General features: G+C 43.0%; 1 long non-coding RNA gene across 6 annotated transcripts; it reads right to left on the reverse strand.

The window, feature by feature from the left end:
• Window positions 1-14018: 14018 nt before the first annotated feature.
• LOC140471412 (uncharacterized) lies at window positions 14019-46080 on the reverse strand. Of its 6 annotated transcripts, none has more exons than XR_011957002.1 (7): window positions 45996-46080; window positions 44033-44139; window positions 37627-37715; window positions 35096-35203; window positions 29311-29455; window positions 18701-18818; window positions 14019-14724 (listed from the first exon to the last, which is right to left on the reverse strand). It is a non-coding gene; the product is annotated as an uncharacterized lncRNA (long non-coding RNA). The 6 variants fall into 6 exon arrangements; XR_011957004.1 differs by lacking the exon at window positions 29311-29455 and adding an exon at window positions 31865-31903; XR_011956999.1 differs by lacking the exon at window positions 29311-29455 and adding an exon at window positions 34649-34828.
• Between the last annotated feature and the right edge of the window lie 26009 nt (window positions 46081-72089).

Raw genomic sequence — 72089 nt, forward strand, 5'->3', positions numbered from 1 at the left:
CAATAGGAATCTGGGGATGTCCATTAGAATGCCCATCTGCGATTATGTATTTCAATTGGGTGGCTGGATGAGGAGAGAAGGGCTGTAACCACATTGCATGTGGCCTTTGTGATGCAGAAAGTGCATAAAAATGCTGCTTTTTTACTGTGCATGTTACAGTGTGTTATGGATCTCCCTTCCGAGATTGGCCTCGGGGGATGATCCCTTCATTAACTAGTTGCTGCATGAGTAAACATCTTCCACATGCCTGAGCTCAGCCTGCCTCCTGAGTCCTCATTCTCTGTCAGGGAAAGCACTTCTACACTATGATGACATTTCAATTCAATACAAACTTTTATTGTGTGTGAAATGATTACATTCAGAGTGATTTAATTTTCATGATAAAATTGCTTTACATTTACTTTGTTTGGTGTACAAGAAAACGTTTTGATTATATCCATTTGTTCTTTTGTTCAACCAACACTAAGTTTTAAATTATTGTAAAGACTACAATGGGGGAAACGGGAACGAGTCTTCAGCTCAAATGTCATATGAAATGACTGTTTCCTTTTTTCAAACAATGTGCCCTCCAAAATGATTTTTATTTTCATTATAAGAAAAAATTGCTTGGACAATTGTTGACAATTTTCCTTTTCCTCCCATATTAGGTGTCAGTGAACAATAATCACAAAATTATGAGAATTCCTTTCTGTATCAAATGTCAGTGACTCTATATTTTGTTCACAATAATAGTCACTTTTATGGCCTAATTCTTTTCCTCCTAATTCTGAAATAAATATCGAAGCATTTATTGTGGTAAAAATTACATCAACAAAATTGGCATGACTCTTCAAGAAAACCATTGGAAGCATATAAATCTTGCATTGCCTGCATTTTTAAATAAAATCATTTTTTTTCAATTGTTGCTGAATGATTTTTTTACATCATACAGCTAAGTGTTATGCTTTAATTTTCAGTTTCTTAATCTTAATGAATATCCAATCAACATCAGAGCAAAGTGTTTTCAAAATATTAAGTCAATTTATCTGTCAGGATTCTAAAATCAATTTATCAATTACAATAATTGCACAGAAATTTAACATAGACTTTGTAAAAATGCAGTTTTTTAAAAAATTTCATTCATTATTTTTTATTAATACCAATATGTTCAGGCCCATGTACATACCAAACGACCAATAATATCCCTTGCAAAATTCTTTGTAAATGTCTGATTTTTGCTCAGGTGAAATATAACAATTATCTCAGCTTTTGAAATTCAGAGAGCGCCAATTGCTTTTCCCTGCGATATTACTCTTCATTTCTACATATTACTCAGTCTAATATCAAGATGGGATATCTCATTATTCTCAAATTCACGAATATGATTTTTAAAATCCGTTTGTTGCTAATATATCTTATATCTAATAATTGTGCAATCCAGTAAGGGCTACAAATGTGGAATTATGCTTCAGTACAATAAATACTGCAAGGTCATTACAAAGTACAATCTCTCAATCATTGTGAAAATTGTATTTATTTTAAACTTGCAAACATTTTTTAAATGATTTGATTATAATTTATTTCGATGCTGACACTTACTGTATATACAATCACAATATCAGTAGATTATTTGGAGGTATCATCGTCCATTCCAATAATCACAGTATCTGCTATATACTTTCTTCTGGTCACTCATAGCAAAATGTATCTAATTCCACTCAATAAATATGCCTCAGAAAATATTTGAGAATGTTGTGGTCATAAAGCTGAAATATACAAAGTCACGATAGTCATTAATTTTCTCTTGTTCTGTAGATCTTAGTTAAAACAACACAGAATTTTATGTTCCAGTGCTATAAATATGAGAAAAGATCACTTACATATCAGTAAAGTAAACAAATGTCACTTGCTATTATTTATCAATTAATAATTATTGGTCAGTTTATGAATTGTGTGAGATTTAATTTTAGTTTTCCAGTCATCTATTTACATTGAATGTGATATTGAAATGGTGAGAAAATATCAGGGTTTGTTCATTTGAAAGTTCAATTTGCATATCTCTCACTTATCCCGTTGATTGCATGATGGTTTAAGAACGTTTCACTCAGCAATCCTCGAAAAAATCAAAAACTGTCTGATTTTAAATCAGATCATTTGCACCCAATTATCACTTTGTTCTTAATTCATACAAATACCTCAATTTTATCGAACCCAATGTTAACACTATACAATACACACAAAGCAACACAAAGACTTCCATCGCCATCTGATTATTTTTCAGTAGAATAACCTGAGTAAGTACCTTATTGCTCCTGAAACCAATGACAACAGTTAACATTTGTTTACTATTCCATGCAACAAGTGCAATTGATATCTTCTATTTCAGTTCAGTAGTTAAAGATGATTTATGTTGCTTAAAACAATGCTTCTACTTTATTACGGATATTGACTGTAATACAATCATGCAAACAACAAACGTTTGTCATTCTAAAAATCTTTAAGTTTACTTATTTTAAATTTGTTTGCAAGAGATATTTCAAATTACAACCATTGTTGTTGCATAATTCAGCAATCCTAAATTTGAATTTGGGAAAGTCTTCATTTTTGCAAAACGGAAGTAGTTTTCAGTTTATATAACACATTAAATAACTTTTTTTTTCCAAATCACGCGCTCTGCAAAATGATTATTGGTTTCATTTAATTGTAAGAAAATAACTGTTTTGAACATGTCGATTCTTTTTGTCTTTTCTATACCAACACTATTCATCACTGTACAATAATGAACAATTATGATAATTCCTTTATGTACCAAATGTCATTGACTGCATCATTTGTTCACTTTCATGCTCACTTTCATTATCTATTAACTTGCTTCCAAATTCTAACACAAATGTCTGAACTCTGATCATAACATTAATCATCTAAATTAAAATAATATGTCTGTATGATGAAACCATTTGATAGAAATTCATATTTCTTGTGTTACCTTCATTTTTTAGCAATGAAAGAAAAAAAGTTTCCATAATCACTGAATGGCTCATTTTTTCTTCAATTCATAAAGCTAGTTACTATATTTAATTCCACAATTTACCAATTTTAATAAATATCCTATCAACATAACAGCAAAGTGTTTTTGATATAATGAATCATTTTAATTGCTCATATAACAACATTATCAAGTCATTGTCATAATAATAATTGCACAATTGTTTGAGAAAATCTTTTGAACAAGTAAAGTGAGATTCACATTTTAATTTGACCAATTGTTTCTAAGTACCAACACTGCAATATGAAACTTTATTTTCAGGTCAAGTTTCCCACAATGGATCCAATGACTTCTCATCCAACATTAATTGTGAATGCCTAATGTTTGCTTATTTGAATGATCACCGTAACCACAGACTTTAAATTCACAAACCGGCAATTACTTTTCATTGCAATAATTCCGGTTTGTTTGCACATATTCCTCAGTCACATAGCAAAACGAGATTTCTCATTGTTTCTAAATTCATTTGTCGAATTTTATAATTCAGTTGTTGCTCAAACCTAAAAATTATTCAATCCAGTACATGCTATGAATGTGGAATTATGGTTCTTTACATGAATAACTATTGTAAGGTGCAATCTCTCAATCATTGTTAATATTAATTCTTATTTTACCTGCGGAAACATAGCTGAATTCATTTAAATATATTTCACTTTGATGCGAACATTTACTATATTTCTAACCATAATAAGATTTAAGTATTTTTCATGACACAATATCATGTAAAATTCCTGCGTTTTGTTAAGTCAAATGAAAAAGAATTAACATTTCTATTTTGTTTCATTAGCAATGACAATGCATTTTGCATTTTTCGAAGTTGAGCATTTTTGCAAAGAAGGGATATTGCCTTCAGCTGAATAATAACATTGAATGACTAATTCACAGAATCTGCTGTTTATTCTCTTCGAGTTCCCAAGCAACCAAATGAATTAATTCTGCTGGTTCTAAATTCCTGGAAAGTATTTGATATTGTTGCAGTCTTAAAGCTGAAGAAGTCAATCTAATTTTATTGATTTTTTTAATTGGAAAAAGCTAATTCAAACATTTCAGGCACATCAATTTCTATTCTGCAGTGTTACAAAGATGAAAAGCAAGTAAATTTCTTCATCAGTGAAATAAACAAATGTCAATTTCCATTATTCTAAGTTAGCTAATTTCCAAATTTTTAATTAAACAATGCAATTCACGTAAATATTGTTGTGCCCGTTGATCACATTAATTTTCTCATTATTGTACATTAATGCTTTGTCAGGGGTTTTTATTTTTTGTTTTCCATTCACCTATTCATATTGAATGCAAGATTGATATGCTTTGGCAACATCAGAGAGTGTTCATTTGAAATTTGACTTTGCACGTCTCTCACTTAACTCACTTCTTGCATGGGGTTGGGCATTGAGAACAGAGGATCAGTGGTTAGTACGCCTGTCTTACAGTGTTATGCACTTGGGTTTGATTCCATCCTCGGCCACATGTTTGCGTGGAGTTTGCATGTTCTGGTTTTCTCCCACAATCCAAAGATATGCAGGTTAGGTACATTGGCCATGCTAAGCTGCACGTTCTGTTCAGGGATGTGTAGGTTAGGTACATTAGTCAGGGGTAAATGTCCAGTAATCTGAGAGCAGAATGGTGCTGAGTGGATTATTCTTTGGACCGTCAGTGTAGACTTGTTGGGCCAAATGGCCTGTTTCCACACAGTAGGGATTCCATATAATTAGAATTGTGTTTTGCTAAACAAAACTGACAATTTTTTGAAATGTTGCATTTAAAACTTATCTTTAACTGTCACTTGTCAATCTTGTAAAATATCTCAATGTTACTGAAATCAATGTTCAAACAAAACACTGCACATAAAGCCACACAAAGATCTTCACGACCATCTAATTACTGTTCAGTGGAATAATCACAGTAAAATTTTATTGTTACTGAGATCAATCCCCACTATCACAGTAAGGATCTGGTTATCATTCCCTTCAATAAATGTAATAGTTGTCCTCTGGTATTTCAGTTCAGTCGTTATACACCATACTGGTTGTTCAAAGCATGGTTATTCTTTATTATGAATGGCCAAGGGTTCTAACGGCAAGAGATGTTGTTCGATCTGATTTGTTGCATGTTCTCAAACAAGTTTTCACGATAAATATTGTAAAAAAATTTGCATTTATTTGGTCTTGTTCAACTGCTGATGCTAACATTTTCAGTTCATGTTCATTAAGCATATTTGGAGAAAGTGAGGAAAGCTGTGGTGTTGGAAAAGTGCAGGCACATTCAAAGAGCAGGAGTATCGAAAAGATTCCTGATGAAGGACTTATGCCCAAAACGTCGATTCTGCTTCTCCTTGAATGCTGCCTGACCTGCTGTGCTTTACCGGCACAATGCTCGTGCCATTAGAAATATTTGACTGAATATTCAGAGACAATACTAAAAGTTACCTCTGTCAATTTAATTTACTGTGCTTTCTATTCACTGAAGTTTTCATGTTAATTGCACCTCTTTTTCTTCTTAAATCTGATACAAATTTTAAAATACAGAACACATTAAAATTCACATGAATTATAAATTTACATTCTCGACAACAAAACCAATGGAAGGCGTGAAAGAATGCTTGAACAGCCTACATATTTGAATGAAAAAGCAATTCCTTCTTAAAAATGTTTCCACGTCTGTATCTTTTTCTCAATTCAATAATCCTGCAAGTAGTTTATAATTGTCAGTTGATCTCTCTGAATGAGTACCTAATCAATGTCAATGTAACAGCTGAAACATTAACAACAGATGGATAACTGGATGTTAAAGACCTTATTTGAAGCCAACAAATGTTTGGTCTTTACTAGAATTCCACCAGAAAACATTCTTGAATCATAATAAAAGAAGTGAGATATGTGAGAGATGTGCAAACCTTATTTTTAAATGAACAAACTCCAATATTTTCAAAGCATTTCAATCTTACGGTCAAAATGAACAGGTGAATGGGAAAATAAAAACAAGTTTCTGACAATTCATAAACTGAACAACAGTTACAAATTCACTTTCATCAAAGGACACAGTAATATTTAGATGAATCACAACATTTAGTTACAAAGTAGATAATCAGCTGACTGACAAGTAATAGGTGGTAGCTTTCGTTAGTTTACTGAAGAAGATATCAACTTTATTTCAAATTTATAGCACAAGAGAATAATGTTTAAAGTGTTTCAATTGTTTGGACTTGCCCCTTTGCAACAAAAAAAGATCAATCTCATTACTTAGACATCGTAATCTTTAATTCTGCAGCATTTTCAAATACTCTCCAGGAACTTATAAGCAACAGAATTAGATACAGGTATCCCCACTATCCGACAGTAGAGCGTTATTATGAAACCTTACACAAACTGAAAAGGGGTAAATCGAAGAAGCATTAATTTATATGGGAAACACCTCCCCTTTTTTCGTAAAAGTGAAAATCCTCTTCAGATTTATTTCAGTTAGAGAAAACAGGGACAGATGTAAGTCTTTTGTAAAAGCAAAGTGGCTAAAACGAATTTTCCAACACATATTTCTTGGTAACCTGACTCAAATAAGCATCAGATTTTGTGATTATTGATATAATAGATAAAAGCAGATCTAATGGTGGATTGAAAAGCAGTTCAATCTGTGTTTAGGTACTCTCTCATCAACATTCAGATAGCTCTTGATGTATTTGTGTTGAAGGTGTGATTTGAAACCTTCCCTCGGGTCTAGTAATAGAGACACTGCCACAGCTCCACAGGCTCCTTTCGTAATGTTCCCACTCAGGACGGCAGGACTGCAATATTATGTTTAATGTGGTTACACAAATGAAAACTAATCAGCTGTTTATTGTAGTAATTCGATTGGGAATTAATTCGTTGGTTTCTGTGTGTAATGGACTGGAAATTAAACAATATTTTACAATAACAATAGAATAAATGAATGATAGTCTTAAATAAAGAGGAATCTCATGGCAATTCTTTGAAAGACAAATTGACAAAACTGCATGATCATTGTACTTTAATTTTAAATATACATCAGTCATTCAATGTGAATATTCAGCTGACGACAAGTTCCCTTCCTTTCAACAATGTACAACTTCCACAATTTCAAAATGAACAGTCATTGATAAAGGAAGGAACAAGGAGATGTTAATTCTATTTTCTTCACATAAACGTGTGATTAATTTAAGTAAGTTTCATATATGTAAAAAGGAAACTCTTATTGTTGTCCTAAATGCAATAAATGTTAGCATGAAGTGAAATATAATCAAATGAATTCAACTGTGTTTTCTCAGTTAAAATACCGTTCAATATTCAAAGTAGTCGAGTGATTGTACACTGCAATATCTTTACAGTAATTCAGTGCTGAGACATAATTCCACATTTATACGCATCATAGTGAAGCAAACTTGTGCCAGGAGTCTGAGCAGGTTGGGGAGGTCTTTAATGAGTACTTTGCTTCTGTATTCACGAGTGAGTGGGACCTTTTTAGTTATGAGGACAACATGAAACAGGCTGATATGGTCGAACAGGTTGATGTAAAGACAGAGGATGTGCTGAAAACATTTAAAAATAATGGGGATAGATACGTCCCCTGGGCCATAGTTTGTTATGAGAAGGGAGGCAAGTGATTGCTGTGTTTTGGCAATGATCTTTGCATCCTCACTGTCCACTGGAGTCATAACAGATGATTGGAGGGTGGGAAACGTTATTCCCTTATTCAAGAAAGGAAATTGAGATAATCCTGGGAATGATTGATGAGTCAGTCTTACATCAGTTGTGGGCAAATATATGGAGAGAATTCAGAGAGACAGGATTATGATTCTTTGGAAAAGCTTAGATTGATTAGAGATAGTCAGCATGGCTTTGTGAGTGGCAGGTTATGCCTCACAAGGCTCATTGAATTATTTGATGTTGTGGCAAACACATTGGTGAGGACAGAGTAGTGGGTGTGGTGTATAAGGATTTTAGCAAGGTGTTTGATAAGGTACCCCATGGTAGGCTCATTTAGAAAGTAATGAGGCATGGGATATAGGGAAACCTGCCTGGTTAGATAATAAATTGGCTGACCCATAGAAGACAGGGTGAGATTGCATAGATAGTTTTCAGCTTGGAGCACGGTGACCAATGGTGTTCTGAAGGAATTAGTTCTGGGATCTCTGCTCTTCGTGATTTTTACAAATGACTTGGATGAGGAAGTGGAAGGGTGTGTTCGGAAGTTTGCCAATGACACGAGGGTTGGTGGAGTTGTGGATAGTGTGGAAGGCTTTTGTACGTTGCTGGAGGACATTGACTATGCAGAACTGGGCTGAGAAGTGGCAGATGGAGTTCAACCTGGGAAAATGTGAAGTTATTCATTTTCGAATTTCAAATTTGAATGCAAATTTTCAGATTATTTGCAGGATTTTTGACAATGTGGAGGAACAGAGGGATCGTGGGGTGCACGTCCATACATCCCTCATAGCTGACATCCAAGGTGATAGGGTTATTATGACGGTGCATAGGGTGTTGGCATTCATTAGTGGCGAGATTGAGTTTAATAGCCACGAGGTTATGCTGCAGCTCCGTGGATCCCTGATGAGACTACACTTGGAATATTGTGTTCTGTTCTGATCACCTCATAAGACATAGGATGCGGAAGCTTTAGAGAAGGTGCAGATGATATTTATCAAGATGTTGCCTGGACTGGAAGGCATGTCTCATGAATAAAGATTGACAGAGCTGGGGCTTTGGTCATTGCAATGAAAGAGGATGATAGTTTACTTGATAGCTTTGTGTAAGATGATGAGAGGCATAGATAGAGTGGATAATGAAAGACGTTTCCCCACAAAGTGGCATAATTTTAAGATGAATGGGGGAAGTTGTGGGGAGATGTCAGAGATAGTTTCTTTATAGATAGTGGTGAGTGTGTGGAATGCACTGCCAGTGGTGGTAGTACGTTCAGATTCATCAGGGACATCTAAGCGACTCTTGGATAGGCACATGGATGATAGTAAATGAAGGGCATGTTGGTTAGTTTGATCTTAGAGTATGATAAAAGGTCTGAACTACATCGTGGCCAAAGGGCTGTGCTGTACTGTTCTATATTCTATGGATTGAAATGAACAATTATTATATATTAGCAACATAGAGATTTTCAAAATTCTACTGGCATACTTAAGAATAATGATAAATTTCATCTTGCTATTTGACTGTGCTATCTGCAAAAAATGAACAGGAATTGTTGCAGGGAAAAGTAAATAGGATTTTCTAAATTTATAAGGCTGGGATTACACAGATCATTCAAATGAGCAAAAGTCATATTTTGAACAGTGCGCATTGCATCAGAAATAATGGATTCTTTTGTAGGTGTGTTGATTGGAAATAAAATGGAGTTTTATATTACTATATAGGTACTATGGAAGATTGGATTAAATTCAAATATAAACATCACTGTCGTTGTTAGCAAAACTAAACTAAAGCATACTATAATTATTGTCGTACAAATGCCTTAACAATTACTGCTAGAATCCTGAAAAAAGGATATATTGTACCAATTTTCAAACAATCAATAAATTAAATTGTAAACCTCAGTATACTTGTTACCCAGACCAATTATTCTGCAATTGTTGTAATTGTAATGACGTTATAACTAATGCTAAAACCTAAACAGATAAATTGTTTCAATACTTTGTCAGCATGTTGCTCTGAAATTGATTGGATATTTATTAAGATCGGTAAACTGAGGGACAAAATATAATAGCTCACTTGATAGAATTGAAGGAAAAAATGAGACAGTGTTTATTGAACACAATGGATTTTGTTTAAAAATGCAGTTGATGCAAGAATAATATATTTTCCTCGATTGGTTTTCTAATAGAGACATGTTTTTTTAAAAAAAATTGTCATGATTGTCAGAGTCTGCAAAGGGGAGAGTGAGAGAGAATGAAATTCTAAAAAAACAAAAAGGAAAGGAATTGGCGAGCAGAGGATCTCCAACTGTACTGTCTCACCCTGCCAACATCTTCTTGGGTGAGCTGGAACGCAGACAAGTCAAGCAACAAGCCGACACAGTCATACGCACAGAATCATAGCTTACAATGTCCTAGACACCATCGTCACCATCCCTGTATGTCCTGTCCCACCGGCAGGACATGGATGTCACTGAAATACTGGAACATGCAGGGTAATGGACTAAGATGTGCAGAATGTGATCAATGTGATTTATTTGACATTTCTCCAGAAATTTAAACTCCAGTCCAAATTGAAAAGTTACTAGCGTCATCAGACTTGAACTACAAATGCCAGAAAAAAAATTATCAGAAAATGACAGCACACTTGGCCAATCCTGGGTAAGTGTTGGCTGAAATACAACTCCCCAGGCGTTACAGCTTTTTTACTCATCATTGAGAGCAAAGATTTCAGACTGAACTCTGCCCTCTATGCTTTTATAATCTGTTTTTTAACATATTCCTTTGGCAGCTGCACACCTTATTTCCTTGTTTCTTTCCCAGCTCTAACTCCATTCTCCATGGCCTTGAGGGACGACCATTTCTGCTGTTGAACCTCTCCTGCCTTCCCCCGTGTGACAGACTGTCTTTGTGTCCTTGTCTCACCCCCACCTTGCTCACAACCTCTTACATTTCTGATGGTTCCGAGACCTCTGTAACTTTCACTGCGCCCCCTGGGTCAGTGGCGTGAGTTTTGAATTCTCTTCCTCCTAAGAAAATCAGAACTTTTTCCGGTTGCAGTGTCCCCCAGATTTTATTTTGAAAAGCAGAGCTTTTGTGTCAGAGTCTAGTATTTGTGAGCCATCTTCCACAATTCTCAGCATTTGTATGTAATTTGTGACCTTCCCACAGATGTGTAACGTCACTGGATTGGCCATGCTAACATGGTCGCAGTGTGCAATTTAGGTGGGTTGGGCTAGCCATGGTTAATGTGGGGTTATGCGGGTAGGGTGGGTGAGCAGGTCATTGCAGACTCGATGGGCAGAATAAACTCTTTCTGCACCCACGGGATTCTGTGATTCTAACTAGTTTTGATTGTTGTTCATTCAACTCAGATACATATGATTCCTTTATGATTCTGTGGGTGCTCACTCACTCATTTCCTTCAGTTTTACATCAATTTCACACTGTATGTGAGGGTGGGAATGGATTTGTAAATATAAATACTCCAATCAAAACCCCTCACAGGTCAGGAACTGTTTCTGCTACTTTCATCACTCACAAGGAAGAGGAAAATAAAGGTTCAGTCACAAATCTCACAGGAACATAGCGATTATAATCACCAGGAAAGGCTGAACAGGTCGAAACGCTTTTCACAAGAAAAGAGGAGCCTCAGAGACAGCCTGGTACAAACAGAAAGCATTGTGTCTGTGTTTTCAGAGTTTTGAGGTTGAAATCTTTGGGTTGGAAGCATGTTTCATTGCCCCAGATCATCAAAGGTGATATCTAAATGTGCATCTTTCTTTCTATCTGTCTGAGTTAACAATCAGTTGGACAGGTCAATGTCTGAGTGTCTTACCAAATCCCTGATTGAAACTGTCTCCGCCCACAAACTCAGCTGCCTCACCACTCACTGGGTCATGGAGAAACTGCCGTTACAATGAGAACTGTCTTTGCTGTCACCGCTCCTCATGCTTCCACCTAATCCCCACTTCCCTTCATTAAATCCCAGCTACCTCTAGTCCACCCATGTGGACATGTTGAAGAGCATGACAGGAGATTGGATTGAAACCAAGAGTTCAATAGCCAGAATGAAATAGGAAGAAGTCAATAAAAGGTGATTGTGGATCCTAGGGGATACAGACTCCAGGATTAGTCTTTGTGGGCATTCCTGCAGTAATACACGACAGTATTCCATGATGAGAGTTAAACCCGGGTGGCAGGAGAGGGAGTCACTGAACATTAGTAAGTTAATTTCAAACACAGGAGGTTTGTTCAGTCGGTAACAGTGTGTTCGATATGGAGGGGAAGGGAGCAGTGACGGGAAATGTTACCACAAGCTGACAATGGAAAACTTTCCTTGGAACAGGAGGAGGCCATTCAGCCCCTCGACTTTGCTCTGCCATTCATGATGATCATAGCTGATGTGTGACATAACGTACAATTTTCAAAACCCTCTAATTTCATCAATAAACTCCTCTGCAACAGACAAGATGAGAATTGGAAAACTAAACATCTGCACATGCTGGGAAAAACTGAAAAAAATAAAAGAAATTGCTGGAAAAATTCAGCAGATCTGGCAGCATTTGTGGAGAGTGAACCTTTCAGGACCAGTGACAAGCCAGGTGACCAGCCGCAGCTGACCATTCTGCCTGTTCTGGAACACTCTCTGGAACAAGTTCTGGTGTGAGATTGTCAATGATAATTGAGAGAAATAAGAGGACGGGCTCAATCAGAATAAGGAATTCACTTCACCCGAACAGTGGGACACTCACCGACACAGTCACACTGCAGAGAGGCATTTCACCTGCCCCACGTATGAGAAGGGATTTACTCGACCTCACAATCTACTGAGGCAGATCTCATTCAGATGCTCAGTGAAGAGAAGGGATTCAGTTATTCATCCCACCCCCTGAGACTCCAGCGTGTTCACACTGGGTAGGAGCTGTTCACCCCTCTGTGTGACAAGAGATTTGCTGCGTCTTCAACACGATTGAGAGCCCAGTGAGTGCTCACAGGGAAGTGGTCATCCCCCTGCTCCATGTGGACTGCAGGACTCTGATTCTGATGTTACTGTCCATCAGAGTCAGGAGTGGACCTTGTACGTGATGACACTGTTGGAGTATTGATGTTGTTGTTAACCACATTAACTGGGCTGGAGGTGACTGAACTTACATTGCCACTTTCTGAACCTCAGGATGTCTCTCTGGGCAGTAAGTCCCCACAAACAGCAATGTGACAATGAGCAGGGATCATCTGTTTTGATTTAAATTGTGATTGTAGCACAGCTGCTTCACAGCATCAGGTACAAAGTTGGAGTCCAGCCTTGTCCAACGGCCTGTGTGGAGTTCCCACATTCTCCCCAGGTTAGTGTGGGTCCCCTCCAGGTGTTCTGGTTTCCTCCCACAGTCCAAAGATGTGCAGGTTAGGTGGATCAGTCGTGCTAAATTGTCCACAGGATCCAGAATTGTACAGACTAGGTGGATCAGCCATGGGAAATGCAGTGTTACAGTGATGGAGTGCTCTGGGCGTGATGTTCTTCGGATGGTCGGTGGGGTTTGATGGGCCAATGCTCTCCTCCCACACTGTAGGGATTTTATTCTATGATTGAGGATAAAGGCTACACAGCAGGGTGTCCTTGGAGAAGGAGCATGTAGTGTGGATCAATGCTCTCGATGCCTTTAGATAGAAGTGGGCACCGCAGGGGATATAGTGCTTTATCTCCATCGCTGCCCCCTCCCCACAACTCTACTTTGATTTAGTCCCTTCTCATTCTGACACTTGTAATGGTTTGCTTGGCCCGAAATGGGCTTTGTTTGGAAATATTCAATTGGTTACACAAATGGTTGACTGCTGGTGATTATATGTCTAGATTAGAGTGGTGTTGGAAAAGCACAGCAGGTCAGGCAGGATCTGAGGAGCCGGAAAATCAACATTTCAGCAAAAGGCCTTTTCCAGCATCCCTCTAATCTAGGCTCTTGTTTCCAGCATCTGCAGTCCTCACATTTGCACTGCTGGTGATTATATGTTAACCAAAAGCAAAATGGCGTACTGATGATTTTGATGGTGGGTAGATTGCTGTGCTCACATTTCTGGGTCGGAGAAATGGGGAAAAAGAATGCTTCACAGCTAACAGAACGAGAACTGAAAAGCAGTTAAATCAAACCAAAGGTTCAGACAGGGAGGGAATATTTCCCTGGAGTTTGAGTAGCTGGAAAGTGATTGTGTCCAGGAATAGACAGGATTTTGTTTTACAAGGGTTGAAAGTTTTAAAACTGTTATATTCAGACAGTTTACGTTATTTTCTTTAATTTTATTTGCTGTGCAAAATAACTTTTACAACATTTAAAACCAAAATTTACAAACCTTTTGTTAAAGATAAATGTTAAATAAAATCCATCAAACCATCCCTCACTGAAAACTGTTGTGGAAGTGCAATCTCCTGGAGAATCCCTGCGAACTCCTTCCTGCCCAGGCTCCATGACTATATACAGACCTGGGGGATAGCAGCAGGAGCAGACCATTCAGTCTTTCAATCCTGCTCCACCATTCAATGGGAAACAGCTGACCATCCAGCTCAGTCTCCTGCTGTGTTCCAATCCCTTTTCATGACTTTACCTTGAAGAACTATATCTAAGTCCTCCTTTGGCTTCACTGCCTTTTGTTCCAGTGATGTTGCTGTGTTACTGTGTGGTTGTAGGCAGGGGTAATGTGATGGTGCTACCTCCTGGAGGATGCACTCAGCGTCCCTCATCATCCTGCAGGAACATCAACTGGGGTTCAGCAACTAGAGATAGAAACCATTTCCAGGATATGGGCATCACGGTCTCAGCCAGCATTTATTCCCCATCTCTAGTTACCCTTGAGAAGATGGTAGGGAGCTGCTGTCTTGTACAATTCACAGTCCATTTGGTGCAGAGAGATCGAAAATGCTGCGATGAGAGTGTTGCAGGATTTTGGCTGAGTGGTTCTCTGTCTTTGCTTCTTCAAATGCTGGTTAACTTAATCATGATCTGCACATGACTTTGAGATTTCAGTCTGCAAATCTTCACCATCTAGCACCCTGTATAAAGGAATATGTACATGTTAGAAATTCAGAGCAGACAATTCTACTTACTCTTTTTCCCTTTCTTCCCTCAAAGCTGTAACCCTCCAGCCCACTTACTCTCTCCCACCATTCTGACTCTGCTACCCCCTAATGTACACCCTCCCCATTCCCATGGAGTAACTGATAAACAGATCCATGCCACCACTTCCCGTCCCTGGTTAGACTCTGCACCCTTTCTGGGTTCACTTCCTTTCCCTTCAGTTGCTGCAAGTGAATAATGTAACAGCAGAATGAAACAAAAGGAAAGAAAGGGAGGTGGCAGATCCTGGACAGAAGAGGAACCTTCAATCTGGGAGAATGGATCAGATCCTTCTTCGTTCCCCATTAGTTGATTCCGACCATTACAATGAATTGGGGATGGAGAGTGGTCCTACATGGATGTAGTGATACTTTGACCCCCTCCCCCAACAGATCAATACTATGAGTAAATACGTTCCTCCTCCAGCCAATCACAGTGTGAAAAACTTTCCGCAAAGCATATTTACCCAAAGCACATGCTCCAAAACCCGCACACATTTTGTACATGTACAGTGCCGTGTTTCCCCACACACGTGTGGTCCCTGCCTCAGGGATTGTGGGAGTTGTAGTCCCCATGACGCCATTGGAGCCCTGTCTCTGGAAAGTCAACGAAAAGTGTAGACTGGAGGGTGTTGTGTATCTGATCCCTATTCAGACACACATAACATTTGGATTGTCACTGGGTTTTATTGAAACATCTGCTTCCACAACCTGATTTTCTGATGTAAGGAATATAGATTCAGCCAACTGGGGTGTGGCGAGAATAATAGGAGCAGGAGATTTTAAGCAGAGGTGACTCAATGGTTAGCATTGCTGACTCACAGCGTCAGAGACCTGGATTTGGTTCCAGCCTTAGGCAACTGTGTGGAGTTTACACGTGCTCCCTGCGTCACTGCGGGTTTCCTCTGGGTGCTCGAGTTTCATCCCACAGTCCAAAGATGTGCAGGTAAAGTGGATTGGCTATGCGAAATTCCCAGTGCCCATACCTGTGCAGGTTAAGCCATTAACCATGGGAAATACAGGGAATGGGTGAGTGTGAATGGGATGCTCATGATAGGGTTGGTGTGGACTCCATGGACGATTACCCTATTTCTGCACGGTAGGGCTCCTATTCCATTCTCATATAGAAGAATGTACCTATCTCAATGTGCTGTGTATCTGTGGAATTCCCTATTCAAAATGCGGTAGATGCTAGGACAATGAGCAAATTTACTGAAGAAATACAGATGTTGAATTTGCAATGAATTGAAGGGTAAGAGAGAGCAGGCAGAAAAATCCAGCTGAGACCGAGGTGAGCTCAATCAGCATGGTATTAAATGGTGGAGCTGCATTGCCTCTCCTGTGCCCAGTGCTTATCTTCTTGCGGTAATAACGGAAAAGCTGAATCCAAAACTCACCACCTTCACCAAAGGAGATTTTTGGAAAAAGCAGGATAGTCAGGTGGATTAGCGTTTCAAACTTCGAAAGTAAGGAAGCATGTGGGAGAAAATGATTTTTCAATTTTAAACTGAGGTGAGTTAGACCGGTTATAGTCCAACTTATTTAATTGGATCATGATGAAGGAGCAACGCTCCGAAATCCAGTGTGCTTCCAATTAAACCTGAGGGACTATAACCCGGTGTTGTGAGATTTTTAACTTTGTACACCCCAGTCCAACACCGGCATCTCCAGATCATGTAAACTGAGGGGAGACAGTGATTTATGGTTTTAGACTGTTCAGTACATTCACACCGTCCAGAATACTCTGTTTTGAACATCTATCCTGTACTTTATTACAAAGCCAAGGTCTCTGACAATGAAAACCAAAACATCCAGGTAACATGGCCTCACCTCGTAATCTGATAAAAGACTTGTGATAAATCTGGTTGAATTTAGAATACAGTTGGAAAGCGGGAAGATTAAATCCAATCCCAAGATCCTGTGTTTAAACAAAGGAGACTACAATAGGATGAGGCAGGAGTTGGCTAATGTAGACTGGAAGCAAAGACTTTAGGGTGGGACAGTTGACAGACAGTGGAGGAATATCAAATAATCTTTCAAACTGCTCAGCAAAATTATATATCAGTGAAAAGGGAGGACTGTAGGAAATGGAATAATCTGCCGTGGGTGGATAAGGAAATAAGGGAGTCTATCAAACTGAAATAGAAAGCATTCAAATTGGCAAAGACCAAGAAGAAACTAGGAGATTAGAAAAACTTTAAAGATCAACAGAAAGCTGGATGGGATTGGGGGAGAAAAGTGATGAGTAGCTATCCCCAGGGCTGGAATAGCAGTTTACACTGCTAGAGGGGAACCTATTATTTGGGGAACATATGGCCTCTGTAATTGTTGAAGCACTTAACTGTTACCATAGAGATAATCCTGATCAAGTGCAAAATCTCAGCACACTCCAAAAGCTTGTACTTCCAAATAAACCTGTTGGACTATAACTTGGTGATGTGTGGCTTTTAACTTTGCCCACCCCACTCCAACACCAGTTCTTCCACATCAGAATCCTGATAGACAGCCCCACGGAAACTGAAGTGCCGGTCAGATATCTGACTGAGCCACAGGGCCGTGAGGGAGGGGTATGTGGTTTAACCACAAAGTGCTGAGCTGAACTCGACTTTTTTAACTGCCATTGCCATGGAGATAATATTGAGAGACAGCGTCCATTCAAAACACAAACCACAAAGGTATAAGAATGGGAGCGGCACATCGGACAGGCGGGGAGTTACCTGATGCTGCCTGGAGGTGTTCTGCATGTACACTATCCAGGTAACTGCCATGTCTCATCAATAAAGACTCAAAGAAGACCTCTCAGAGTTCTGTGCCCAGTTATTCCTATCCAGCAGGGTTCAGGAATATGAGTACACAGCAGTCAGTCTTCAAAGTGGAGGATACGAAGAACATGCCAGTAATTGATAAGGAGACTGAGGAAGGTGAAGACCAAGGAACAACCATTATCACGAAAGTGTTAGAGCTGGGTAAGCTAATGGAGCTAAAGGTAGACATGTCTCTTTGCCAGGATGGAATACATCCCAGGGTACTACCAGAGGTGGCGGGAGAAATAGAAAATATATTTGGAGTCAGAGTCCTACAGCAGAGACAGGCCCTTTGGCCCAATCTGGCCCATGCCGGCCAATATGTCCATCCACGCGAACCCATTTCCCTGCACTTGGCCCATCTGCATCTGACCCTTTGCTATCCATGTATTTGTCCAAATGTCTTTTACATGTTGTTAATGTACCCACCTCAACCACTTCCACTGGCAGCTCAGTCCATATACATACCACCTTCTATGTAAAACAGTTGCCCCTCAGGTTCCCTTTCATAATTTCTCCTCTCACCTTAAACTGATGCCCTCTACTCCTTGATTTCCTGGGAAAAAGACTGAGTGCATTCACCTTACCCAAGCCTGTCACAATATTATACACTGCCAGAAATAAATCTCCCCTCTGTTTCCTCTGCTCTAAACAAAAAAGAATCCTCGCTTGTCCAACCTCTCCCTCTAACTCAGACCCCTGAGCCCATTTCTTCTGCACCTTATCCAGTTGAATAACCGAAATCTTCACTGCATTCATCACATTTCCAGTGTCTCCCCACGGCGCTGGAACAGACGTGACATCGCCAACGGATTACAAGCCATGATCGAAAATTAACCCCATTACAACAATCCCGTTTTCATTGTATTTTCCATGGTGCAGGTATCCTTCTGTCTTTCTGGTTGCATGGTTAATTAAAAACTTGTCCTCATACAAAACAAATCTGTAACTTCATTATTCCTGGGAAATGTGACATGTATTTTCAGACTTTTAAAAACAAATGAAAGCTCTCTCCACATTCACCACGCTGACATGGACTTGGCTGTGTCTCAGTAATTTTTCCAGTCACATTGACACTTGAAATATTCGCCCACGGACAGAATACACACCTTTCTTTCCACATGAAAAGGCCAATGATATTCAGATCGGCACGGATTAAGTAACTGTCAAAACTGAACATGAAGTTCAATCTGAATTTCTCATTCACAAATCTGCCCTTTCAGTACCCTACAACAGAGAAAACAAGTCACCACCATTAACACAGGATGGAAATTCATAAGACAATTATAGTATTAAATTGTAGTTTCTTTGTTCCCCCAAAGCTTTAATTCTCAGTCTCACAATTTCTCCCTTCTGTGAACTGAAATCCAAACCAATCTCCTCACCCCTTTCCTCCACACCCAGTTCTAATGCTCTCTCCTCTCGTTGAATTCAGCTTCTTAGCTCCTGCCTGCAGACTAAGGACCAAAACAAAGGTGTGGCACGATGGCACTGCTGCCTCACAGCGTCCGTGTGGAATTTGCATGTTCTCTCCGTGTCTGCGTGGGTTTTCTCCGGGTGCGCCGGTATTCTCCCACAATCCAAAGATGCATTGGTCAGGTGAATCGGCTAGGCTAAATTGCCCATAGTGTTATGTGCATTAGTCAGAGGGAAATGGGTCTGGGTGGGCTACACTTCCGAGGGTCGGTGTGGACTGGCTGGGCCGAAGGGCATGTTTCCACACTGCAGGAAGTCTAATCTAATCAAATCAATGAATCTGACTCGGAGTCTCCTGGGTGTTGGTGAATCCTCCCCCCACCTCCCAAGGTTTCCTAGTCAGACCAACATTGATTTTTTTTTTTCCAATCTGGAACCTCTTATTTATTTCCTCCACACCAACCCTCTGATAAGAACCATCCTGCACACACTGGACAAATCACATCTGGTTGAACTAAAATGAACCAAATTAGAACTTTAATTGCAGGCCTACATTTGTTCCTTTCCATAACATTCCTGAATCTTCACCTGAGTTCTGATAACTTTCTGCAAAATGCTCCCCCCACCGATACGCCGACCACTTGTCACGATACCAGGGCAGGGACCAGTCCCCTGGGTCCTGTTCTCAGAGGGAGGAAGGGAGGGAGCAGCCAATGACAGATTAATCCCACACATCCAAAGCCTCCCTCACTGGCACTGACCCATACTGCACATACGCCAACAATTGGCCAGCACTGCGCCCGTGCACAGGTCTCCCCTCCTACAGAGCATGCTCCAGATCACACAGGTGCCTGGGTGATTGACAGCAGCTGTGCCCAATAGAGTGGTGGGAGCGGGGCTGGAGGACTGGAACAATGGGATTGTAAACAATGAATGAATGTGGAGGACACTTGGGGATGGACAGGTCAGTGAGGGACAGGAGCAGTGCAGCAGCAGGAGGGAATACTGGACAAACTGAGTAATGGGAGAGCCTGACAGGAGAGAAACGACAGGATGGTTCTGTTTGGAGACTCAGGCAGGGACAGCTGGGAGACAGTATGGCCTGGTGGCTTGGGCATGATTTCCAATCAGCCTCTTCAAAGCCGCTGTTACTAAACTCTGAACCCGATTCTCTTGGTCCAGAGGTAAGGACACTACCGCCATTTCTTGGTGGGCTAGTGGAAAGAAGGGAAGATTTTCTCAATCTCACTCACATGGAAACTCCATGAGCTCCTCCCACTTACTGTCTACGGTGGGAATGGAGGAGACAGAGCAACTGGAAGGGGGTTAGGGATATAGGGACTGCCTTTCAAAAGGAACTCATCTGTGTTGGTGTTATTAACAAGACTCAGTACACAGTCACCAACACAAAGCTGGTGTATGTGAAATTTATCCAGAATATTAACACCCATAACTGGGTGACGCAGACCCCAATGTACAGAGTTAAGTCCGGGATATTAATAACGGCTTTGTGTGTGAGAAATCACGTCTCATGAACTTGATTCAATTTTTTTGAAGTAACAACAAAGAGGATTGATGACGGCAAAGCGGTAGAAATAATCTACATGGACTTCAGTAAGGCATTCAACAAGGTTCCCCATGGGAGACTGGTTAGCAAGGTTAGATCTCATGGAATACAGAGACAACTAGCCATTTGGATACAAAACTTGTTCAAAGGGAGAAGACAGAGGGTGGTGGTGGAAGGTTGCTTTTCAGATTGGAGACCTGTGACCAGTGGGATGTCACAATGTATCGGTGCTGGATCCTGAAATGTTCATAATTTATATAAATGATTTGGATGTGAATATAGGAAGTAATGTTCGTAAGATGACCCCAAAATTGGAGGTGTAGTGGGCAGTGAACAGGATTACCTCAGATTATAATGGGATCTTGATCAGATGGTTGAATGTGCTGAGGACTGGCAGATGGAGTTTAATTTAGATAAATGTGAGGTGCTGCATTTTGGAAAAGCAAATATTAGCAGGGTGAATACACTTAATGATAAGGTCCTCGGGATTGCTGCTGAGAAAGAGACTTTGGAGTACAGGTTCATAGCTCCTTGAAATGCAGAATCACAGGTAGATAGGATAGTTAAGAAGGTGTTTAGTATATTTTCCTTTATTGGTCAGAGCACTGAGTATAGGAGGTGGGAAGTCATATTGCGGCTGTACAGGGCCTTGGTTAGGTCATGCTTGGAATATTGCATGCAATTCTGATCTCTTTCCTATCAAAACAATATTGTGAAACTTGAAAGGGGTCAGCAAAGTATTACAAGCATGTTGCTAGGGTTGGAGGATTTGAACCAAAGGGAGCGGATGAATACACTGTTTTCCCTGGAGCGTCAGATGCTGATGGGTGACCTTATAGAGGTTTATCAAATCAGTAGGGGCATGGATAGGGAAAATACACAAGATCTTTTCCCTGCGGTGGGGAGGAGGCATGATGGGGGATGGGAGACAGAGGGGAGACACCGAGAGGGGGAGGGTGACCGTTATTTTGTAGATTACAACACAACCCTGTTCCTGTTCTCTCCCTATCCCCTTCAATCCCTCTGAAGGGCTCAGAACAAGTGTACAGTCCCTGGAAAGTAGAGCTTCAGGGTGATCAAGTGCTGAAGGTCAGCTACCTGACCTGCTGTGCTTTTCCAGCGCCACACTTTAACACAAGCTGGAAGAACAACACCTCATTTTCTACTTGGACATCCTGAACACCTCTATCAAATTCAATAATTTTAGGCCCTGAACTCTCCAATGTCCTAGCGCCCTAGCCTCTTAACCCACACACCAGTCCTTGTTATCATAGAGCATGCCATTACACACTACCTATGGTTCGCCACTAACAGTCCTCATAAACAGCTATTCACCCTCCCCCAGCCAGTTCGTTATCCACTCCGTTGTCCAACTGCTCCCATCTCTTTCTTTGGACTCTATCCCCACCTATCATGTACTCCTTAACCCCTACCTTCTGCATAAAAGGCGACATTTCTTTTCAGTCACATCGGCTCTGAGGAAGGCTCAGCGAATCCAAAATGTTAATTCTGATTTCTCTTCTCAGATGCTGCCAGACCTGCTGAGCTTTTCCAGTACCTTTTGGTTATTGTGAGATTTACAGCATCCGCAGCTCTTTTGGTTCTAATTTACCAGGAATTTCTAATTCAGGTCTAGCCACCTAAAACCGTGTGTTTATCAACATTCCCAGTCCATACAAACTCAATTTCTCTCCCAATCTCTGCTGTCTCTCTCATTCCCTTCACACTCACGGAGTACACCCGCACCATAGTGACAGTGCACCTGCACAGTTTATGGTCACATGTTGGCCCACTGGACCCACCCCTCATTCACTCCCATTGTCTGGAGGATCACATCAACTCTCCTATTGGTCTGAAGCTGCCATCAATCTCACCGGCCCCATTGTGACACGAGTTGTGCGCTCCTCCCAGGAGTATTGGAGGCTGAAGGGTGACCTTATAGAGGTTTATCAAATCATGAGGGGCATGGATAGGATAAATAGACAAGGTCCTTGCCCTGGGGTGGGGGTGTCCAGAACTAGCGGGCATAGGTTCAATGTGCGAGGGGAAATATATAAAAGGGATCAGAGGGTCAACTTTTTTCACAGCAGGTGGTGTGTGTATGGAATCTTCTGTCAGGGGAAGTGGTGGAAGTTGGTAAAACTAGACCATTTGGCATCTGGATGGGTGTATGTATTGGAAGGGTGTAGTGGGATGTGTGCCAAGTGTCGGCAAATGGGACGAGATTAAGTTCGGATATCTGGTCAGCATGGACTAGTTTGACCAAAAGGGCTGTTTTCATGCTGTATATCTCTATGGCTCTGCACTGGCATGAGCTTCAACATTCAGTGAAAGGGGGCAGTATCACAGAGTAGAGGGACTGGGGGCTATTCAGCCCATTGGGGCTGTACTCTCTCTCTCTGGAGATGGTGCCAGTCTGTCCCAACTCACCTCCCATTTGCCTGTAAGAAATCTGCTCCTAGTTGAAATCACTGCTTAACTTTCTGAGTTCCAAGGAGAATTATCCGACCTTCTGCTAACTCTCCACATAGAGAAACGTATCTTATTTTCATGTTTCAGTGTTATCGAGATGTACAGCACAGAAACCAACCGTTTGGTCCAACTTGTCCATGCCGATCAGATATTCTAAATTAATCTCGTCCCATTTGACAACACTTGGCCCATAACCTTCTAAACCTTTCCTAATCACTTACCCAATCTTTTAAATGTTGCCTTTTAAATGTTGCAATTGTTCCAGCCACCACACTTTCTCTGGCAGCTCATTCCATACACATAACACGTTCAGCTTGAAAACAATGCCCCTCAGATCCCTTATAAATTGTTTTCCTCACTCCTTAAGCCTGTGCCCCATAGATCTGGACACACCTAACCTGTGAATAAGATCCTGGTTGATCACCCTATCCATGTCCCTCACAATTGTATCAACCACTGAGGTCATCTGTCAGCATCCGATGCTCCAGGGCAAACAGCCCCAGCCTATTCAGCCCATCCCTATATAGCTGAAACCCTCAACCCTAGTAACATCTTTGCACATCTTTTCTGAACCCTCTCAAGTTTCACAATATCATTCCGATAGCGGGGAAACCAGGACTGAAAGCAAAATTTCAGAAGTGGCTGAATCAATGTGCTGAACAGCCACAAAATGCCGTCACAACTCGTGTACTCAATCCACTAACCAGTAAAGGCAAGGATACTAAACGCCTTCTTCACTACCCTGCCTATCTATGACTCCACTTTCAGGAACTATGAACCTGCACTCCAAGATCTTTGTTCAGCAACGCTCCTCAGGACCTTTCCATTAAGTGTATTAGTCCTGCCCTGATTTGATTTTCCAAAATGGAGCACCTCACATTTTTCTGAATTAAACTCCATCTGCCACTCCTTAGCCCATTTGTTTGAAGTCCCATTGTAATCTGAGGTAACCGTCTTCCCTGTCCACTGCACCTCCAATCTTGGTATCTATGTAAAGTCACTGACCATGCCTCCTATATTCACATAGAAAACATTTACATAAATGAAGAAAAGCAGTGGACCCAGAAACGATCCTTACAGCATATTGCTCATAGAACATAGAACATTAAAACACAGTACAGGCTCTTCGGCCCTCAATGTCGCGCCGACCTGTCATACCAATCTGAAGCCCATTTAACCAACACTATTCCATGTACGTCCATTTGCTTGTCCAATAACGACTTAAATGTACTTAAAGTTGGTGAATCTACTACCGTTGCAGGCAAAGCATTCCATACACGGACTACTCTCTGAGTAAAGAAATTACCTCTGACATCTGTCCTATATCTATCACCCCTCAATTTAAAGCTATATCTCCTCGTGCTCGCCGTCACCATTCTTGGAAAAAGGCTCTCCCTGTCCACCCTATCTAACCATCTGATTATCTTGTATGTCTCTATTAAGTAACGTATCAACCTTCTTCTCTAACGAAAACAGCCTCAAGTCCCTCAGCCTTTCCTTGTAAGACCTTCCCACCATACCAGGCAACATCCTAGTAAATCTCCTCTGCACCCTTTCAAAGCTTCCACATCCTCCTTATAATGTGGGGAACAGAACTGTACACAATACTCTAAGTGCAGCCTCACTAGAGTTTTGTACAGCTGTAGCATAACATCATGGTTCCGGATTTCGATCCCCCTGTTAATAAAAGCTAAAACCCTGTATGCCTTCTAAACAACCCCGTCAACCTGGTGGCAACTTTCAAGGAAATGTGTACCTGGACACTGAGATCTCTCTGCTCATCTACACTACCAAGAATCATACCATTAGCCCAGTACTTTGCATTCCAGTTACTCTGACCAAAGTGAATCACCTCACACTTGTCCGCATTAAACTCCATTTGCCACCTCTCAGCCCAGTTCTGCAGCTTATCTAAGTCTCTCTGTAACGTACAACATCCTTCGTCACTATCCACAACTCCACCAACCTTCGTGTTGTCTGCAAATTTACTAATCCATCCTTCTACGCCCTCATCCAGGTAGTTTATGAAAATGACGAACAACAGTGGACCCAACGCCGACCCTTGCGGTACACTACTGGCAACTGGACTCCAGGATGAACGTTTCCCATCAATCACCACTGTCTGCTTTCAGCGAGCCAATTACTGATCCAAACTGCTTTATCTCCCACAATCCCATCCTTCCGCATTTTGTACAATAGTCTACTGTGGGGAACCTTATCGAATGCGTTGCTGAAATCCATATACACCACATCAACCGGTTTACTCTCACCTATCTGTTTGGTCACCTTCTCAAAGAACTCAATAAGGTTTGTGAGGCACGACCTACCCTTCACAAAACCGTGCTGACTATCCCTAATCAAATTATTATTTTCTGGATCATATCTCTTATAACCTTTTCCAACACTTTACCAACAACTGATGTAAGGCTCACTAGTCTATAATTACCAGGGTTGTCTCTACTCCCCTTCTTGAACAGGGGAACCACATGTGCTATCCTCCAGTCTTCTGGCACTATTCATGTAGACAATGATGATTTAAAGATCAATGCCAAGGCTCGGCAATCTCTACCTTGGCTTCCCAGAGGATCCTGGGATAAGTTCACTGGGCCAAATGGGTTTTATCTATTTTCACACTCTGCAAGATTTCTAATACCTCTTCCTCATGAGCCTTAATCCCACCTAGTCTAGTAGCCTGTATCTCAGTAATCTCATCAACATTGTCATTTTCTAAAGGGAATACTGTTGAAAAATATTCATTTAGTGTTTCCCCTATCTCCTCTGACTCTACACACAACTCCCCACTACTATCCTTGATTGGCCCTAAACTTATTCGTCATTCTTTAAATACCTATAGAAAGCCTTAGGGTTTACCCTGTTTCTATCCGCCAACAATTTCTCATGTGTCCTCCTGGCACTTCTGAGCTCTTTCTTTAGGACTTTGCTGGCTATTTTGTAACCCTCAAGCGCCCTAACAGACGCTTCACATCTCATCCTAACATAAGCCGCCTTCTTCATTTTGAAGAGAGATTCCATTTCCTTTGTAAACCACAGCTCCTGCACTCTACAGCTTCCGCCCTGCCTGACAGGTATATACTTATCTCGGACAAATAGGACCTTTTTCTTGATCTTTGAGGGTCCCTATTCTCTGCCTGCTTACTCGTTTATCCTTAGTGTATTTCTGGAATCTCTGGATTCTCTGGGAACCTATTTCCCAAAGCTCTCTCATGTCCCGTTTTTGCTCTCCTGGTTTCCCTCGAGGAGACTCCGACTGCCCCTATACTCCTCCAGGAATTTACACAAACCCAGCTGTCTGCACCTGCCATATTGCTCCTTCATTTTCTTGACGAGACTCTCAATTTCTCTCGACAGGCAGCATTCCCTACACTACCTATTAAGGCCTTAACAGGAACATACTGTCTGTGTACTCTCGTTGTTGCAGGCCTATGGACGCAATGGCAGATGAGGACAAAGAAGCAATCATTCTCAGTAAAGAGGTGGTGTTGGGAAAGATAACAGCCGAAAGGTAGATGGGTCTCCTGGCCGTGATGGAGTGCATCCCAGGGGACGTTAACAGATGGCAGTGGGTAAATAGCAAATGCACTCGTGATAATTCACTAAAATTTGCTGGACTCTGGGACAGCTCTGACAGATTGGCAAGCTACAAATGTGATGCGAATATTTTAAAATGGACCTGTTAGCATAACTTCTTTGGTGGGGAAAATGCCCGATCTCTTAAGGAAGAAATAGTGAGCTATGTGGATAGAAATTATCTCATTGAGCAGACACAGCATCGATTCATGAAAGGTAGACTTCACTAAGATGAGTGGTAGAGCAATGTGTGCCGAGGCCACTGTAAGTCTGCACAGGGATACAGATAGGCTATGTGAGTGGGTAAGGATCTGGCAGATGAAGGACAAGATTGGGAAACGTGAAGTCATCCATTTTGGTCAGACTAACAGCAAACTGATGATGAAATGGTGAAAACTTGCAGCATGCTGCTGTGCAGAGGGAGCTGGGTGTCCTTATGCACGAATCACAGCAAGTTGGTTTTCAGGTACAGCAGGTAATTAAGACAGTGAAGGGAATATTGTCCTTCATTGCTAGAGGGATGGTTATGCTGCAGCTGTACAGGGTGCTGGGGAGGCTACACCTGGAGTACTGTGTACAGGTTTGGTCCCCTTACATTCGCAAAGATGTACTGACACAGGAGGGAGTGTAGAGGAGGGTCACTAGTTTCAGTCAGGATTTCAGAGGGTTGGCGTATGCAGAGAGATTGAGGAAACTGGTAGTATGCTCATTGGAATTTCGAAATATGGGAGGTTGGATGGGAAAAAAAATAAAATTATGAACGGAGTAGATAAGATAGAAGCAGGGAGGTGATTTCCGCTAGGGGTCGCTTAAACTAGGGAGCAGAGCATCAAAATAAGGGGGTTTCAGATTTAGGACTGAGTTCAGGATGGACTTCTTCAGCTAAATCTGTGAATCTGTGGAATTTGCTGCTGAGTGCAGCAGTTTAGGTTATCGACTTGACTATCGTTAGGTCAAAAGGTAGATTTGTGAACAGGAAAGGAATTAAGGGTTATGGTGAGAGAACAGGAAAGTGGAGCAGAGGCCATGAAAAGATCAGCCCTGATCTTATTAAATGGAAGAGCAGGCTTGAGGGGCCATGTAGCCTACTCCTGCTCCTCTTTCTTATGTTCTTATGTTCCCACTTTCCAGCCTGGGAATAGCAAAGGAATACCTTGTACTGTCAAAATTCGCCTTTGTCCAATTTAGAACACCATTTAGATCTGGTCTATTATTTTCTGTAACTATTTTAAAACTAGTAGAATTATCAAAGAACCCTGACAGCGTGGAAGTAGGCCATTCAGCTCATCACAACCACACGGACCCTCAGAGACTCCTACCTTACCACTGCATTCCCCATGGCTAATCCACCTAGCGTGCACATCCCTGAACAATATGGGCAATTCAGCCTGGAATATCCACACAACCTGCATATCTTTAGATAATGGGAGGAAACCAGAGCAAATAGACGAAACCCACGCAGATAGTAACAACAAGGTGATGATCCCTTTCTTATTTCCCAGTTCCACCAAAATAACTTCACTGGACGTACTCCCAGGAATATCCTCCCTCAGCACAACTGTAATGCTACCTCTAAACAAAAAGGCCACTCCGCCTCCTCTCATGTCCCCCTTCCTATCCTTCCTCTTGCATCGATACCCGGGAACATTACGCTGCCAGTCCTACCCATCTCTGAGTAACGTTTCTGTAATACTCATGATATCCCAGTGCCACATTCAAAACCATACCCTGAGCCCATCTGCTTTCCCTGTCCGGCCTCTTGCATTGAAGTAAATGCAGTGTAACTTGTCAGTTCCACCTGGTTCTGTGCCTTGCCCTTGCCTGTCTTGACTGTCTGACTTCTGAACTGTACCAGCCTCAGACTGACCTCTTTTCTCACCATCTCTTTGGGTTTACCCTCACTGGATTAATGCCACCTGAGTAACACTAGCAAATCTCCCTGCCTGGATATTAGACACTTTCCAATTCAGGTACAATCCATCCTTCTTATGCAGGTCAACTCTACTCCAGAGGAGCTTACAATGATCAAAAGATGTGAATCCTTCTGCCCTACACCAGCTCCTTAGCCAATCATTCATCTCCTCCATCCTGCTATTCCTAGTCTCACAAGCATGTAGCACCAGAAGTAATGCAGATATTATGGTCGAGGACCTACTTTTTTATATTCCAGGCTAATTTGCTATATTCTCTCATCAGGACTTCATCTCTTCCCCTTCCTATGTCATTGGTACCAATGTACAATGACCTCTCACTGGTCATTCTTCCCTTTGAGAATATTCTGCTACCTGTCCGAAACATCCTTGATCCTGGCACCAGGGAGGTACCACCCCATTCTGATGTCTGTCAGCTACAGAAAGGGCAGTCTGTGCCCAACTACAGAGTCCCTTATCATCCTTGAGCGTTTGGAATCTGATATACCTCTCATTATAGTCGAGCCAGTCTCAGTAGCAGTAACTTGGCTGTCAGTGCAAAATTCCCCTGAGAGTCTATGACCACCTACATTATCCATAATAGTATACTTGTTTCAGATGGGGATAGCCACAGGAGACTCCTTCTCTACCTACCTCCCTCTCCTACCTTTCCGAGAGGTAACCCATCTACCTGACTGTATCGGCAGTTTTTCGGGCTGAAACTGCCACCTATCACACATCCTGACTTTTGTAAATTCTTCATTACCATTAAGCACCGCTCCATCTGATCCATGTGATCCAAGAGGATTTGCATCACTTCCTGTAGGCTATCCTCAGGATCATTCAAACTCCCCCTACTCTCCTCCAGGAAGTGCACATCACTGTACGAATGGCCATCTCTGCACCTTAATCTGTAGACCCAGAAAAAGGCAGAGTCTTACAGCTTTACAAAAGACTACTCTCGAATACATTAGTGCCTGTATTTTACATTTAAAACATTCAACCAAAAGATCATAACAGAGGCACTTAAACTAGTAAACACTCACCCTACTGAATGTTGCAGATTTGAAAAAGTAAAACAGAGTAAGATTTACCTTTGAAGAGACTGAAACCCACTGAGCTGATCCCCGGCTGTGAGTCACAGACATACAGCACGGAAACAGACCCTTCAGTCAAACTCGTCCATACCGACCAGTTTTCCGAACCTAATCTCGTCCCATTTGCCAGCACTTGGTCAATATCCCTCTAAACCCTTCCTATTCATATACTCATCCAGATGCCGAATAAATGTTGCAATTGTACCAGCCTTCACAACTCCCTCTGGCAGCTCATTCCATAAACACAACACCGTCGCATGAAAAAGTTGCCCCTTAGGTCCCTTTTATATCTTTTCCCTCACGCTAAATCTATACCCTCTAGTTCTAGACTCCCCCACTCCAGTGAAAATCCCTTGTCTATCTATCTGATCCATGCTCATGATTTTATAAACCTTTGAGATCACGCCTCAGCCTCTGACGCTCCAGGGAAAACAGCCCCAGCCTGTACAGCCTATCCCTATATCTCAAATTCTCCAACCCTAGCAACATCCTTATAAATCTTTTGTGAACCTTTCAAGTTACACAACATCTTTGTGATAGGTGGAGAACAGAATTGCGCACAATATTGCAAGAGTGGCCAAACCAATGTCCTGAACAGCCGCAACATGACCTCCCAACTCTCTTAGTCAATACTCTGACTAATCAACGAAATCATACCAAACACCTTCACTATCCTATCTACCTGCACCTCTCCTTTCAAGGAGCTATGAACCTGCACAGCAAGGTCCCTTTGTTCAGCAACACTCCCCAGGACCTGACCATGACGTGTATCAGTCCTACTAAGCTTTGCTTTTCCAAAATGCAGCACCTCGCACTGATCTGAATTGAACTCCATCTGCCACTCCTGAGCCCATTTGCCTATCTGATCAAAATCCCATTGAAATCTGAGGTAACCTTCTTCACTGTCCACTACACCTCCAAGTTTGGTGCCATCTACAAACTTACTAACTATACCTCCTGTGTTCATATCCAAATCATTTATATAAATGATGAGAGGTAGTGGACCCAGCACGATCCTTGTGGCACTCCACTAGTCACAGGCCTCCAATCTGAAAAATAATCATCCATCACCACCACCCTATGTCTTCTGCCTTTGAGCCAGTTCTATATCCAAATGGCTACTTCCGTGAGATCTAACCTTGCTAACCAGTCTCCCATGGGGAACCTTGTCGAACACCTTACTGAAGTCCATATAGATCGCATCTACTACTCTTCTCTCATCAATCCTCTTTGTTACTTCTTAAAAACCAGATCGAGTATGTGACACATGATTTCCCATGCAGAAAGTTATGCTGACTATCCCTAATCAGTCTGTGCTTTTCCAAATACACGCAAATCCTGTCGCTCAGGGCTCCCTCCAACACCTAGTCTAGCACAGCATCTGTAGTTCCTGGGCTTGTCCAAACTGCCTTCGTTAAATAGTAGCGCCGTATTAACCAACCCGCAGTCTTCTGGCACCTCAGCTGTGACTATCAATAATACAAAAATCTCAGCAAGAGGCCCAGAAATCACTTCCCTCGCTTCCCACAGAATTTTAGGGTACAACTGATCAAAGCCTGGGGATTGATCCACCTTTATGCGTTTCCAGACATCCCGTACTCTGTAGTATGGACATTTTTCAAGATGTCACCATTTATTTCCCCACATTCTACATCTCCCGTGTCCTTCTCCACAGTAAATACTGATGCAAAATATTGCATCTTGATAAAACAAACGAGGGCAGGACTTACACTAATTAAAAGTAAGGCTTTGAGTAGTGATATGGAACAAAGAGACTGAGAGGTACAGGTCTTCTTAGTCTGTGTCACATGTAGACAGGGTGATTAAGAAGGTGGTTAGCACACTTATCTTCATTGCTCAGACCTCTGAGTACCAGAGTTGGGAATTTAGGTTGAGGCTGTACAGGATGCTGGGGAGGCCTCTTCTAGAATACTGTGTCCAGTTCTGGTTGTGCTGTGATAGGAAGGATATTATTAAATTGGAGCGGATTCGGAAGAGACTAACCGGGATGTTGCCATGAATGGAGGGATTGTGTCACAAGGAGAAGCTGGATAGGCTGGGATGCTTTTTCACTACAGCGTAGGAGGTTGAGGGATGACCTTAAAGGATTATAAAACCATGAAGCGTGTAGATAAGGGGGAGGGGGGGATTCAAGACCTGGGTGCATACAATTTGAAAATAGAGGAGAAAGGTTTAAAAAATAAATTGGGGATTTATTTTTACCTTTACATGTGTGAAGTGAACTCCCAGAAAAAGAAGCAGCTGTGAATACAATTACAATGTTTAAAAGACATTTAGACAAGTCCATAAATAGGAAATATTTGGATGAATGTGGACCAAGCGGAGGCAGGTGCGATTAGATTAGTTGGGAATTATGGTCAACACGGACTGGTTTAACCACAGGGTCTGTCTCTGTTCTGTATCATTTTAGGACTCAAACTCTCGCTATCTCTGAATTCCTCCATGCTCACAACTCCCCAGATCACTGTCACCTCATCCAGGCTAAACTCTTCCTTATCTCTAGAAATCCTCTCTCGCCTCAGAACCATCACTATCTCTGGTATCACAAGCATCTCTGTAACATCCTCCAATTGCCTCCCATCTCATCACCCACCCTCACGATCTCTAATCTTGACAACCCCCACAAATCTGTCCTTCTCCACAGTAAACACTGATGCCACTCGTTTAGTATCCCCCCCAACAACCCCATCTCCTGTGTCTTCACACATAGGCTGCCTTGCTGATCTTTGAGGTGGCCTATTCTCTCTCTCGTGACCCATTTGCTCTTAATGTATTTGTAAAAACCCTTTCCCTATTCGCCAAAGCGGTGTCCTGTCCCCTTTTTGCCTTACTGATTTAACTCTTAAGTATACTCCTCTTGCCTCTATACTCGAAGGATGTTTGTGATTTTTGGATTGGAATAAATGCAAAATATTACATCTTGGTAAAACAAACGAAGGCTGGACTTAGACTGATTAAAAGTTGGGCCTCGGATAGTGATATGGAACAAAGAGACCGAGGGGTTCAGATCTTTGAAGTATGTGTCACATGCAGACGGGGTGGTTCAGAAGGGGTTTAGCACATTTGCCTTCATTGCTCAGATCTTTGAATATAGGCGTTGGGACATTATGTTGAGGTTGTACAGGATGTTGGGGAGGCCTCTTCTGGAATACTGTGCCCAATTCTGCTTGTGCTGTTATAGGAAGGATATTATTAAATCGGAGCAGGTTCAGAAGAGATTTACCAGGATGGTGATGGGAACGGAGGGATTGAATTATAAGCAGAGTCTGGATAGGTTGGGTCCTTTTTCACTGGAGCACAGGAGGCTGAGGGGTGAACTTATTAGAGGTTTATAAAATCCTGAAGAGTTTTGGTAATGTGAACAGCAGGTGCCCTTTCCAGGAGGGGGCGCGATTCAAGATTGGGGACATCCTTTTCTCAAATTAAAAAGTAAGGCTTTAAAAAGAAGTTCCGATGTTATTTTTTGTTTTTGCACAAGAGTGGTTCACATGTGGAATAAACTTGCAGAGGACGTGGTAGATGTGAATGCAATTACAATTTCAGGGTGGCACAGTGGCTCAACGGTTAGCACTGCTACCTCTCAGCGCCAGGGACACAGGCTCAATTCCTGTATTGGGTGAATGTCCATGAGGAGTTTGCATATTCTTCCCCATGACAGTGTGGGTTCCTCCAGGTGCTGCCGTTTCCTCCCACAATCCACAGATGTACAGGGTAGGTGACCTGACCGTGCTCAATTGCCCATAGTGTTCAGGAATGATTGGGTTGAGTGAATTAGTCGGGGTAAATGTAGAGCAAAAGGGTAGGGGAATGGGATTCTAATAGGAAAACAACATTTGGACCCGTATATCAACAGGGAATGCTAGGATGGACTTGGACCAAGTGGAGGCAGGTGCGATTAGTTCAGTTCGAATTTATGGTCGACACAGACTGGTTGGACCACAGGGTCTGTGTCGATGCTGTGTAACTTTATGACTCGTTATCTCTGTAAATTCCTCTATGTTTGGAACTCTCCCTATCAGTGCCACCCCATCCAGCCTTACAAATCCTCCACATCTCTATAATTCCACTCCAGCCTCAAAATTCAAAAACCTCTATCACAAATATCTCTATCTCTGTAACATCCTCCATCCTCACAATCCTTTCCAACTTGCATCTCCTCCAGCTTCATTATCCTCCCCATGTCTAATCCCCTCCAGTCTCTCAAAGCTCTGCTATATGTGCCTTTCTTTATTTCCAGCTTTCAGGATGCCCAATGTTTATTTCTCACTTGATGATTGCCCTTTACAATTCCTGCGCTGAGCTTCTGAATTTCCTCTTAAATCTCTGCGTCTCACTTTCCTCCCAAGAAAATCGACCAATCATGTGTCATCTATTCTAGTATCACCGTTTCTGACCTGATGTCCAATGGAGCCTGTCATATTCCTATAATAAACATCTCAGCGGTCTACAGAACAGAAAAACGCTCTGGTGGTCCATCGAATCTGAGAGAAAGAAAACTACGACTGAAAACTACCACCATACTATTATCCTCCTCTATTTTCCAGTACATGTGGAAAAGTGTCATCTATCATGGCATAGCAAGTGCACACTAAATACATCTCAAATGATTTCGGGATTTGTGTCTCCCACCCTCACAGACAGTGAGGTTTAGTGCAAGTGTTGCTCGATGATGACATCACCCACGGGAACACAGAGCAGCTGGGTCTGTGCAAACCAGAGTTTGCCCACACATTGGGAAGGATGGCAGGGTCCCTGAGAGGGGGCACAGGAGAGTTACCAGGATGGTTCAAGGAATGGGGGATTTTAGTTGCAGGGACATGGGTGTTGTTAATACATATCAAGAATATCCATCTACAATAGATGGACTCTTGTTCTCAACCTCTCCCCTTGCCTGGGCTGTGGTAACCTTCAGGTTAAACCACCACCAGACATCTCTCCCTAATGAGAGAGCAGCCCTATGGTCTGGTAGGACAATGCTGACTTTACCTTTTACACAGTGATGCCACTGTGCATCGGGGGTGGAGAGAGGGAATGCTGAAGGTGGTGGATGGGACACCACTCAGGCACAGTGCTTTGTCCTGGAGGATGTTCGCTTTCTTTAATACTGTTGAGGGCTGCACTGATGAAGGCAAGTGGAGAATGTTCCAACACGATCCTGATGTGTACCTTATAGAGAGCAAACAGACACTGGGGAATCAGGGGTTTGGGGAAACTGAGGTGTTCTCGTTGTAGCAAAGGAAATTGAGGGGAGCTGAGAGACAAGTGCTTACAAAACATATACAACAGGATGTTAAACCTTGCACTCATCAACTCATCATAAAATGATTACTGGACACATATTTAAGATTTTGGGGAGATCTATTGACAGGACGGTTTGATTCAAAGGAGAATTTTTATGCAGAAAATGGAATTGAGCTGGAACAAAATACTCACACACAGTGCAAATATCCAGGTCCTGAGGTCCTGATGAATGGAGTAATTCAATCAGAGTTTGGCATTACAGTTACTGAGATTGCCATCTGAATATCCACCTGTAGTATCCTGTAATACAAATTTATAAAATCTGTCACTGTCAGTTCAGGTTAGAAACTCACACCATCCCCTCCTCCTGGTCCAGGATGACTGTACATATTACCCCTTGTGGAGGTCAGTAGTCAGTTCAGGGGGAAATCTGTGTGGGTTTCTATGATTTTCCAACTTGGGACTTCATGTGACTGAACAGGGCAGATCTTTGACACATGGGACAGAATGTTCCAAGAGTCAGTGAGATTTGGAGAGCAGGATTTCCTTCCTTTTCTTTCCTTCCGTTCTGCCGCTGTGCCTCATCAATAAGACATGGGGGGGGGGGGGGGTGAAAGGCTCATGCAGCTCGATGGGCAAGTTGTCTCCATTCTGACCAAAGGGCAGCAAGATCCTCCCAGTCATTCCAAAGAGTCTCTCTGAAAAGACAGCAACTCAGCATGCTTCCCACTGCCTGGTGCTCCCTGGAAAGATTTAGAAGAATGAGGGGGGAGTCTCCTAGAAAATGTAGAACAGTAAAATTCCAAAAGGATTATAAACAGTTTACAGAGATGGATTCGGAGAAGTGGACAAGTTGGTAAATGGAGCATAACTTGGGATAATGTGAAGTTGTTCATTTTGGAGGAGGTAATAAAAGAACAGAGGACTATTTAAATGGTGGAAACTGTAGAAAGCTGCAACACAAAAGGGACCCAGGGGGTAACTGTGCAGGAAACACAGAAAGCTAGCACACAGTTACAACAGGTCATCAGGAAGGGGAATGGAATATTATTCCTGATTTCAGGGGATTTGCAGTATAAGAGTTTGGAGTATATACCTGAGAGCCACTTTATATATGCGAGTGAGACCACATATGGAGTAATGAGAGAAATTTTGGTCCCTTTATTTAAGGAAATACATCACTTCATCGGAAGCATTCAGAGAAGATTTACTGGGATGATCCCTGGTTTGCAGGGACTATCTTTTAAGAAAAGGCTGAAGAAGTTGGGACTGGACTCATTGGATTTGGGGGAGAATGAGAGGCGATCTTATTGAAACATAGGCTTATTAAGGGGTATGTCAGGGTAAATACTGAGAGGATGTGTCCCATCATGAGGGATCCTAGAACCAGATTCTGGGTCAGTTGCAGAATCAAGGGTTCTGTTTTAGATTTGTCAACTTTAATGCAACACAGACATGGGTAAGGGGTTTCAGTAGCAATGGAGCTGGGGTGAGGTGGAGAAAAGCAACATTTTAGAGATTGGAATTCCAGGTGTTTGCAATTGTGTAGATGTCTGATCAGAAGGTTACCTTGGGGTCAGAACATGAGAGCAATATTGTTAAGTTCTGCCTCAGGCATTTCCCAGTAAGAGGGAGGGGCTGAGCAGTAAGGGAAAGTAATTTGTAATAGCAACTGAAGGCAATGGGTTTAACCATTGCAGTGTTTCAGTGGAGGAAATTGCAGCCAATCGAGTGGTAAGCAGTTTGATGAATGAGTAACAGTGGAGCAATAGAGAGGGATGATCGGGAGAGAGAGCTGGGCATCGTCAGTGTACATGGGAAACCGATACGATGACACCTCCTGGCAGTGTGTAGGTGAGATACAGGAGGGGACAAAGATAGATCCTGGATGGACACCACATATGAGGAATTCAGAAAGGAACGGGAGAGTGGAGATGGAGCAGGATTTTCCAACAACCTTGAGGTCAAGTATTAGTTCTTAGCAGAATTGGAAAGAAGGACATAACCAGAAAAGACAGACAGAACAACGAAAAATATTTGTGAATTGGGGAGGGGGAGTGATGAGGAGGGGCCCGACTCCAAAACTGCTATTTCTACATCAGTGACATCACCCAACTCCACCCTAGTCTCAGCTCATTTACTGAAATACTCGTCCATCCCTGTGTTATCTCCAGACTACGTTATCCAAACACAGTCCTGGCCAGCCTCCCACATTCAACTTACATATAATCCCAAGAGTATCGAAAACCCTCCTGCCCGAGTGCTCACTTGCACCAAAACTTGTTGATTCATCAAAAGGCTCCTTCCAAGCAACAATTTAAAATTCTCTCCCTTGATGTAATTCCTGGCTGTGAACATCCCTGTCTCCCTGAACCACACAACCTGAGAGACCTCGACAACTCATTTTCTTTCAGACTCCCAAAGGTGCATTTATGTATTGCTTCACCAGTCTGGCTGTTTCGACACGGTCAAGGGAACAAAGTCTGGAATTCGCACCCTGACCCTCTCAGACTTGCTTTCCTCCTTTAATGTATTCCTGAAAACCTGCTTATTTGGCAATACTTTTGATCACCTGACCTAATATCCCCATCTGTGGCCTTATGTCAGAAATTCTCAATTTCTGTGAAATTATAAAAATGATAAAAACACAAACCGTTGTTGATTTGCACACACATTGTCAACTCTTCACTGTCACTGAGTGAATAATCTGTAACATCTCTTACCCAAGTCACCACACCAACTGCAGCTGTACAAGGAAGTCAAACATCACCCTCTCCACAGGCAATGGGGCTTTGGCATTAATCACTGGTGTCTGTGGAGAGAGAAACACATAGTTGATATTTCAGGGAGTGCTAAATGCATTACAGGAAGTGAGAATGTTGCAGAATTTGATGGTCAGAAATGGAAGGAAAATGCACTCTTTTGTTGAAAAAAAGATTTATTCACTGGCAAAGATACTGTGGAAAATTTAGTCCGTTGAGAGAGCAGCACATTGTCAGGGGTTGGGCAGCAGAGGAAAATTAACTTACAAAAGGTCTGTGAAAGTAACAGTAAAACACTAAACAAGCCAAACAGCCTGTGCCCAAAGACTTTAACTCCCCTTCCCGCTCCACCAAAGATATGCAGGTCCTGGGCCACCTCCACCGCCAAATCCCAGGCATCTGATGGCTGGATGAAGAACGCCTCATCATCTGTGTTCAGATCCTCCAATCACATGGGATCAATGTGGATTTCACCAGTTTCCTCATTTCCACTCCACCCACCTTATCCCAGATCCAGCCTTCCAACTCGGCACTGCCCTTTTGACCTGACCTACGTTTCCATCTTCCTTCCCACCAATCAGCTGCTGCCTGACCTGCTGTGCTTTTCTAGCATCACACTCTTTGACATTGAAAACATCCTGACTCTGACACTGTGTAAATCCTGCCCTATCACTCCCTGCCAAGGAAGGCTGTGCATGCGTCCCCCTACAGCTTGCCCCTCTCAAAATTGGCAGCCACACACGTGTCCCGTGGATCACTGCCCCCAATAAAGATGGCGGCGATCACTCACACCTTTCACCATTTGAAGCATTTTCCCGTTTGCCACAAACACAGGCCTGGGATTTTCAAATTTGTGTTTTCCGATGTGCACTAAGTTCTGTAAAACGTCTCAGCCCGTTCCATTAAAATTTCCTTCTCTTCCTGATCAATATGTCTTTCCTTAACCATGCCCTGCACCTTCACACATTTCCAATGCCTTGATCACAACATCACAGTGCTGCCAGTGAAGGTTATCACGTGGTATCACTTTATTCCTGATGAAGGGCTTTTGCCCGAAACGTCGATTTTGCTGCTCCTTGGATGCTGCCTGAACTGCTGTGCTCTTCCAGCACCACTAATCGAGAGGCTTATCACGTGGTTGAGTGTAGCCACGCCCCTCATTCACTCAGACCAACCGGCACTACCTTGTCTTTCAGCCCCGTCCCCATCCTTTTATTGGTCCTGCACTGAGATCAATCACCAGAGGCCCTTTGTGGGCTGGAGCATGCTCAGTGCTTCCTGCTTTTGCTGCTGTTTATCAGGTATAAGAGAGAGAGTGTTCATTCCTGTTTCTCCTAATGTCAGACATTAACAACAACGACCTGCATTGTATGGAGCCTTTCACACTGACAAATCTCCTAAAGTGCTTCACGAATGCTGGAAATGTTGATTAAAGAGAACAACTTTAAGATACATCTTTGAGGAGTATAGAGGGGGTTGGGAAGGATATTTAAGAGATTTTTAGATCAGACAAACCGTCTAAAGAGCAACCCACCCAGACCAATTCCCCTACATCTAACACGACGGGCAATTTAGCATGGCCAATTCACCTAACCTGTACATTTTTGGACTGTGGGAGGAAACCGGAGCACCCGGAGGAAACCCACGCAGACACTGGGAGAATGTGCAAACTCGACACAGACAGTTGCCTGAGGTGGGAATAGAACCCGGGTATCTGGCGCTGTGAGGCAGCAGTGCTAACCACAATGCCACCGTGCCGCCCATCTACAACTCTGTCCTCTGCAGCTCCAATCATGGAGTGATGTCTGTGGAGAACAGCTTACGACGGAGACAGTTAGTGGCTAACCGTAGTTTAGCAACCCCATGTCCTAGCCCCCCTACCCCACACACCAGTCCTTGTTCTCACAGCCTGTCATTACACACTACCTATGGTTAGCCACTAACAGCTAGTAGCCCTCCCCCAGCTAGATCGTTATCCACTCCTTTATCCAACCCTTCTTCTCGCTCTATTCCCACCTATCCTTTAATCCTTACATCCTCCCCTAAACCCTTCCCTCTGCATATAAACCAACATTTTTTTCTCTCAGTATCAGTTCTGAGGAAGGGACACCGGATCTGAAATGTTAACTCTGATTTCTCATCACAGATACTGCCAGACCTGCTGAGCTTTTCCAGAACCTCCTGGTTGTTTTTTCTGATTTACATCTTCCACAGTTTTTTGGTTCTAATTTACCGGGAGTTTGTAATTCAGGTCCAACAGCCTCTGTCCCAGTCTCTGCTGTCTCTCCCAACCCCACCCAGTGACACGGCACCTGCACAGCTCATGGACCTGTGTCATCTTGCTGGCCACACCCCTCATTCACTCCCATTGGCTGCAGGACCACACAGACTCTCCTCCCATTGGTCTGGAGCTGCCGTCAATCAGCCAGGCCCCATTGTGATGAGAGTGGAGGGCTAATCCCTCTCTCTGCCCTGGGATGAGCTTCATCATTCACAGTGAATGGGGCAGTACCACAGAGCACAGGGCCTGGGGGCTATTCAGCCCATTGGGGCTGTACTCTCTCCCTCTGGAGATGCTGCAAATCTGTCCCAAATCCCCTCCTATTTGCCCACAGCCCCCCAAATCTTTCCTTAAAAATTAAAATTCCAAGTCTCTTTCAGAATACCTGCTGAATCTGTGTCATTCAGACTGTTCCAGATGCTCAGAACTTACTGAGTACAATAATGTTCACATTTTCACTTTGTATTATTTGCCAATTACTTGAAAGTAGTTACTAAAAGTTATGACAGTGTTAACAATTCCTCTCTCTCCTCAAATTCAAGACCTTGGAACCAAATCTGCACCAGGTCAAAATCACTGTTTCACCTTCTCAGCTCCAAGGACAATTATCTGTGCTTCAGCTTGCTCTCCACAAAAGAGGAATGCATCTTAGTTTATTAACGTCATAGACATATACAGCACAGAAACAGAACTTCGGTCCAATTCATCCATGCCGACTAGGAATCCTAAACTACTGGAGTCCCATTTGCCAGCTATTGGCCTGTATCCATCAAAACCCTTCCTGTTCACGTACCCAATCGGATGCCTTTTAAATGTTGTGATTTTATCAGCCTCCACTACTTCATCTGGCAGCTCATTCCATACACACACCACACTCAGCTTGAAAACGTTGCCCTTAGATTCCTTTTAATCGTTGCCCTCTCAACCATGTGCTCCAGTTTTGGACCCATCTAACCTCAGGAAAAAGAACCCCGTCTGCTCACCTTATCCATGCCCCTCGTGATTTTATAAATCTCCATGAAGTCACCTCTCAGTCTTGGACTCTCCAGGGAAATTAACCCCAACCTATTCAGCCTCTCCCTGTAGCCCAAATCCTCCAAACCTGGCAACGTTTTTGTAAATCTTGTCCGAACCTTTTCACGTTTCACAACATCCTTCCCAGAACAGGGAAAATCAAACTGAAAACAGAATTCGAGAAGTGGCTTAATCAATGTATTTTAAAGGTTGTAATTGTACTCTCCTTCACCCCTTCCCTTGGCAGCTCACTCCAAACATGCACTGCCCTCAAACTGTCCAACTCTGGCAAAGTCCTTGCAAACATTTTCTGAAATGTTTCAAGTTTCACAACATCATTCCTGGAACAGGGAGATTGGAACTGAAAACAGAATTCCAGAAGAGCCTTAATCAATGTCCTGTACAGCAACAACATGACGGAGAGCATAACAAACGCTGCATTCACTCCCTTACCTACCTGTGACTCTACTTTCAAGGAACTATGAACCTGCACTCCAAGGTCTCTTTGTTCAGCAACACTTCCCAGGACCTTACCAGTAAGTGTATAAGTCCTGCCCTGATTTGCCTTTCCAAAATCCAACAGCTAACATTTATCTAAATTTAACTCTATCTGCCATTCCTTGCTCCACTGGCCCATCTGATCAAGATCCTGTTGTATTCTGAACTAACCTTCTTCGCTGTCCACTACACCTCCAATTTTGGTGTCTTGTGTAAAGCTACTAACCATATCTCATATATTCACATCCAAGTCATTTATATAAGGACCCAATAATTGATCCTTGTAGCACACTGCTGCTCACAGTCCTCCAGTCCACAAAGCAAATCTCCATCATCACCCTCTGTCTCCTACCATCAAGCCAGTTTCGTACCCAAATGGCTTGTTCCCCTTCATTCCATGTTATGTAACCCTGCTAACCAGTCTGCTTTGTGGAATCTTGTCGAATGTCCATATAAACAACGTTCACAGCCTGGTTTAATCAATTTTCTTTGTCACTTCAAAACATTCAGTCAAGTTAGTGAGACACTATTGTGCACGTACAAAGCCACATTGAGAACAGTCAATAATTATTCCTTACTTTTCCAAATAGATGGATATCCTGTCCCTCAGAATCCTTTCCAACAACTTGCCTGCCACTGACTTCAGGCTCACTATTTTCTTGTTCCATGGCCTCTCCTTACCACCTTTTTAAAATAATGGCACCTCATCTGTCGCTATCAATGATACAAATACCTCAGGAGAGGCCCAACAATCACTTCCCTAGATTTCCAGAAAGTTCCGGGATACATCTGATCAGGTCCCAGGGCTTTATTCAACTTGATGCAATTCAAGACATCCAGTAACACCTCCACTGTAACATGGATACTTTTCAAGTTCTCTCTGTTTATTTCTCCAAACTCTCGAGCTTCCATATCTTTCTCCAGTAAAAATGACGTGAAATATTTCCATATCTTTCCCACCCCTGGTGGTTCCATAGACAGCCTCGTTAATCTTTAAGGGGTCCTATTCTCTGGTCCAGTTAATCTTTTGTCTGTGATATATTTGTTTGATCTCTTTGGATTCTACTTAAACCATTTCCTGAAGCTATTTCATGTCAAACAGCATCAGCAGCAAGCAACAGAGCTAAACGATCCCACAACCAATAGATCAGATCGGAGCTCTGCAGTTCTGCCACACCCAGTTGTGAACGGTGATGGACAATTAAATAACTCACTGGAGGAAACATCACAGATATCCCCACCCTTACCGGTGAAGGGGTCTCACACGCCCACGCACCAGATAAGATGACAGCATTTGCAGCAATCTTCAGCCAGAAGTGCAAAGTGGGATGATCCATCTCAGCCTTCTCCAGTGATTTCCAACATCACAGATGTGAGTTTTAAGCCAGTTTGATTCAGTGTGAATAACATCAAGAAATGGTTAAGTAGTGCAAAGGCTACGGGCCCTACCAATATTCTGGCAATAATACTGATGGTTTGAGCTCCAGAACTTGCCACCCACCAAGCTAAGGACCGCTCCAGCCCTGGCATCTAGCGACAATGTGGAACCTTGCCCAGGGATGTTCAGCACAAAAACACAGGGCAATGCAACCCAAGCAATTTCCATCTATCAGTCCACACTCGATCAGCAGTAAAGTGATGGAAGATGTCATCAACAGGGGTATCAAGCAGCATCTGCACAGCAATAGCCAGCTGAGGGACACTCATTTTAGGCTCCACCAGGGTCACTCAGCTCCCGATTGTGTTACGGCCCTGATTCACAACCTGACAACCAGCTGAATCCCAGAGGTGAGGTGAGGGTGACAGCCCAGTCCCACTCCAAGATCACTATTTCTAGCTGATTCTACCCTTGTCTCAGCTCATATACTGTCATCCACCTTGTGTTATCTCCAGACGTCAGTATCCAAACACACTCCTGGCCAGCTTCCCACATTCAATCTCCCTGTAATCTAAAGAAAAACTAAATCTCTGCTGCCCAAGTACTCCCTCGTACCAAAACTTGTTGATCCATCACAAGGCTCCTATTCATAATCAACAACATAGAGCCACAGAGACGTACAGAATGGAATCAGACCCTTCAATCCAACCCGTCCATGCCAACCAGATATTCCAACCCAATTCCGTCCCACCTGCCAGCATCCGGCCCACATCCCTCAATTTAAAATTCTGACCCTTGATTTAATTCCTGGTTGTGATCATCCCTAGCTTGCCGCATCACACATCCGTGAAGACCTCGACAACCCATTCTGTTCGAGACTCCCAATGATCTATTAATTCATTACTTCACCTGTGTGGCTGCTTTTACAGTTGCCAAAGCATCATTTTCTGAAATTCGCAGCCAAAACCTCACAGGTCTGCTTTCCTCCTTTAAGACATTCCTCAAAGCCTGCTTATTTGGCAATGCTTTTGGTCACCTGACCTAATACCATCAGTCTCTGACCTTATGTCTAAAGTTCCCAATAATATTTTTGTGAAATTATAAGCATGATGATAAAACTACAAACTGTTCTTGATTTGGACATTACCTTCAAATCATCACTGTTGCTGTAATGAATACTCTGTAATATCTCTTACCTAACCACATTGTGGGAGTACCTTCACCACACAAACTGCAGCTGTACAAGAAAGTCAAACATCACCCTCTCCACAAGCAACAGGACTTTGGCATTAATCACTGGTATCTGTGGAAGGAGAAACACAGTTGATGTTTCAGGCAGTGCAAAACAGATTACAGGGAATGAAAATGGTGCAGAATTTGATAGTCCGAAATGGAAGGAAAATACACTTGCTTATTGGAAAAAAGAATTCTTGAGTGTCAAAGATTTTCCAGAAAGAAAATTAATAAGCAGCACATGGTCAGGGGCTGGGCGGCAGAGAAAAATTAACTTACAAAAATGTCTGTAAAAGTAATCGTAAAATACGAAACAGACCAAAAATACACCCATTGTTTGATACTGAGCAAGCTAGATATTGACAAAGTGCTCATAAGGGAGCCCAGAGATGAAGTAGAGCTGTAGAAGCTGTTATGATCCCACAGTCATAGAGACGTATTGCACCGACACAGACCCTTCGGTTTAACTCATCCATGCCAACCCGGTATCCGAACCTAGTCTATTCCCATTTGCCAGCACTTGGCCCATATCCCTGTAAACGCTTCCTAATCATATCATGTGTCTATTTAGATGCCTTCAACAAGTTTTAATTGTACTAGCCTCCACCACTTCCTCTGGCAGCTCATTCCACCCACTGCATGAAAGAGTTGTTCTTTAGCCCCCTTTGAATTTTTGCCCCGTTAACCCTAAAGCAATGTCCTCTACTTTTGGACACCACTACTCCAGGGAAAACACCTTGTTCATTTACCCTGTTCATGCTCCTCATGATTGTATAAATCTCCATAACATCACCGCTCAGCCTATGGCACTCCAGGGAAAACAGCCCCAGCCTTTTATGCCTCATCCTGTAGCTCAAATCCTCCAACCCTAACAACATCCTTGTAAGTCTTTTTTGAAACCTTTCAAGTTTCACAGCACCCTTCTGATAGGAGGCAGGCCAGAATTGCACACAATATTCCAAAAGTGGCCTAATGAATGTCCTGTACAGCAACATGACCTCCCACATCCTATATTCAATGCTCTAGCCAATAAAGGAAAATACACTGAACACCTTCTTCATCATCCTATCTACCTGCAACTTGACTTGGAAGTACTGTGAACCTGCAGTCCAAGGTCTCTTTGTTCTGCAAACGTCTCCAGGGCCTTTCCATTCAGTGCATAAGTCCTGGGCTGAAAAACGTATTGCTGGAAAAACACAGCAGGTCAGGTAGCATCCAAAGATCGGGATAATCGACATTTCGGGCATGAGCCCTTCTTCAGGAATCCTGAAGAAGGGCTCATGCCCGCAATGTCGATTCTCCTGATCTTTAGATGCTGCTTGACCTGCTGTGATTTTCCAGCAACACATTTTTGAGCTCTGATCTCCAGCATCTGCAGTCTTCACTTTCCCCTAGAGTATAAGTCCTGCCTTGACTTGCTTTTCCAAAATGCAGCACCTCACATTTATCTAAATTAATCCGTATCTGATCAATATTTCACTGTAACCTGAGGTAACCTTCTTCCCTATGCACAATACCTCCAATTTTGATTGACCTGCAAACTCAGTTACGATAGCAAGTCCTTTAAATGAATGACGAAACAAATCCAGAAATAAACATTCATTACTCTGAGTTTGAATGTACTCTGTGTAAATCCTGCCCAATGACTCTGTACCAGAGAAAGGCTGTACATGCGCCTGGCTGCACCTTGCCCCCTACAAAGATGGGGCTGCGCACGTGTCCAGTGAATCGTTGCCCCGAATAAAGATGGCGGTGCTCACTCAGGCCTGCAGCCGCGCTGAGGCAATTTCCCTTTTACTACAAACACGGGACTGGGAAGTTCAAATTTGTGTTTTCCGACGTGCACAACATGCTTGTAAAACCTCTCCCCTCATAGCAATACAGTTTTTCTCCCGTTTCCCTCTGTTTATTTGTTTCTTTCCTTACCGTATCCTTTCGCTCCATAACTTCCGGAAAATTCATTACAGCGACTCTCCGCTGCGCGCGAGGGTAACCACGTGGTTTAGTCTAGTTCTGCCCCTAGTTCACTTTGATTGGTTGGAGGACCAACCTCCCCTGGTCCTCCAGTTCCGCCCACCGTCCTTTCATTGGTCCGGTCCTGACATCAATCACCCCTGGTCCCTTTGTTGGCTCGAGCATGCACTGTGCGTCCTGCTTTCGCTGATATGTTGGATAATGTGATGGGAGAGTTCACTGAGGGGAAGGATCCCTTTGTGTGAGCTCTGCAGTAGATTTCCTTTATTCATGGAGGGAATTGCCTTCCTACTCATGACTGCATAGCTGTGATTGATGAATCAATGCCATCTGAACCAGTACATAAACACACCATTTTCACAACATCTGAGATCTTCAGCACATTGTATCACGCTCTTCTTTGGAGATAAAAAAAGCATGAAATGGAGCCTCAAGGAATCAGAACAGGAATAGGGCATTCATTCCCTTCGGCTTGTTCCCCCATTCTATCAGATCATGGCTGGGCCAACCCAGACCTCAACACCTCTTTTATGCTTGATCCGCATATCCCTCAACTGCTCAATATTTCAAAAATCTATCTGGCCTCTTTTAGAATAATTTGAGACAGAATCATAAATTCCCTACTGTGTGGAAACAGGCCCTTCAGCCCAACAAGTCACACTGACCCTCTGATGACTAACCCAACCAGATCCATTCCCCTTCCACATTTAACTTTCACAATTTTTTGGGCTAGAAAATTCTAGCCATTCACTGAGAGAAAAAAATTCTTTACATTTTTTACAAAATGAATGTTCCCTTATGTAATGTTTAGTTTGAGACTTCATTGGTGCTAGAAGATCGAGTCAACATCTACCCTGTCAATCTCCTCAGAACCTTGTTTCCATAAGATCACCCCTTATATTATGTGGTCGGCACAGTGGTTAGCACTGATATCTCACAGTGCCAAAGACCTGGGTTTAATTCCTGCCTCAGGTGACTCTCTGTGTGGAGTTTGCACGTTGTCTGCGTGGGTTTCCTCCGGGTGCTCCGGTATCCTCCCACAATCCAAAAAAAGTGCAGGTTAGGTGAATTGGCAATGCTAAATTGCCTGTAGTGTTAGGTGAAGGGGTGAATGTTGGGGAATGGATCTGGGTGGGTTGTGCTTCGTCAGATCGGTGTGGACTTGTTGGGCCAAAGTGCCTGTTTCCACACTGTATGTAATCTGTTTGTCGAGATTCTATTGAATAATGACCTAACCTGTTTAGCTATTCTTGATAGGTCAACCTTTTCATCCTTGAAGCGGCTAGCTGAATTTTTTTTGAATTGTCTCCAATACTGGTTTATCCCTTATTAAATATGGGAACTAACATTGTGTACAGTACTCCAAGTGAGGTCTCAGCAACAGCCAGTGTGGTTAACCAATCCTCACTCCATGCAAATAGGTTACCCCTGACACAGTGAGCTCCTGTATTATGCAATTAACTTTTCTAAAGCACCTTATCATATGCATTTTTTAAAACCCAAATACAGAACATCATTGGATTGCCCTTTATCAGCCCTGCTTGTTATCTCCTAAATGAACTGTTGCAAATTTGTCATAGTGTCTCTTTCACAAAACCCAGTCTACAATGTTAAATGATAAGCTTTTCTAAATGTCCTGCTATTTATTACTTTAATATTCGACTCTGCCATATTACAAACACAGACATTAAACTAACTATAGTTTCCTGATTTCTGTCTCCCTTCCCTTCTTGAACAGGTGCATCAATCCACTGGATGCTTCCTGTATCCCCTGATTCTGGAATATTCCAATCGATGCCTTGAATATCTCTGCAGTCAGTTGCCCTAAAAGTGTTTGATCCAGCCCATTAGGTCCTGTCTGCCTTTAGTCCTATTAGTTGGTCAATACTTTGTCCCCTGTGACAAAACTGTTATAACATTTTTCTACCCATGATTAACTTGCTTATTTGCTCCCTTTAGGATGATAACGGTATCCTCCTTCCTGAAGATCAATGTAAAATATCGGTTTAAATTATCTGCTGTTTCCTTGTACCCATTATCAATTCCACAGTCAGAACCTCCAAGGGTTCGATGCTGACGTTAGATACTCAATTTTTATATACCTGTACAACTCTTGTCATTCATTTTTGTTTCTTGTCAATTTAATTACATGATCAGTTTTCTCCCTTTTTAGTCATCCGCGGCTATGTCATTCTTTTCCTTGTGGGTACTGCTCTTGACTGCCTTTGTTACCCACGGGCGGTTCACCTTTCTCTTCGCGTTCTCCTTTTTGCTTCAAATTAACTTTTGCTAAGAATTATGTAAAACAAAACTCATCATATTACAGTGACTGAGCATGTGATTTTTTTAAAACATTGGATGCCTTAATGTTCTCATTGGGTTTTGCTGTTTCAAAGAAGATCTGAGATCAGCTGCAAAGGAAGTGACAGCTGATTCGCTGTTAATTTCCAAAATTAATTTGAATACTTGCAAAAAGAAATTGTTTGTATTACTGTGAGAGCAGGGATCTAGCCAAATACCTATTTTAAAAAGGTAGCACAGTTGTGATGGTTTGAAGAGGGGCCTCCGATTTCAAAAGCACAATGTGATCCAAGTTGTCTTCTAATCTGTGCTGTACTAATTCTTTCTGATTGAGATGACTGGGTTGGCATGTGCGCAGGTTGTAGCAGGATCTCTGACTGCCACAAACCGATCTGGGGGAACAGCTCCTGTGTCAGTGACAGTGCTGTTGGACTAATAGAGGCAACAACATTCAGACTTCACGAAGCAACTGCGAACCAGGGCTGCAAACCCACAATTCAAAGAACTGCAGGTTAGGTGAATTGGTTATGCTAAATTGCCATAGTGTCCAGCGATGCACAGTTTCAGCGCATTAATCAGGGGTAAACATTGAGGAATAGGTTTGGTTGGGATACTCTTTGCAGGGTTGGTGTGGATTTGTTGGGCTGAAGGGCGTGTTTCCACAACGTAGGGATTCCTTGCTATGAGTAATTTTGGGGATCTAACAGAATCCTGGAATTCAGAGGGTTCACTGTTAGTTAAAATAGTATTGTGCACTCAGCTTATGCTACCTTCTGAAGCAGTTTGAGGTCGACTGCTCTGTGCAATTTTACAGAACAGATGCTCTGGAACCAATCATGGAACAGCTATTTTAGACCTGATAATATGATTGATTAATGAGCTCAAAGTAAAAGACCCTTTTGGTAAGATGCAATGCAGCATAATAGAATCTAGCTTTAGGGTGAGGAATTTGACTCTTCAACTAGTATCTAAACTTAAAGGCAGTGACAAGGGGATAAGGTAGTAGTTCGCTAAACTGGAATGGGACTCTAGTTAGAATGTCAAAGCAGAAGAATATATTCAGTTATTTTATTATTCTCAACAATATATATTAACTTGTAAAAGAAATGCACGATGAACAGCGGTGCATAGCTGAGGGAATTATGAGTGACATCAAATTGAAAGAAAAGATGTACAAAACTGCAAAGATGATGGTAGACAAGAAAGTTTAAAAATTTCAAACTATCGAAGGATGAACAAAACAACAGATGGAAGATATTTTGTCCCTTGTCAGAGAGACTGTTGTAACATCTTTGCTCCCCTTAATACCTTGCTTATTTCCCAGCATTAGGATGGTAACAGCATCTTCCGGATTAGTAAAATAATTGGGCAAATTAACCCACCAGTCACTCAGCCTAAAACACAGTGCTCTTGTGATTCTGTGGTAGTGTCTCCAACTTTGAGCCAGAAGGCCTGGAACTGTCCCACCTCCAGAGGTGTCATAATGCATTGAAATAGTTTGATTGGGAAAGCAATACTGAGACAAACTTCAGTAATTGAATGGACAATCTTGATGGTCTCTGAAAAATCCAAACTTGACTGATTTGTATCCTCACCTGAGGCCTGATCTCAATTAATCTGCCTCATTTAAATGGAATTGCCTTTTCTTGTGTTGAATATAATTGAAGTTTGCCCTGTCTGCATGCCCCCTTGTGCAAAACATGTTGCAATCTGTCAAAGAATAAGATTGAAAACTCAGATCAGCTGATAACCTGTTCAAGGGCTTAAACCAGTGGCCTTTTCCACTGGGACAGTAGGCGCTACAAAATTGATCCCATTTCCCATTAAACTGAGACAGGTGGTGGTGAGCTTCCTGGAATGTCTTTCACTGAAACATTTTTGAATTAAAATAAATTACTTTGGTTGCGGTGCAATTGAATTTAGAGATTTAGTGGGGAGTATCGACTGTCATTTCTTCATTTCATCGCAGAAGGAATGAGAGCAGCCCAACGCCAGCCGAAACTGCCAGATATTAAAATGCGTAACTCCACCTCATTAGCCAGTCTGACTGAGTCATCCAGACTCAAACATCATGACTGGAGGTGGGTTTTTGTGTTCACTGTGGATGCTTTTACAGAGTTCAAAATTAATGCAGAACATATTTCTTGAGAACTGAAAACAACAAATAATGAATATCACAGGAGGGAGCTGATGGCCGAGTGGTATTACTGCGAGGTAAAAACATTGACTGCAGATGCTGAAAACCAAATACTAGATTAGTGGTGCTGGAAGAGCACAGCAGTTCAGGCAGCATCCAACGAGCAGCGAAATCGACATTTCGGACAAGTGCTCTTCATCGGGAATAAAGGCAGTGAACCTGAAGCGTGGAGAGATAAACTAGAGGAGGGTGGGGGTGGGGAGAGAGTAGCACAGAGTACAATGGGTGAGTGGGAGAGGAGATGAAGGTGATAGGTCAAGGAGGAGGGGATGGAGTGGTTAGGTGGAAAAGAAGATAGGCAGGTAGGACAAGTCCGGGCAAGTCAAGGGGACAGTTACTGAGCTAGAAGTTTAGAACTAAGGTGAGGTGGGGGAAGGGGAAATGAGGAAACTGTTGAAGTTCACATTGATGCCCTGGGGTTGAAGTGTTCCGAGGCGGAAGATGAGGCGTTCTTCCTCCAGGCGTCTGGTGGTGAGGGAGCGGCGGTGAAGGAGGCCCAGGACCTCAATGTCCTCAGCAGAGTGGGAGGGGGAGTTGAAATGTTGGGCCACGGGGCGGTTTGGTTGATTGGTGCGGGTGTCCTGGAGATGTTCCCTAAACTGCTCTGCTAGGAGGCGCCCAGTCTCCCCAATGTAGAGGAGACCGCATCGGGAGCAACGGATACAATAAATGATATTAGTGGATGTGCAAGTAAAACTTTCATGGATGTGGAAGGCTCCTTTAAGGCCTTGGATGGAGGTGAGGGAGGAGGTGTGGGCGCAGGTTTTACAGTTCCTGCGGTAGCAGGGGTAAGTGCCAGGATTGGAGGGTGGGTTGATTGGGGGCGTGGACCTGACGAGGTAGTTGCAGAGGGAACGGTTTTTGCGGAAAGGGGTGGAGAGGGAAATATATCCCTGGTAGTGGGGTCTGTTTGGAGGTGGCAGAAATGTCGGTGGCTGATTTGGTTTATGCGTAGGTTGTTAGGGTGGAAGGTGAGCACCAGGGGCGTTCTGTCCTTGTTACGGTTGGAGGGGTGGGGTCTGAGGGCAGAGGTGCGGGATGTGGATGCGATGCATTGGAGGGCATCTTTAACCACGTGGGAAGGGAAATTGCGGTCTCTAAAGAAGGAGGCCATCTGGTGTGTTCTGTGGTGGAACTGGTCCTCCTGGGAACAGATTCGGCGGAGGCGGAGGAATTGGGAATACGGGATGGCATTTTTGCAAGAGGTAGGGTGGGAAGAGGTGTAATCCAGGTAGCTGTGGGAGTCGGTGGGTTTGTAAAAAATGTCAGTGTCAAGTCGGTCATCATTAATGGAGATGGAGAGGTCCAGGAAGGGGAGAGAGGTGTCAGAGATGGTCCAGGTAACTTTAATTTCAGGGTGGAATGTGTTGGTGAAGTTGATGAATTGCTCAACCTCCTCGCGGGAGCACAAGGTGGCGCCAATGCAGTCATCAATGTAGCGGAGGAAGAGGTGGGGAGTGGTGCCGGTGTAATTACGGAAGATCAACTGCTCTACGTAGCCAACAAAGAGACAGGCATAGTTGGAACCCATACGTGTGCCCATGGCTACCTCTTTGGTCTGGAGGAAGTGGGAGGATTCAAAGGAGAAATTGTTAAGGATGAGGACCAATTCAGCCAAACGAATGAGAGTATCGGTTGAAGGTTACTGTTGGGGACGTCTGGAGAGGAACAAACAGAAGGCTTGGAGGCCCAAGTCATGGCGGATGGAGGTGCACAGGGATTGGATATCCATGGTTAAGATAAGGCGTTGGGGGCCAGGAAAACGGAAGTCTTTGAGATGGTGTAGGGCGTGGGTGGTGTCTCGAACGTATGTGAGGAGTTCCTGGACTGGAGGGATAGGATAGTGTCGAGGTAGGTAGAGATGAGTTCAGTGGGGCAGGAGCATGCTGAGACAATGAGTCGGCCAGGGTGGTCAGGCTTGTGGATCTTGGGAAGGAGGTAGAACCGGGCAGTGCAGAGTTCCCGGACTATGAAGTTGGAAGCTGTGGGTGTGATATGTCCTGAGGTGATGAGGTTCTGTATGGTCTGGGAGTGGGGACACTGCTGGGCAAGGAACAGCTATATTCGAGGCTTCAATCCCACTATCTTGTGAGGACATTTCTTTCCCCTCTGATGTATGGTCCTCACTGAGACAACCCAGGTGGTCCCAGGTATCAATCTTGACCCATGCTGTATTAGTGATCCCTGTAATATCCTCCATTCCCGATCATCTTTCCTCTGTTTGGAATCTCTTCTAGTCCCCACAATGCTCTCTATCTCTGTCAGGTTCTCCAATCCCTAACAACATAATCCCTATACATCTCCAGTAGAAACTAAATTCCTTCATCCTGGTTAACCCCGAGAGTCCTGTTTATCCCTGTAAGCCCCTCCTACCAATACTGCCCTCCATGTAAATGTATTTGCCTTTAACCTCTCCATCCTTTCCTATCTGGGTAAACGTCTCCAGCTCCTCCAAGTCTTCCTTGTCTGTGAAAAATTATTCACTCCATTGAGCTGTCCCGATCTGTGTAATCCCTTCCAGATCTAAATACCTCCCTGTCTTTGAAACTATGTCAGGCTCCTACCTTAGAATCTCACTATCCGTGTAATCTCCCAAGGAACCCCTGACTTCAGGAACCCCTCCACCTGATAATATTCTCCACGTCTGTAGAAATCTTCCAGTTCAACCGTCCCTATCATGGAACTTTGTCTCTATAATCCTAATGATGATGATAAACTCTTCCTCTCTAAAGCGCACTCAATCTCTGTAAATTCTGCTGGTCCCTGCTCCCCTCCTTGTGCATGTAATCTGCTTCAGTCACTACATATCTTTATATCTTTAACGTCCTCCCCATGTGACTACACTATTTATTTCCGTTACCTTCATGAGCTTCCGTAATTCTCACCGACTCTCACCATGTCCCATCCCTATATCCCTCCGTTTTTCTGAAAAGTCCTCCTGATTCATAAAACCCTCCCTAAATTTGTCTCCTGTTCCAGCCTCCACATCTCTCCCTGGAGCAGTCAAAGCTGCTCCAATAACCTCAAAGCCTCCTGGTGTTTCTAACTCCCTTTAGTTGTGAAACTCTCCCCATGTCTGTAATATATCCTGCAGTGTCAAAAGTTCTCCCTATATTTGTATGGTCCTCCAATCCCTACAATTGCCCCTGTTTTTGTAACATTATCCTGCACCTTGAAACCTCCTGATTGCCGAACCTTCTTCAGGCTCTGCACTTTCTCTATTTCTGCTACTTTCTCCTGCTCTTAGAACACTCTCTCTCTGTATGATCCCCTGCAGTCTCTGTAGCCATCCGTATCTCAAACCACAAGCTGCCTCCACAACCTTCCCCACACCTTTTCCTGCTTCCAGTCCCTTCAGCACCTTCTATAACTGCAAACTGCCCGTTTGCCAAGGCTACTCCAGTTCCTACAATGTCTGTCAGAATCTGATGCCCACACTCTCTCTAATCTGCAAGTCTCTCTGTAATCTGTTAATATCTGCAGCCACCACTACTGTCCGTAACTTTCTTCGGTCTTCCAGTCCCATTAAGCTTCCCATTCTTGCATTAACTAAAGCCTGTGTATCTTAGTACTGCCTAAAAACGTGCATGTCTATGTAAACTGTTCCAACCCCTCACTATCTCCATAAACACCTGCTACCCCTAAATCCATCTCTATTTGTATTCCCTCTTCTCGTCCTGTCAAAACCCCCAATCTATGGAGCCCATTTGATCTTCCCTTGTTGGGTAATCTCTTGAAGTTCCAGGTGATTTCCCAATTTTAGCAGTTTCCCCAATCTTTATGACTCTCCAATTCGGATCAGACTCACTTTCAATGCCAGTTTATCTAGTATCAAAACCTACCTATAATCTGCTTATTCTTCTCCAATTCTTAGAAATTAATCTCTTTATATTTCACCCTAGTTCTCCCCCAACCCTCCCAACCACAGGAACCTCTTTCAGTTTGAGCAACCCTCCCCATCTGTGTCATTGTCTCTAACCCAGTAACCTGGCATTCTCCATTGCCTTCCTATCTATGAGCCTTCAGAACCTAGAAGCCTTCGAATATCTGTAAACATCTTCCGTCACTACAACCTTCCATACCTCTCTTAGGACTCTTCTCTTGGAAACACCCCCTGTCTGTCCCTCTCAGTCTGCCTGCCTCACCCTACACCCATCCCAATCCCTATCTCCAGAATTAAATCCAGCTCCCTCTATCTCTGTAAATTCCTCAAATCCCCAAACACCTTTGTCCCGCTGACATTCTTGATCAGATGTACTCTGTTTAACTCTAACATCCTTGTGTCCCTGTAAGCCTCCCTATCTCTGTAACCTTTATCCATCTGTTCAAACCCCCACTACTGAGGAATGACTCCCTGTATTCGCCATAAGGGAGAAGGAAAGACAGTGAACAAATATGATGGAACTGTCATTCTGGAGATGTAGCTGCAGAATCACCATCGCTGGAAAGGGAATATTGAAGGGTTGTTGGGATCTATACAAAAAGGCAACAAGTTGTGAAGAAAGGATGAGGTTAATGCATTAATGAGACAGTCATATGGAACTGAAGATCAAATGTTGGAGTCTGTTTGGGTGGAGCAAGCAGCAACAACCGTTAGCAGGAATTATTTTATGGGCACCAGAAAATGATGGTAATGTCAAGATGGTTATGATCAGGACACTGAATATACTTGGAGCAAGGGCAGTATAGTTACTGTGGGTGACGGTGGTCTCCATCCCGACTGGATAACTAATGAATATCAGGGCTATAATGGATGGAATCCTGGATTGATTACGAGATGGTTTTCTCTAACATCATATCAAGGAGCCATCAACAAAATTGTCTATTGTAGATCAAATACTGTGTAATAATAAATATCTAAAAATCCTAATCTAAAGGTGTTTTTTTGAGCAGAGACCCACAATGTTGAAATGTAGATGCTCAGTTTGAGCTAGGACCATGAGAAGTAGGAGTGAAATTAGACCATTTGGCCCATTGAGGATGCTCTGCCTTTCAATCTGATCATGGCTGACCTGATACTCTTCAACTCTACTTTCCTGCCTTTTCCCCAAGCCCTTGTTTCCCTGATTCATTAACATCTGACCATCTCTGCTGTAAATATTCTTAATGACCCAGCCTCGACAGCCCCCTCCAGTCAGGAATTCCCACAGAGTCACTACCCTCTGAGTGAAGACATTCCTCCTCATCTCCATCTTAAATAGGTAAGCCCTTGATGGGATTTTATGGTCTCTGGTTCCAGATTCTCACACAACTGAAACGAAGGGAAATGACAAAGATAATTATTGGAGGTGAAATGAAAATTGGTGGAGATGGGGTTAACGAACAAGAATGTCCAAGGTTGCAGAGCTTTACAGATCAGTTGGAAAGATGTGCAGAGAAATGGCAAATTGAGTTTAATCTGGACAAGTGTGAGGTGATGTCAGATTCAAGCGGAAATTAAGGACACTGAGGGAAGTTGATAAATAGAAAGATCTTGGTGCAAGACGTTAACTCCCTGAAAATGACAACAGAAGTGTTTCAGACAGGAAAGAAAACAAATAGAACACTGGCCTTCATCGGTCACAACATTGGGTATAGTGGTTGGCATCTGATGTTGTAATTGTATTAAACTTCTACTTGGCCACATTTGCAGTACTGTGTGCTGTTCTCATCTCCACACAATAGGAATTATGGGGAGACTTTGGAGAGGGTACAAAAGGTGTTTATCAGCACGTTGCCTGTGTTAGGGTTTTCATGGTGTGTTAGGTGTAAGAGGAAATTAAACAAAGTTGGATTGTTTTGCGAGAGTATCAGAGGCTGACAGGAGACCAGGTACAGAGGACGTTTAAACGAGATGTGTATGACAAGTTTTTTTTAATATAGAGAGTGGAGGTTACCGAGGGATGTCGTAGCAACAGAATGTGAATAAAGTTTCAAAGTGGCATTTAGACAGAAACATGAACAAGGATACGGGATATGGACCATGTGCAGGCAGATGGTATGTGTTAGAATAGCATCTTGCACAGCACAGCCATGGTAGGCCGAAGGGCCTGTTGCTGTGCTCTACTGTTCTATTTTCTAACTTCACAGCATCTGCCCGATCAGAGACCCTCAGAATCTTGGATGGTTCATTCCATTTCTCTCTCATTATCTAAACTTCAATGGGTTCAACCTCAATCTACTTCACCTATTCTCACTAGAAAATCCCTCCATTCCCAGGATCAGCCGAGTGACCCTTCTCTGACCTGCCTCCAATGCGACAGTATCTTTCCTTCGGGCACTCAAACTGTTCATAATATTCTAGGTATTGTCTGACTTGAACCATGCCTAATTTTAGCTAGATCTGCCTATTTTTAGACTCCATTCCCTTTGTAATAAATGCCAGCATTTGATTTGACTTCTCTATTACCTGCTGACCTTGGAAGCTAACCTTTTTAGATTGATGAACAAGAACTCCCATAACCCTTTCTCCTGCCAGTCTGAAACCAAATAGTGTTAGCCTGACATTAAGTCGGGAGCATATTAAAATTGTTCGAAAGGATATTTTAAAATAAAATAACTGGCCACTTAGAAACACATTTTATAAAAAAGACTTTGTTTTTGAGCCTGTTGGATTTAATTGGTTTGTGTGAATATAAATGGCTGAATTGAATGGGTATAGAAGGGGTGTAGTGGTACAGGGGAAATGGTGTCTTTGAATTATCAGAAGCCTTTACACAAATTTCAATAAGGGCTAATGAGTAACTTGGTAGAGAATAGGGCCTCTGAAATATGAATAAGTTCGCCTATGTGTGGAACCAGAGGAGGTGGGTGAGATATTAGACAAAATAGTGTTGTCAGTATTTACTGTGGCGAAAGACATGGAAGTTAGGGAAAATGGGGAAGTAAATAGTGATGTCTTAGAAAGAATCCTCAACAGAGAAGAGAAAGTGCTGGAATCTTAAAACAAATAAAGTTAGATCAATCCTCAGTAGCTCATTAGGTGCATCCTAGAATATTGTGGAAATCTAGGGAAGAAATTGCACTGCCCCTAATAGAAATATTTATATTATCAACAGATGCAGTGCGGTGCCGGAAGACTGGAGGGAGGATAATGCTGTTCCATCCACTTAAGAGCTGCAGGGAAAAGCCAGGAAATTACAGCCCAGTGAGCCCAGTGGTAGGGAAGTTGTTGGAGGAGATTATGAGAAAACGGTACCACATATATTAACAAAGGCAAGGGCTGATTAGAGATAGTCAGCATGGCTTTGTGAGTGGAAAACCGTGTTTCACAAATCGGATTCACTCTTTGAGGAGGTAGACAAGAGATCGATGAAGGCAGACCAGTGAACATTGTCCACATGGACAGCAAAGCATTTAACATTGTTCGAAGGGATTTCGAACATCTTGTCAAGAGGAAGAAGGAAGCTTATTTTAGGTTGAGGAAGCAAGGGTCAGAAAGCTTTTTCGAGGGTAACATAGAGCAGAACGATGGCTCAGTGGTTAGCACTGCTACCTCATAGCACCACGGACTCCATTTTGATTCCAGCCTCAGGCGACTGTCTGTGTGGAGTTTGCACATTCTTCACGTGTCTGCGTGGGTTTCCTCCAGGTGCTCCGGTTTCCCCCCACATCCCAAGGATGTGCATGTCAGGTGACTCAGCCAAGATAAATTACCCATAGTATTCAGGGATGTGTAGGTGTGGCGCATTAGTCAGGGCAATTGGGGAGTAATAGGGTGGGGGAATGAGTCTGGGTGGGATACTGTTTGCAGGGTTGATATGGAGGTGTTGGACCAAATGGCCTGTTTCTATACTGTAGGGATTCTCGAAAGTACCAGGAAGGAACTTAGGAGTGGACTTAGGACAGCTAGAAGGAGACATGAAAAATCATTGTTGGGAAGGATTAAGGAAAACCGTAAGGCAGTCTCCACTTAAGTGAGGAACAAGAGGATGGCCAGAGTGAGAGTAGGGCCTGTCAGGGATAATGGAGGGAACTAGTGCCTGAAGTCGGAGGAGGTTGGGAAGGACCTCAATGAATCCTATGCCTCAGTATTCACTGCTGAGAGGGACATTTGTGAGGACAGCCTGAAACAGGCTGATATACGTGAACAGATTGATGTTAAGAATGAGGATATGCTGAGAATTTTGTAAAAGATAAGGATAGATAAGTCCGCTGAACCAGATTGGATGTGCCCAAAGTTACTGCACGAAGCGAGGGAAGTGATTGTTGCACTTTGGCGATGACCTTTGCACCCTCACTGTTCACTAGAGTCGGACCAGATGATTAGAGAGTTGCAAATTTTATTCCCTTGTTGAGGAAATGGAATCCTGGGAATTACAGACCTGTCAGTCTTATGTCTGTGGTGTGCAGATTATTGGAGAGGACTCCGAGACAGGATTTATAATTCCTTGGCAAACCATAGTTTGATTACAGATAGTCAGCATGGCTTTGTAAGGGGCTGATCATGCCGTATAAATCTTATTGAAACTTTTGAGAATGTGACAAAATACCTTTTAGGCTCAATTCAGAAAGTACAGAGACATGGGTTGCCGGGAAACCTCTCTTTCTGGACATGGAATTAATGGCCCCCAGAAGACAGAGGGTGATTACAGATGAAAAGCATTCATCCTCGAGCTCAGTGACCAGTGTTGTTCTGCAGGGAGAGGTGCGAGGACCTCTGCTCTTTGTGAGTTTATGAATGACTTGGATGTGTGAGTGGAAGAGTGAGTTAGTAAGTTTGCCAATGACACAAGCGTTGTTGGAGTGGTGAATAGTGTGGAGGACTGTTGTTGTTTGCAACGGGGCAATGACAGGATGCAGAGCTGGGCTGACAAGTGGCAGATGGAAGTCAATCTGGAAAAGTGTGAAGTCATTCATTTTGAAAGATTGAATTTGAATACAGAATGCAATGTTAAAGGCAGGATCTTTGGCATTGTGGAGGAACAGAAGGATCTTGGGTAACAGGTCCAGAGATCCCTCAAAGTTTGCCACCCAAGATGATAGGCTTGTTAAGAAGGAATATATTGTGTTGGATTTCATTAGCTGGGGGATCGAGTTTTAAAGCTGCGAGGTTATGCTGTAGCTCTATAGAGCCCTGTCTGGACCCCACTGGTAATATTGTGTTCAGTTCTGGTCTCTTCATTACAGGATGGATGTGGAAGCTTTAGAGAGGGTAAAGAGGAGATTTACCAGGATGCTGCCTGTACTGGAGGGCATGTCTTATGAAGAAAGGTTGAGGGAGCTAAGGCTTTTCTCATTGGAGTGAAGACGTGTGAGGATGACTTGGCAGAAGTGAACCAGATGATGAGAGGCACAGAAAGAGTGAATAGTGAGAGACATTTTTTTTACCCTGACATAAATAGCTATTACAAGGGGGTGTAATTTTAAGGTGATTAGCGAGTATTTAAGGGGAGATTTCAGAGGTAGGTTCGTTACATACAGAGTGGTGGGCGAGTGGAATGCACTGCCAGAGGTGGCAGTAAAGTTAGACGCATTAGGGACATTAAATATATTTCTGGATAGGCACATGGATAATAAAATGAAGGGTGTGTAGGTTAGTTTGATCTTACGTTTGGATAAAATATTGGCATGGCATCATGACCGAAGGGTCTGGTGCTGCACTGTCCTGTGTTCTTTGCTCCATATGGTAAAGTGGGTAATGAGCTCAGATCAATGTAAAAGGATATGGCATTCAGGAGGAGTGAGGGAACTGGTTACAAAACTGGGCTTGATGGTAGGAGACAGAGGGTGATGAGAGACATATTGTTTTTCTGACTGGATGCATGTGACCAGCGATGCAGTGGGTGCCCTGTTGTTTGTCATTTGGACTAATGGTTTGGATGGGAATATTGGTATCCTGGAAAGTAAGATTTTGTTTTTGAGTTATACTGAAATTGGTGGTAAAGTGGACAGTGAAGAAGGTTATCTGTGATTCTACAGGATGAACAGTACTGCTGGGATAGTGGGCTGAAGAATAGCAGATGGAGTTTAATTAGATAAATGCGAAGTGTGCCATTTTGGTAAAACAAGTCAGGGTGGGACTTGTACAGTTAATGCTTGGGCCCTGGGTGGTGTGGTCAATCAGAGACCCAGGGATGTAGGTACACAGTTCTTTGAAAGTAGTGTCACAGGTAGACAGGCTGGTGAAGCAGGCGTTTGGGATGGTTACCCTCATTGGTTAGAGCATTGAGAGTCGGAGTTGGGATGTCATGTTGAATCTGTACAAAACATCGGTGAGGCCTCCATAAAACCATTGTTGATCAGTAGGAAGAACTCACCTGGTTCACTTACCTGCTTTAGGGAAGGCCACCTGACATTCTAACCTGGTCTGGCCTACATGTGACTCCAGAACAACAGCAATATGGCTGACTCTGAACTGCCCTCTGGGTAATTACCAGTGGGGGCAAAAAATGTAGTCCAGGCAGTGACACGCACATCCCATGAATAAATAACTAAAAATACCCATGGCGCTCCCTACCTCTGCAAACCCCTCCAGCTGCAGCAATCCGTACTGACTTTGTAACAACGTTCAGGCCCTGACCACTCTCTGTAACACTCTCACCACCTCCATCCCCTTCATCTCTCCCTATTCCTTTTGTGACAATAAACCCTGACAATGGTACCCCTTCCATCTGACCTCCTCCTGCTAGCATACACTTTGTAATTCCTTTAAAACGTACTCCTAAACACTCCCTTACTGCAGAATTTTAAGTAATATTTGGTGATCTTCTCAGCCTGATAATCTAATATGATCCATTCTGTCCTGAGTGAGGGACCAGTGGGAATTTCTTGCTGAGGTTTTGTCTGTTTCAATGGAATGTCCTTTTGTTGAGTATTTTACACTGTTCCTTCAAATATTTTCCACTGTTCATTTACAGACACATATTTCAGTTTGTTTAGCCTGTTTACCTTGGTCACTTGTCTGCTCAAACTCAAGTAATTGGCTATTTTCATTTCTAGTTGTAACTTGTCCTTTCTGCGAGTCTCTTTACAACATTATAATGCTTAAAACTGCACTTACCACAATTTCCTATAGGATCTCTTAAGGTGATATGACTCATTCACTAAGTTTCATCACACAACGGTCAATCTGAGATAGTTACGTTCCTAGCCAGTTGCCCAATGAGTTATTTAAAGCAACACTGAAAAAATATTCTTGGAACTCCTCTTCCAATATCACAGTTGTCCATCTGACTGTCCCAGGTTATGCGAAAATTGAAGTTTCCCAAAATTATCACAATGCCTTAGTTAAAAATTTCATTGAGTTCCTGTTCAATGCAGTGATGAGGAATGAAATACTGTTCGGTGGCGAAAAACTGTTCTGCTGCTTGAGTCCTTGACAAGTAGTAGCCAGAATTTACATTCAGACTGACTCTACTTCATGATCTGCAGCCAAATGCTTTCTCTGTAATGCCTTTGTTATCCATTATTGTTAGCGTTACTGATTTTGCCTGAGTTTCCACAAGATTGTGAACCATTGAATATTTATGTTTCACCTTTTGTTCGCCCTGTAACCACGTCTCCCTGGTGACTAAATCTCTTCTTATCACTGCATCACAAATCCATCTACCTTATTGATGAGAATTCGTCCATTGCAAAAACAAAGTCATATTTTACTCTTTCCCACAATTTCCTGTCACAAACCGATTCACTGATGTACAGTTTTAGTTAAACTTTGTCCCATCCTGTTCCTTTCTGCTTGTCTTCAGCCACATTCCCATGCTGTTCCGATGCTTCACCTTTTCTTTTTGGATTTGGAAAGCTCCTTTCACCTGAACCCTGTCCCTTAATCCTCTCTGTCAGTTTAAAGCCCTGTCCATAAACCTACCGACATGATTGGCCAGGATACTGCTCCCAGTACAGTTCCAGTGGGACCGTCCTAATGGACTATTTATTAAATCAGTTATGGGATGTGGGTGTATCTGGCTAACCAGCCTTTCTTGCCCAGCCCGAGCTGCCCTTGAGCTGAGTAACTTGCTCGGCCATTTCAAAGTGTAATTGAGAGGCAAACACTTTGCTGTGGATATGTCGTGCCGACCACGTGAGGATGGGCAGATGTCCTTATCTAAACAACAAGTGTTTGGGTTTTTTGTACATCAGCAATGGTTTCATACTTACTTATGGATTCTTACTTACTATTTTTGAAATTATTCATTTGAAATTCCACTATTTCTGTGGTGGGATTCAAATCTGTCTCCCCTGAACATTAGCTGTGGTTTGGGATACATGCTCTAGCAATAATACCACTAGGGCATCACTTCACCTGCTCACTGGTTGCTCATCCCTGAAACCAGTGCATCATGAAGCTAAACCCATGATTCTGTGATCCCAACACCTTCCAGCACTCTAGTGATATCACTCAGTATCTCTCCATGTGGTATCCCTCACTGTGTGGGTATAATTGCAGTCTCTGTCAGTGCTTCCCGCTCTTGCAGTTAGTCTAGATCCTGGGTCAACAGATTTCTACCTCCAGAAAGATACAGCAACACAGAGCAGGATGCATTTTCCAGATCTCTGTGGGACTTAGTACCATTCTTCTTGTGTAACCCTCACTGCATCAGTCTAATGTCCCATTCTGTGTAATGTCCCATTCTGTCTATTTCCCTGTCTCCTGTAGGTACTTGGGAAGTTCCTGGCTCAATAGACTTCCCAACTGCTTGTCTGTCACCACATTGAAGATGTTTGGTCAGCCAAAGAGACAAAGGGAAGAGAGATCTGGAGCCTTCAATAAATCCTGCAGTGAGGTGAGATCACTCACAGTGCACAGAGCAGGGAGCAATGAGTGGGCTCCAAACACCGGCAAACAAGACATGACACAGATGCAGTGCTGGAGGGGGAGCATTGTACAGACACACCCCAGGCTCAATCACCACATCTACTTTAACGTACGTTGTGAGACAGCATCGGGAGTTCAGAGAAATCATTCCAGGCCTCTGCTGTCTTAGTGAGCATCAGTACAAAATAGGTTAAAGCAGGCCTCCCACAAGACGTTTGGAATGCTGCATGGGATCTTTCTCTTCTGTGTTCTCCCTCCAACACTGCACTAAGACTCAGTACCTGTAACACTGTGTCTACGGCATGGCTTGTGCACCAGTGTCTTCAATAATTTGTAACTCCTAGAACAGTTCCTGTCCCTGTAACCACCTCCATTCCCTGTACTCCCTCCACATATTTGAAAGGTACTGCATTCTGGATTACCATCCCTATTGCTGTAAATTGCTTCAGTGTCTATAACATGCTTTATTTCGGTAATCTAATCCTCTTTAACTGGATACAGAGTCATACAGCACGGAAACAGAACCTGTGGTCCAACTTCTCAATGCTGCCCAGCTTTCCGATACCGAACGAGTCTCACTTGCCTGCATTTGGCTCTTTTCTATTCTAACCTTCTCCTCTCCATGTACCTCTCCATGTTCCTGCCCAAATGTCTTTTCCATGTTGTTATTATTCTTGTTTCTCCCATGTGCCTCTGGCAGTCCATTCCGTCTATGCACCATCCTGTGTGGATAATGTTGCCCCTCAGCTCCCTCTTTAAATCTTTGCTCTCTCACCTCCCGTTTATAGCGTCTAGTTTTAGACTCACTTCCCCTTGGCTATTCACCATTCTTAGGAACTGTATGGTTTTGTAAAACTTTATAAAGTCACTCCGTAGCCTCCTCTGCCCAAGAGAACTATTTAGGACAATGTTACAAATATCTCCAACGTATCTAACAAAGTGCTGGACAATGACGGCAAGTGTCCTAAATGCCACTTTCGCCACCCTGTCCATCTGTAACTGTACCCCTTGGTCTCTCACTGTTCGACAACACTGGCCAGGGCTCTCCCATTAACTGTGTCATTCATCCCTCGTTTGTCGTAACAAAATCCAAAACCTGAATTAAACTCCATCTTTCATTCCCTGGTCCACTGGCCCAGTTGGTCAGTGTATTCACTGTATACGATAACTGTACTCACTGCCCACTACACCATTAATTTGATCATCTACAAACTTACTAACAATGACTCCTATATTCTCAACCAAATTGTTTGTGTCGGTGATGTATATCAGTGGACCCAGCCCTGAACCTTCTGGCACACCGCTGGTCACAGGACTCCAGTCTGAACAACAACCCTTTCCCACCGCCCTCTGTCTCCTATTATCAAGCCAATTTTGTATCCAATTGGCTAGTTCCCCCTGATCCCATGTCAACTAATCTTACGAAACAGTATATCTTGATAAATCCTGTCAAAGACCCTGCTGACTTTAGTGTAGACAATGTATGGTCACCACTTCAACAAAAGTATCAAGTTAATGAGACCTGACTTTGTATGCACAAAGCCGTGCTGACTATCTTTAATCAATCCTTGCCTTTTCCAAATGAATGTGACTCCTGTCTGGCAGAGTCACTTCTACAACTTACCCACCATTAGGCTAATTGGTCTTTAGTTCCCTGGTTTTCTATTGCAGCCTTTCTTAAATAATAGAATTAACCCACATTCTTGTCATAGAGTCATAAAGAATGGAAACTGACCCTTCACTTGATACCCATCATAATCTCAAACTAAACTCATCCCAGCTGCCTGTTGCTGGCCCAAATCCCTCCAAAACATTCATGTTCATATACTCATGCAAATGTCTTTTAAACGTTGTAATTGTACCCACATGCACCCCTTCCTCAGGAAGTTTATTCCACACTCAAACCACCCTCTGTGTAACAATTTTCCGCCATGTCTTTTTTTTTAAATCTCTCTCTTCTAACTTTAAAAATGTGGTCTCTCCTCTTGAGAATCCCCCACCCTGAGGAAAAGGCACCGACCATTAAATTCGTCTATATATCTCATTTTTTTTCATAAAAAGTGCTCAGCCTATCCAGACATTTTTCAATCTCAAGCCTTCCATACCCAGCAACATCCTGGTTAATCTCGTCTGAACCCGTGCAGCTTAATAATATCCTCCCTATAACTGGGCGGTCACAACTGGATGGAGTACTGCAGAAGAGACCTCACCAGTGTCCATACAATCTCAACATGTTGTCCCAAATCCTACACTCAATGGACTGAGCAATAGTCAAACATGCCAACACTGTCTTATCCATCCTGTGATACAAACTTCAAGAAATATGTAACTGAACCTGGAGGTCTCTCTGCATTAAAACACTAACTGAGGCCCCGAACATTAATTGTATAAGTTCTACCCTTGTTTGTTGTACGAAATGTATTCGTTGCATTTATTCAGACTGAATACCATCTACGGTTTTTCAGCCCATTCACCCATATTGTCAAGGTCCATTTGTAATCTGAGTAAACCTCCTTCACTGTCCACTATGCCACCCTCCAGCCTTCCAGCACCTCACACGTAGATGTCAATGGTATAAATACCTTTGCTAGGGGCTCCACCATTTCTTCCCTAGCATCCCACAATGTCCTGTGATACACTTAATGAGGTCCTAGGGCTTTCCATTCCTCTGTGTTTTAAAACCTCCAGCACTACCTCTTCCATAAATGCACTCTTTTCAAGTCACAGAGATGGATACCATGGAAACAGAGCCTTCGGTCCAACGTATTTATGCTGACCAGTAGATCTAACACATCCCTCCCATTTATCAGCATTTGGCCCATGTACCTCAAAACCCATGTTATTCATGTTCCCATCCAGATACCTTATAAATGTTGTCATAATATCAGTCTCTGTTACTTTCTCTCTCAGCTCATTCCATACACGCATCACCATATGCATGAAAAAGCTGTCACTTCAGTGCCGTTTAAACCTGTTCCCTCTAACCTTAAATCTATGCTCTCTAGTTTTGGACTCCCCAACCCCTGGGAAAAGACCTTGAATGTTTACCCAATCCATGTCCGTCATGTTTATATAAACCTCTGTCAGGTCACCCCTCAGTCTCCGATGCTCCACTGAAAATAACCCCATCTTATTCAGCAGCAACCCGGGCAACGTCTTGTAAATCTTTTATGAGCTCTTTTTAGTTTCACAACATCATTCCTATAGGAGGGAGACTGGAATTGCAGAGAACACCAATTGTGGTGTAACCTATTACTCTTGTTCCCTGAGTTCCCCAGTCTTTGTCCACAGTAAGTTCTGGAGTGAAAAATGTGTTTAGGGTCTTGGGAAATATCCTGCAGTTCCACACATGAATTGCCTCATTGATATTTAAGGGCCCCAATTTTGGCCTGAGATACTCGTTTACTTTTAATATTTTATACAATCACTTTTGGATTCTCCTTATTCTTCTCTGCCGAGGCATTTTCATGTATCTTTTCTGCATTACTGATTTCTACCCAAAGTGTATTCCTACAGTCCCTATGATTCTCAAGGATCCCCTTGATCCAGCTGGCTATACCTGACATTCGCCCCCTTTTCCATGACCAGACCCTCAATAGACAGCCAGCATTTCCAAATGCTGTCAGCATTGACCTACACAAAAAACAGGAACATGTTGGCGCTGAATGCTCAAATTATCTCACTTTTAAAATATTCTCACTTGCCAATCTTCCCTTTCCCTGCAAATACACTCCCCAGTCACCTTTTGAAAGTTCCTAGCTAATGCTATCAAGATTGGGCTGGCTCCGTTTTAAAAACTGAACTTGTGGACCAGGCCTGTCCTTTTCCAGAGCTATTTGTAAACTAGAAGAACTGTGGTCACTTTAGCAAAATGCCTTCCCACTAACACCTCAGTCCCTTTCCTGATCTTGTTTCCCAAGGAGTTGGTCAGGTTTTGTCCCTTTCTCTTTTTAGGCTGTTTACATATTGATTGGGAGTTTTCTGGAACGCAATTACCAAATTCCTCCCTTCCAAACGCTGAACACTGGCAGTCCCAGTCTAAGTTTGGAAAGTTTAAAAAAATCCCTAAAATTACAGACCTATTATTCTGATTGATATTTGAGATCTCCTGACATACTTGTTCCTCAATCTGCCACTGGTTATTCGGGGTTAGTAGGACAATTGTATCAAAGTGATGACACGTTCTTATTTCTGAGTTCCACATAGCTTCATTGGGCGATCCCACAGGAATATCCTCTCTAAGTACTGCTTTGATGATTCATGCAATCAAAACCCACCACCACGCGTCCTCCCTTGCCTCCCCTTCGATGCTTCCTGTAGCATCTCTACCTTGAAACAATGAACTGCCAGTCCTGCCCCTCCCTCAGCTGTGTTTCTGTAATAACTCTAATATCCCAGTCCCATGTTCCAATCCATGTCCTGAGTTCATCTTCCTTAGCTGTCAGGCCCCTTGCAATGAAATAAATGCAGTTTAATCATCAGTTTCCCCCCATTCCCTGTTATGTTCTTGCCTGCCTTGTCTTTTGAAATCACTCTCTTTAACGTGTGCACCAGCCTCAATCTTCGTTGTGACCTTACAACTGTTTAAGGTCCAATACCCTGCCAGACTAGTTTATATCCTCTCAAGCAGCTCTAGTAATTTACCCCATCAAGATATGGGTCTCGCTCCCGCTACCAGTTCAGGTGTCTTCCCCACCCTGTCTACCTGTGCTGACCCATTCAGAGATCAATGGACTTATCCACCAAGGTCCCTGTGTTCCTCAGTACGCCGCAAGGACTGACCATTCATTGTGTTTGTCCGTTGCTTATCATACCTCCCACAAGTTATTACCTCACATTGATCAGAAATAAGTTCTGCTCAGCTTATCATCTGATTGACATCGGACTGCAGCCTGAGACCATCCCCCTCACTGTGGACAACACCCTCACCTTTCATGGCATCTGCAAACCGACTAATGACACCTTCCGCTTTCACATCCAAGTCATTAATGTACATCATAAACAACAGTGGTTCCTGCACAGATCCCTGTGGTACACCCGCTGGTACATCCGCTAATTTTACATCCAATTTGCCAACCTGCCTTGGATCCCAATGGCTCTTTACCTTTGGATCAGCCTTCCATGACGGACCTTGTCAAAGGCCTTATTCAAGTCCATGTAACCCACATCATCTACACTGCCCTCATCAATATTCTTAGACACCACTTCAAAATCTGAATTCCTCAGACAATATCTTCCTCTACTCAATCCGTGATCACTGCCTTTTCAAATGTTGATTCATCCTCAGAATTGTTTCCAATAATGTCCCTCCCCCTGCTGTCAGACTCCCTGTTCTGTAATTACCTGGCCTACCCCTGTTGCCCTTCCTGAATAAAGGTGAAAATGCATTGCTGGAAAAGCGCAGCAGGTCAGGCAGCATCAAAGGAGCAGGAGAATCGACATTTCGGGCATCAGCCCTTCTTCCAGCATCTGCTGTCCTCACTTTCTCCTCCTTCCTAAATAAAGGAACCACATTAGCGATCCTCCAGTCATTCGGCACTTCACGTGTGGCCAGCAAAGTATTAAATATATCCACTAGGGCCCCAGCAACCTCCTCCCTTACCTCCCATAGCAGCCTGGGAACACTTCATTGGGCACTGGGAATTATCTCCAACATTACGCCAAATAAAACATTTAATATCTCCTCGTTATTGATCATACCATGTTATAGAATCTCACCAACCGAAATGAAGTCCGCAGCTACAATGTCTTTCTCCTGTGTGAATACAGATGGGAAGTATTCATTGAAGACCTCAACTACTTCATCTGGCTCCATGCACAGATTGTCACTTTGGTTTCTAACAGGCCCCACTCTTTAGCTGGGAATCCTCTTCCTCTAACTACACTCATAAAATACCTTGTGACCTTTCCTTAACAGTATTTTAATGAGGATATTTCATGGCCATTCTTTGCTACTCATTTTTAAGGACCCCTTTGCACTCTTGATACTTCTGAAGAGCTTCGCCTGTTTCCATCGTACTGTACCTCATTTATCCAGCTGACAGTATCGCTTGACCAGTATTCGCTCTTCAGGGACCACACCGGCCCTGAATTCTCACTGTATCACTTTAACATTTTTCCTCTTTCCGAATGTGAACGTAACTGCAAATAGTTCCTCCGTGTCTGTGTTTGCCAGACCCTGTCTCCTGATAGTGAGAATGCCCAGTGACAGTGATATTAGAACAATTAGGGGGCTTCCCCAAAATTGGCCTCTTCACTTCTGCATTATTCCTTTTCCAAAATGACATTGAAACCTAGTGTTATGACCACCATCGCCAAAACATTACAAAAATCCTTATGTTTGCCATCTTGTCCAGCACCTACAGCCGACTCTGTCTGTAACATCCAGCCCTTACTGACCTCCCCATCTGTGTACCTTCCTCCAGCACATGATGTCACTGTAACCTTCTCCAGTCCCCACAGCACTCCTCCATCCTGTCTTACAGCACCCCATTACCTCTAACCTTCCACCATCCATTTCACCTCCCTGTCTGTACAGAGTCCTTCAGTTCTGTAGCGTTTCCTGCCAACCCTCCCTTTGTGTAACGTTCTGAAGCCACTTGAACTGTCCCAATATCTGTAACCTTGCCCTCTCTTTCCATACCTCTCTGTCTCTGTAACAAACTCCCTTCCTTACCTTTGACCACCTCCAGTCAGTACTAGCCTTTCTAGCTCTCGAACATCCTGCAGCCACTAAAACCATTCATGTGTCTGAAACCTCCTCTCAATTGTTGTAAAAACTTTCATTCACACAACTGCCTCTGTCTATAACCTCAGCCAGTCCATAGAATCCTTGCTAACTCTGGAACCTCACCCAGTGTGCACAACTCTGAGCAGTACTAACTTCATTCAGTCTCCCCAACCGTCCCTACCTCTTATTGCCTGGAGATTCCACAGCCCTCCCTATTGCGCTAACCTCCTCCAGTCCCTCTCATGGACACCATCTGTGAAACCTTGTCCTATCCCTGACTATATATTCTTCCTTTTCCAATAAACCCTTGTGAACTTTCGAACCTGGTCTAATGTATGCAGCGCTCTGTATAATCAGACACAGGGATGGCTCAGTGGTTAACAATGCAGCCTCACTGCGCCTGGGACCTGGCTTCGATTCCAGCCTTGGGCAACTGTCTGTGTGGACTTTGCATGTTCTCCCTCCGACTGTGTGGGTTTTCCCGGGCGCTCTGGTTTCATCCCACAATCCAAACGTTGCACGATCAGTGGATTAACTATCATTAAGTGTGGTTTAGGTGAGCTAACCATGAGAAATGCAGGGTTAAAGGGATAGGTAAAGGGGTGGGTCTGGGTCAGATGCTCTTCAGAGGTTTGGAATGGACTGGTTGGGTCGAATGGCCTGGTTCCAGACTGTGGAGATTCTATTCAGATTTTTGTCCAGTCCTGCCAACCATCCCGGTCTCTTGAACCTTGCGTCATTCCAGTATTCTCTTTAAAACTGTAATATCCTCCAGTCCCTAAGACACTCCTTTCCGATGTAACCTTCTCCAGTCCTTACAAAGATTGATATATAAACCTCTTCCTGTTTTTAGCACCCTCCCTACAACTACTGCCATTTGTTACACCACTCCCAATCACTGTTCCCTCCTGAAACTCCCATGAACATTCATATCTTTGAAACACATTGGACTGTCTCAACTTCCCTTTGACAGTTACGTGCTGAGACCTGCTCTATATCAGTGAAGTAATTAAGTCTTGGCAACACTCACTGTTATAATCTCCCTCCAGCCTTACAGCACCGAGGATCTGTAGAAGGTCTTTTCAACCCGACAGCCATCTCTGTGTCTGTAATCTCCTCCACTCCCCATAATACATTCTCTCTGAGCTCCTCTGTAGTCCACTAAACACTCCCTAACACTGTCTGTATCAGTGAAACCTTCACCAAAACACAACCTTCCCTATCTGTGTAAATCCCTACACCAGTCCCTATCCCTCTAGCTCCGTCTAACAAGATAACCCTCCATGTCTGTGTATTTACCTTCAGTCCTTACAACCCTCCCTATCTGTGTAACCTTCTCCATGCATATTTGCTTCACTCTCGTCAACTGTCCCTGTCAGTGTAATCTCTTCCAGACGCAAAAACTCTCCATCTCTTTAACTTTCTCAGGCCACACAACCCTCATATCTGTAACCTACTCTTGTTGGAGAACCCTCACTATGTGAACTGCTCCAACTCTTCCACTCTCCATAAGCTCCTGCAGCTCTTACATCCCTCCCTATCTACCAAATCTCTTCCAGTCACTAAACAACAACAGTCTGGGGAGACCCGACAACTATCCCTATCAGTGTAATCCTCTCAGGTCTCGGCAGCACTTCTGATCTGTAGAACTCACTTAAATGCCTGTGACTCTCCCAATCAAGTTTCTACAAAACTCACTATCTATTTAACACTTTCCTGTCACTATCATCCCCCGTCAATATTAGCTCCTCCACTGTCTCCACCATCTACCCACCTCCATAACCTTGTCCAGCTCTTATACCCCCATCTGTGTAAACACCACCCTCCTCTACAACCTCCTCCTGTTAGTGCTGTGCTCCCTTATCTGTGAAACTGTCTCCAACCAAACTTCCTGCACCAATCTCTGAAAAATATTCCAGATTCCACATCCTCCATGTCGAAACAACCTGCAGAACCTAAGCCTTCCTATATCTATAATCATCTTCAGTCATGACTACCCTGCATATCTCTGTTTGTTCGTCCAGTCGATACAAACATCTTTATCTCTGTAATCTGCTCAGCTCCCTAAAACACTCCCTGTCT

The sequence above is a fragment of the Chiloscyllium punctatum genome, unplaced genomic scaffold (assembly GCF_047496795.1).
Source record: "Chiloscyllium punctatum isolate Juve2018m unplaced genomic scaffold, sChiPun1.3 scaffold_81, whole genome shotgun sequence".
Classification (NCBI taxonomy): domain Eukaryota; kingdom Metazoa; phylum Chordata; class Chondrichthyes; order Orectolobiformes; family Hemiscylliidae; genus Chiloscyllium; species Chiloscyllium punctatum.